Below are 68,894 nucleotides of genomic sequence, written 5' to 3'. Positions count from 1 at the left end.
CAGCCAATGTGCAGCAGATGCAGGCCACCCAGCGGCACCTGCGCGCCTCCATCCGTGACAAGGAGACGGGCTTCCACGTGGATGCCAGCGTACAGCGCCTGCGCCGCCGCCGCATGCACCCCCGTAGCAGCCTGGCGGAGGCCTGCCAGCTACTCTGCTCCTAGGGGGCCCCCATAGCCAGAGTATGAGAATAAAATCCCAGAGACCTTTGACCTGCCCAAGAGTGTTACTCCACCAGGGAGAGGGGAATGCGGGGCCTGGAGTGGGGCAGGTTGAGGAGGCCAGGGGAAGTGGGGATGGGGGGACCAGGGGCATCGGGGAAGACGAGTGGGGTGGGGGAGGTGTCACAGAGCCACAGGATTGGTGCTAACCCCCAGCTTTAAACAGTCCCTTGGAGGATCCACTTCTTCAGTGGGCCAGACCCCCCCCCCGCCCAAGGGGTCCCACTCTTCTGCAAGGGGAGGCCACTTGGCCTCACCACCTCCTGGAGTGAGCCCCTGGGCTCCAGCCTTGCTGCTTCATGCTCTGAGCTCTGCCCAGTGAGTCCAGCTGAGCCAGACCCCTGGGCAGAGACCTGCCCGCTCTGCAGGGCCCAGTGCGCTGGTGGGTGTCAGCTGTTCAGTGCTAGGGGCTCCCGTTGGCTTTCCGGATCCTCCATTGATTCTGGTCAGTTTCAGCCAGTCCTCTAACAAGACAGGCAGCAAGGTGACACTCCCCCCGCCACATCTCTCCTGTGCTGCCCCAGGAGCAGGATTAACCTTCCTGCACCCACTGGGTAGCACTTCAAAGTACTGGGGGAAACTGAGGCATGCATTAGCATCGGAGAAAATATTACAGAAAATTCCCACTTTGTCACATGGAGGCCAGGGGGTGAGGGTTGGGGAGCAGAGGGGAGGCTGGGTGGGAAAGGGATCTGGGAGGGAATAGGGGATGGGGGAGGCCAGGTGGGTTGGGACTTGGGAGGCACTGGAAAAGCTAGGTATAGTGGGGGTTGGGGAGGCCAGGGGGCACTATGGAGGCTGTGTGGGGTGAAGGTTGGGACAATGAGAAGTCTCGGTGAGGTGGGGGTTGGGTGGCATGGACTGCTGGGAAGACTGGGTGGGATGGAAGTTAGGGGGCAAAGGAGGAAGCCAGGCAGGGTGGGGACTGAAAGGGGCAGGAGGACTGGAGAGGGTGGAGGGGGCGAGGGTTGGCGGGGGACAGGGGAAGCTGGGTGGAATGAGAGTTGGGGGGCACTGGGAGAGCCAGGCTGGGGGCAGGCTTGGTGAGATTGGAATTAAGGGGGGCATGGGAGAGGCTGGGCAAGGTGGGGTGGGGAGGACACCAGCAAGCCCCCTGTCAGGCTCTGGGGAGTCAAGCCCACTCCTCCCTCCATAGCTCCGGACACATCGGCACAGCCACCTTGACGTCCCTCAGCCAAGGGGCTGGCCAAACACCCAGGGGCCCAGCAAGGACGCTCCTGGCCCGCGCTACCTGCCCCCGGCGACTGGTCTTGACCCTTTCACCATGTGGTTGACATGTGAGCCAGGCTGGATGGTGGCTCCCTCCCGCAGAGCTGGGCCGGCTCTGCAGGGCTCCTAGTGAGGCCATCACCAACGCACATGCATGGGCAGCTCCCTGCTAACTGGGGGGCCCTGCCACGCTAGGCAGAACCCCAAAGAGTTTCCAGACCAAGGCGTTCTGCCGGCTTAGGCTTGTTGCCTGGCATCTCAACGCCCCACTAGCCCTAGCCCTTGTCTACATTATGGGGTTGGGTTGAATTTAGCTGCATTAGGTTGATTTAAAAATGACCACGTCCACACAACCAGTCCCATTCCGTCGATCTAAAGAGCTCTTAAAATCAACTTCTGTTCTTCCTGACAAGGGGAGTAGCGCTAAAATCGACCTTGCTGGGTCGAATTTGGGGTATTGACAGTATTGGCCTCCAGGAGCTATCCCAGAGTCAGGGGCGGCTCTAGGAATTTGGCCGCCCCAAGCACGGCGGCACGCCGCGGGGGGCGCGCTGGCGGTCGCCGGTCCCGCGGCTCCGGTGGACCTCCCGCAGGCATGACTGTGGAAGGTCTGCCGGAGCCACCTGCCGCCTTCCCGGCAAAAATGCCGCCCCAAGCGTGCGCTTGGCGCACTGGGGTCTGGAGCCGGCCCTGCCCAAAGTGCTCCATTGTGAATGCTCTGGACAGCACTTTGAACTCCGATGCACTAGCCAGGTACACAGGAAAAGCCCCGGGAACTTTTAAGTTTCATTTCCTGTTTGGTCCGCGTGGTGAACTCAGCAGCACTCAGCAGCAGAGATGGCCATGCAGTCCCCCCAGAATCACAGAGCATAGAATGTTTTTATGCTCCCCCTATCATCTCCATCCCTCAGGTTATCGCAGATTAGAAGGCGAAAAAAACGCACTTGCGATGACATGTTTGCCGAGCTCATGCAGCCCTCCCGCACTGATAGGGCACAGCTTAATGCATGGAGGCAATCAGTGCCAGAGGCCAGGAAAGAATTAAGTGAGTGCGAAGAGTGGAGGCAGGACACGATACACGATGCTGAGGCTAATGGGGGAGCAAATGGACATGACGAAGCTTCTGTTGGAGCTGCAGGAAAGCCAACAAGAGCACAGACCCCCGCTGCATCCACTGTATAACCGCCTGCCCTCCTCCCCATGTTCCATAGCCTCCTCTCCCAGATGCCACATGGGGGGGGGGGCGGGGAAGGAAGCTCTGGGCACCCAGCCACTCCACTGCAGAGGATGGCCCAAGCAACAGAAGGCTGTCATTCAAACAGTTTGATTTTTAGTGTGGCTACAATAAGCAATGTGGCCTTGTCCTTCTCTCCTCCCCCACCCCACCGTTATCATTATCCGTTATCTCTTTTTTTTTTAAATTAATAAAGAAAGAATGCATTGGCTACTTGGATCACAGCAGCCTCCACAGTAGACTTGTCCACAACAGCAGCGGTGACGTGAGCTGAGTGGGCACCATGCTTGCCGTAGTATGGCGTCTGCACGGGTAACCCAAGAAAAAAGGCACAAAACGATTGTCTGCCATTGCTTTCACAGAGGGAGGGGCAACTGATGACATGTACCCAAAACCACCCGCGACAATATTTTTGCCCCATCAGGCATTGGAAGCTTAACCCATAATTCCAATGGGTGGCGGAGACTGCGGGAACTGTGGGATAGCTACCCACAGTGCACCACTCCGTAAATCAATGCTAGCCACGGTAGTGAGGATGCACTCCGCTGACTTAATGCGCTTAGTGGGGACATACGCAATCAACAGTATAAAATCGATTTCTAAAAATCGACTTCTATAAAATCAACCTAATTTCGTAGTGTAGACATACCCTTAGTTCAGCACCAGCTATGCCCGTCCTTCTCCTTGTAGAGATTATTTTGCCTGGGCAACTGGTATAAACTGTACCGGCAGGCGCCCTCTCTGCCAGTCTAAGCTGCATCTCCTCCAGGAGGGTTCACTGGTATAGCTACACTGGTGTCCAAATGACATCACGACCAGAGAGCGTTCCCTTCCCTGTGTTTGGAAGGCAGTGCAGCCCAGCGGATACAGCTCTGGCATGGGAGTAAGGACCACCGGCGGCTCATGACTTTTGTGTGAGGTGATGCACCAATCACCTTCCAGGGCAGTGGTTGTCAAACTGTGGGTTGCGACCCAGTACTGGGTTGCGGAATGTAAGGCACTGGGTCGCAGTGGCTCTGGTCAGCACTGCCGACCGGACCGTTAAAAGTCCCATCAGCGGTACTGCCTGGCTACGGCAGGCTAGTGCCTTCCTGTTCTGACACCATGCTGCGTCCCAGCAGTGGCCAGCAGCAGGTCTGGCTCCTAGGTGGGGGGGCCACAGGGCTCCGTGCACTGCCCCTGCCCTAAGCACTGGCTCCACACCTGGGGGGGGGGGGGGCGGTGCCTGCAGGTGACAGCTGCGTGGAGCTGCTTTCATACCTCCACCTAGGAGCTGGACCTGCTGCTGGCTGCTTCTGGGGCGCACTGCAGTCCATGGTGCCAGGACAGGTAGGAAGCCTGCCTTAGCACCTCTGCTGCACCATTGACCAGGAGCCGCCCGAGGTAAGCTCATGCCGCAACCCTGCACCCCAATCCCCTTCCCCAGCCCTGAGCCCCCCCAAACCTGAAGCCCCTTCCTGAACCCCAAACCCCTCATCCCTGGCCCCACCCCAGAGCCTGTACCCCCAGCCCAGAGCCCCCTCCCACACCCTGAACCCCTCATTCCTGGCCCCACCCCGCAGCCCTCACCCCAACCCTCTGGCCCAGCCCTGAGCCCCTCCCACAGCCCAAACCCCTCATCCCCAGCTCCGTTGGTTGGGTGTTGCATTTCACTACTGGCAAGAGGGAGTTGGGACAGATTTCAATTAAATCACAAGCACTTCTTGTGGCCTTGTGTTATCTTATTGTATATACTACTTCTGGGGGAATTCTGTGCCAAAAATTAAAAATGCTGCATATTTTGTATGTCAAAATAATGCAATATAATCAAACCAGTTTCAATTATCTTAATTTATTTAAACTACAATACAGAAAAAAGTCACAATAACTATTCAGCATTTCCTAAACATGTGAAAGTTAAATTACAAATACTAGGGAACCAATACCCTACATTCCAGTTTATAATTCTGGCTGGCTACTTTGGGAAGTGCTTGGTTCTGATTGTCCTGAAACATTATAGACTGCTTGATAAATGTTTTATTTGCCCTCAAAGTCTTTTTTTTTTAAATGAGTAAGTAAAATAGATCCTGACCTGTAATTAACCCCATTTTGCCATTCTGGCACAGGAAAAAAGTGGGACAGAACATAGATCTTCCTAGCTGAGGATTCTCTCATTGTTATTTACAATAAGGCTCCTTTCCACCACTCTGGCAATGTAAAAGAGCCTTAAAACTTTTACATGTGTTTTGTGCACCTAGGGGAATTGACTAAGCATGGGAACAATTAACTGCCTCAGAGAACAGAACCTGCCTCATGCCTACCTCCAAACAACCTGAAGCCCTACCCATCCAGGCCAGGTGAGCGAGAGGGACAGAGTCCCCCCATGCATGCTCACATACCCAGCCCCCACCCCACCACTGTGATTTACGCTTCTACTTGTTGCTCTGAGCGTGGGGAATGTGTCCCCGCATATTTTTTTGCTTCCCCATTTTTCTGTGGGGGAGCAAAGAAATCTGCGGACAAGATGAATTCTGCACCCATGCAGTGGTGCAGAATTCCCCCAGGAGTAATATAGACAAGAGTCACTGTCCTTAAATATGTATGTGTACAAAATGTATTTTGTGGCTTTGGGGAATTCTTGGTTAGGCTGCACCTCCTGGGCCTGGGCTGATGAGCCACCACACCTCAGGACACCTGGGTTCTATCCATCTCTGGCCTGCTAGGTGACCATGGGCAAGTCTCATCCTCTTTGTGCATCAGTTTCCCCCATATGTAAAAGCGGGATAACAATCTTGCCCCTCCCATGTAAAGTGCTGAGATCTGCAGCTGGAAAGGTGTGCTGCAGCTGAGGTAGTGATGGCCTGAGACTGACTCTGCCCTAGACCACCCAGGTGTCTTACACATGCGTAACAGCCCAGCTTGCTGCTCTTGGTCAGCCTGTGTTCACACCCCTGCTCCCTTGCAAAGCCTTTCTCTCCACCCCACTGCAGCACATGGAGCTTTATATGCTGTCTCTGGGAGAGACCCCAGCCCCTGTCCCCAGAGGGACCCACAGCACCTAGTCTCGGTGTGAGGAGGTCCCCAGTCTCCGGTGGGCTCCCAGCCTCAGTCTCCGGGGGAGGCATAAGCCTGAGCTCAGGAACGAGCCCTGGAGCTGCTTTCCCACTAATACCCAAGGAGAGGGTACATAGGGCAGCTGTGCCCTCACTAGACATGGCGTTGTTCGTTTCGCAGCTGCCAATGCACAAGCGCGGTAACAGCGCAGCCTGGCAAATCGGACTGCCGCGGGCTCTGGGCTTCGTGCTTCCTCAGTACGCACGCGCAAGAGAAGTGGTGGCGGGACATGATACATGCTGCGCATGAGCTCGTCCGAGCGGCCATTTTTGAAACGACGGGGTGAGCGGCGCGCGCAACAGTCAGGGAGGGGCCCATGCAGGACGACGCTTCCAGCAGTGCGCATGCGTGAACACCATCTCCAGACGTAGAAATGGGGGCATGCCTACGCACGCGCACGACAGATTAGCGGGCAAAGCCCTGGGCGGAAGCGAGGCTTCGGAACCCCTTGTCGCGTTTGCGTGCCACCCCTGGACGCAGTTTAGCGCACGCGCAGTTCGCCACCGGAAGCTCTTCTTGGCCCTCTAGATTATAAGAGCCTGGGAGACCCCGTGTAGAGTTCTCTTTCCTGGGCTGGACGCCGCCAGAGCTACCGCCATGTGAGTGCCGAGTGGGGGATGGGATAGAACGGAACGCTGAGGGGGGCCGGGGTCCCGCGCGTGGGGCGATGGGGAGTCTGGAACCCCGGGGGCGCGAGGGGCCCGCACGTGGGGCGATGGGGAGTCTGGAACCCCTGGGGATGTTTCCTGGTGCAGCCCCCTCCCCATGTGGCCTGATCCTGTTCCTGCCGTGCAGACACCCTCCCCCCCCCAATTTCCACCCAGGGGCGCAGTGAGCCGAGCGGCCCCCGCCGGCCCCGTCCCCCTGCCCGGTGCTGGGGGGGGGGGGAACTGACGTGCCCCATGGTGGAGGGGAGCCGGTAGGTCTTACTGGAAATATCCTGCGCAGGCCCCCTGGGTGGCTGGTGCCCCCCCTCCAGGCTGTGCGCTCCCCACAGCAGCTACCCTGGAGATTCCTCCAGAGGCATCATTTTGGGCAGCTCTCCTACCCCAGTGGGGCTGTGTGTTGGACTGGGGGGGCTGTCCCATGGGGGCCAGCAGGGATTGCACACCACTGTGGGGTGCTCTCCTTGGTGGGGACATTGAGGGGGGCTGCTGGTGAGGTGCAGGGGTTGCTCTGACTGTGTGGTTTGGAGGGTTCTGCCCTATAGGGATGGGCATGGAATTGGGGTACCCCATATGTGGGAGGGTTGAGTGTGGGACATGGGGGTTATGCATTGCCTGACCCTCCCTTCTCCCCTCCCCAGAATGACCGAGTGGGAGACGGCACCTGCTGTGGCCGAGACCCCTGACATCAAGCTGTTTGGGAAATGGAGCACGGATGATGTCCAGATCAATGACATCTCCCTGCAGGTCTGGGGAGCCTGAGTGGGTGGGCCAGGATGCTTGGGGCTCTTCCCCCCCCCCCCCAAAACGCAAACCCTTCATGCTCTCTGTATGCAGCGGGTGGGGCTGCAGGGACTGAGTCAGGATGCCTGGGTTCCCAGCTTACACTCGCACCCTGTCAGGGGGGAGGGATACCTTGGGGGGTGGGGAAACCTAAGTCCTTCACCTCTCCTCACAGCTCATTGGGTCTGCCACCCCCTTGCTCTCAGACTGGCTGCCCTTGTCAGCATGGGGTGTGGGGGGTGTCTCCCCCTCCTTGGCCCCCCGCTGAACTAGTCTCTCTCCTTGGCCCAGGACTACATTGCAGTGAAGGAGAAGTACGCCAAGTACCTGCCCCACAGTGCCGGGCGCTATGCGGCCAAGCGCTTCCGCAAGGCCCAGTGCCCCATCGTGGAGCGCCTCACCAACTCCATGATGATGCATGGCCGCAACAATGGCAAGAAGCTCATGACTGTGCGCATCGTGAAGCACGCCTTCGAGATCATCCACCTGCTCACCGGGGAGGTGGGCTGCCGGGGGCGGGGGTGCTGGCTGTCCTGCCCAGGCAGGTGTGTGGGAGGGAGGGTTTGGGCGCTGGGCTCTGTGCATGTGATCTGGGGTTGGGGGTTGGGTTACGTGGGATCTATGCCCTGGCTGACCTGTCCATGTGACTCTCTGTGCAGAACCCCCTGCAGGTCCTGGTGAACGCCATCATCAACAGCGGCCCCAGGGAGGACTCGACCCGCATTGGCCGTGCCGGCACAGTCCGGAGACAGGCCGTGGATGTGTCCCCGCTGCGCCGCGTCAACCAGGTACGCCCCTCCCTGGCCATACATGTGTGTACAGCGTGCTCCTCCATCCCTGAGCGTGACTTCCCCTCCCCATGCAGCTGTGCCTAGTGCCTACTCCACAGTGCATGTGGGCTGGGCACTGCTGCCTACTGGCTCTGGGCACCTGGTAACCCCTCTCTGCCCCCCCAGGCCATCTGGCTGCTGTGCACCGGAGCCCGCGAGGCCGCCTTCCGCAACATCAAAACCATCGCTGAGTGCCTGGCTGACGAACTCATCAATGCTGCCAAGGTGAGGGGTGGGGGCAGGGCTCCTCTTCCCCCCCCGCACACCTGCCTGCGCCTGGCCCATCGCGCTGGGAGATACCCTTGTCCTCTGCTCTGATTGGGCAGGCAAGTGCTGGGCTCCCAGACAGCACCCTGCCCAGCTTCATGCTGTCAGGAGTCCGATGCCTTGCACGTGGCTCCCCCAGCTCAGCCCCTCCTTCCTGCTCTAAGCGATGAAGGCCAGGGGCTGGCTGTGCACCGGAATGGTCCCACCAATGCAGCCACTCGTGTTGACAGACTGGTGTCAAAGGGCTTCTGTGCCACATAGTTGCTACCCCTCTGGTGCGTCGCCAGCCTGGGTCACTGCTGGGGCGTGACTGCCCCCTGGGGGCTATGCGGATAACTACACCTGATGGAGGGGAGATTCTCCAGCTGCTCCTTGGCTTTGAGTCCATGTGTGTCTCTAGCAGTGAAGGGCTGCAGGACTGCTCCTGCCCCAGGGCCTCCAATGGCCTGGCCTGCCCCTGGCAATTGGCATGAGCCTTTGACTGAGCCCTGCCCTACAGCTGTCCCCTCTGCGGTGAAGTGCTGTCACCACTGGAGGGTGCCCCTGTGCCCTAGGGGGTGCTGAGCTGGCTCTTAGGCTGTGGGGGGGGCTCCACCGTGGGGGGAAATCTCACCCTCTTTCCCCCTCCCAGGGCTCCTCCAACTCCTATGCCATCAAGAAGAAGGACGAGCTGGAGCGTGTGGCCAAGTCGAACCGTTAAAGCTGCAGGAACCACCCCAATAAACTCTGATTCCATTCACTCCCCAGTGTGTCCTCTCTGAGCTGCTGGGCCCAACCTGCAGGGGGAGGGAGTGAGCCCTGCTTGGTGCTGCCCTTATCATAGAATACCAGAGTTGGAAGGGACCTCAGGAGCTCATCTATCCCAACCCCCTGCTCAAAGCAGGACTGATCCCCTAGACAGATTTTTACCCCAGTTCCCTAAATGGCCCCCTCAAGGATTGAACTCTCAACCCTGGGTTTAGCAGGCCAATACTCAAACCACTGAGCTATCCCTCCCACTTCCATGAGCACCTCCTGCCCTCTCCTGTGCCTTGCTCTGTTGCCCTCTCTTGCATGGAGAGGGGTGGGTGGCAGTAGGTCTCCCTGGAGAGGGCTTGGTGGAGGGCTGCAACTGGCTCCAGCTGTGGGTGGGTGGGGGTGGGGCTGCTTACCACTGCAGAGATCACAGTGAGGTGGAGCAGGCTCTACTGCCCATCTTGGGGGAGCCGCTGCTTGCAGGCCTGGCTTTGCCCCATGTGTCCCCTAATAACTACTCCTGGGGGTCCATAAGGCATGGATGGGCTGGGAGCTGGCTGTAGGGCCCTGCCTTGCTCCTCACCCTGCTCAAGAAAAGCTGGGGGAGCATGAAGAGCGGGGCCTCCTCTTGAAATGGAGTCACTGCCCTCTGCAATGGGGGCAGCCCTAGCTCCCAGGGGTCCAGCAGGACTCCTCTGCCTGGCCTGTTGATCTCTGTTCCCAGGAGCTGGGGGGTGCCATGTAGGGCATGTCACAGAGCAGGGAGCAGGCCCAGGGTGATTGGGCTGGAGGAGAATGGCTAATTGGCCATAGGCCATGGGGGTGGGGGTGTTTTGTGTGACGGAGCCAGTCCCCCCAGGCAAGGCTGTCCAAGCCAGTCAGACCAGTCGGGCTGGCCCCGAGGCCCTGGTTCTGAGCTCACCCAAGCTGGCTGGGACAAGGAGGCTGTTGCTCCAGAGCAGGTTTGCTGGGCTGGGCCTTGGCCTCAGTGCAGGGTCTAGGCCTCTAGGCAGCCCTGGCTCTTCTCCGAGACTCATTACACAGTGTGGGCAGATCTGACCTCTGGGTGCCTCCTGCTCCTAGACCAGCTGGGGCTGAGGTGTCTCCCCTCACCCGCACCATCAGCTCCTGGCCAACCTCTCCAGCCCCATGGCATCCAGACCTTCCTGCTCAGCACTTGCTCTTTGTCCAGCCTTCACAGCTTGGGTCTGGGCCCTTGGCAGGCCCTGTGGCATGGCTGGGAGAGGGCCTGCCCCATGCACAACTCTCCCTTTCCCGTGTACACACCTCTGCCCAGACCCATAGGGCTATGCACAGACCCTACCGAAGGAGCTAGCCTGTGGGGGTAGTAGCTGCCTTCTCAGCTCATGTGTGGGGGCCCATGGCTTTCTCTGCTGTGCTGCCCCCAGAGTAGGGGATAAACACCTTGGAGAGACTGGAACACTCCATGGGTTAGATTCACTTCATAGGGCTGGTCCTAAGCCCCCAGTGTGGCACAAGGGGCTGCTGTTGTGTGGGGGCAGGACTTGTTAGGGGGCACTGTAGGGAGCAGCAAGGTGACCGGCAGCAGGGAGCAGGGCAGGGGCTCAGGAGGGGTTGCTGGGCTCCAGGGGGCAATGGGGGGGGGCGCTCAGCAGGGGGTGCTGGGTTGCAGGAAGCAGAGTGGAGGATCAGTAGGGAGCACTGAGCTGCCAGGATCAGGATGGGGGTTCAATGGGGTGCTGGTCTCTGTGGGGTGGGGGGCTCAGCAGGGGGTGCTGTGTTGCAGGGAGCAGGGTCTGGGGTTCAGCAGGGGGCACCATGCTGCAGAGAGTGGTTGGGGGGGCTCAACAGGGGGCACCGTGCTGGAGGGAGCGGTCGGGGGCTCAGCAGGGGGCGCTGTGCTGCAGGGAGTAGTCAGGAGCTCAGCAGGGGGCGCTGTGTTGCAGAGAGCAGGGTTGGGGGATCAGCAGGGGGAGCTGTGCTGCAGGGAGCAGTTGGGGCTCAGCAGGGGCGCTGTGCTGCAGGGAGCAGTTGGGGGGCTCAGCAGGGGGCGCCATGCTGCAGAGAGCAGGGTTGGGGGCTCAGCAGGGGGCACTGTGCTGCAAGGAGCAATCGGGGCTCAGCAGGTGCTGCCATGCTGCAGAGAGCAGGTTCAGGGGCTCAGCAGGGGGTGCTGTGCTGCAAGGAGCAATCGGGGGCTCAGCAGGGGGCGCTGTGCTGCAGAGAGCAGTCGGGGGCTCAGCAGGGGGCGCCATGCTGCAGAGAGCAGGGTTGGGGGCTCAGCAGGGGGTGCTGTGCTGCAGAGAGCAGTCGGGGGCTCAGCAGGGGGCGCCATGCTGCAGAGAGCAGGGTTGGGGGCTCAGCAGGGGGTGCTGTGCTGCAGGGAGCGGTTGTGGGGCTCAGCAGGGGGTGCCTTGCTGCAGAGAGCAGGGTCGGGGGCTCAGCAGGGGGCGCGGTGCTGCAGGGAGCGGTTGTGGGGCTCAGCAGGGGGTGCCTTGCTGCAGAGAGCAGGGTCAGGGGCTCAGCAGGGGGCGCTGTGCTGCAGGGAGCGGTTGTGGGGCTCAGCAGGGGGCGCTGTGCTGAAGGGAGCAGTTGTGGGGCTCAGCAGGGGGCGCCTTGCTGCAGGGAGCAGTTGTGGGGCTCAGCAGGGGGCGCCTTGCTGCAGGGAGCAGTTGTGGGGCTCAGCAGGGGGCGCCATGCTGCAGAGAGCAGGGTTGGGGACTCATAAGGGGGCGCTGTGCTTCAGGGAGCGGTTGTGGGGCTCAGCAGGGGGCGCCTTGCTGCAGAGAGCAGGGTTGGGGGCTCAGCAGGGGGCGCTGTGCTGCAGGGAGCGGTTGTGGGGCTCAGCAGGGGGCGCCTTGCTGCAGAGAGCAGGGTCAGGGGCTCAGCAGGGGGCGCTGTGCTGCAGGGAGCGGTTGTGGGGCTCAGCAGTGGGTGCCTTGCTGCAGAGAGCAGGGTTGGGGGCTCAGCAGGGGGCTCAGCAGGGGGTGCTGTGCTGCAGGCAGTGGTTGGGGGGGCTCAGCAGGGGGCGCTCTGTTGCAGAGAGTAGGGTTAGGGGCTCAGCAGGGGGCGCCTTGCGGCAGAGAGCAGGGTCAGGGGCTCAGCAGGGGGCGCTGTGCTGCAGGGAGCGGTTGGGGGCTCAGCGGCGGGTGCCATGCTGCAGCGAGCAGGATTGGGGGCTCAGCAGGGGGCACTGTGCTGCAGGGAGCGGTTGGGGGGGCTCAGCAGGGGGCACTCTGTTGCAGAGAGTAGGGTTAGGGGCTCAGCAGGGGGCGCTGTGCTGCAGGGAGCAATCGGGGGCTCAGCAGGGGGCGCCGTGCTGCAGGGAGCGGTTTGGGGGCTCAGCAGAGAGCGCTGTGCTGTAGGGAGTAGAGTCGGGGGCTCAGCAAGGGGGCGCTGTGCTGCAGAGAGCAAGGTTCGGGGCTCAGCAGGGGCGCCATGCTGCAGAGAGCAGGGCTGGGGCTCAGCAGGGGCGCTGTGCTGCAGGGAGCGGTTGGGGGCTCTGCAGGGGGCGCTGTGCTGCAGGGAGCGGTTGGGGGCTCAGCAGGGGGCACTGTGCTGCAGAGAGCAGGGTTGGGGGCTCAGCAGGGAGCGCTGTGCTGCAGGGAGCGGTTGGGGGCTCAGCAGGGGGTGCTGTGCTGCAGGGAGCAGTTGTGGGGCTCAGCAGGGGGCGCCTTGCTGCAGAGAGCAGGGTTGGGGGCTCAACAGGGGGCACTGTGCTGCAGGGAGCAGTTGTGGGGCTCAGCAGGGGGCGCCTTGCTGCAGAGAGCAGGGTTGGGGGCTCAGCAGGGGGTGCTGTGCTGCAGGGAGCAGTTGTGGGGCTCAGCAGGGGGGCGCCTTGCTGCAGGGAGTGGTTGGGGGGTGCTCAGCAGGGGGCACTCTGTGGCTGGATGCGGGGGGCGGTGAAGGGTTAACCCTGGCAGAGCCAGCTACCGGGCACATTCCTGGCCAATAGCCACAGGAAGGGAATGTGGTGGCACCGGCTTGTCGCCCTGGCCACACCCGGCCCCACAAGAACTGGGCGGGCTGGGGCGGCAGGGCAGGCACTGCTAGGGGAAATGCTCCCTGCGGGGGGCAGATTCCAGAGCCCGGGAGCTGCCGGGGCCAGCAGCACCAGGAGCCAGGAGGAGCAACCTGGCAACCCCAGCGCACCTGCTGCAGTTACATCCCAGCTGTGCCCAGGCCTGGACCAGGTGAGCCTGACTCTATGGGGCCTGAGCCCAGGGCTGGGCTGGGGCTCAGGACTAGGGGGCACCAAAAGCTCTATGGAGGCACCCAGGGCTGGAATAGCAGCAGGGGCAGGATTGAGCAGCACCAACATACCTGGGGGGAGTCCAGGGGTAGGATGGTGGGGGGAGAAGCCAAGGGGTAGTATAGCGGGGGTGGGGGGGAAGAGGGGCACCAGCAGATCTGAGGGGAGCCCACGCCTGGGCTAGCAGGGGCTGTGGGTTGGGAGTGAGGGGCACTGGCAGGGCTGGGGGGATCCCAGGGGTAGGAAGAAAAGGTGGACTTGAGGGCCACTGGCAGAGCTGTTTCGGGGAGCCCAGGGCTGGAATAGCAGCAGGGGCAGGATTGAGGGGCACCAGCAGAGCTGGCTGGGAGCTCAGGCCTGGGCTCGCATGGGGCTGTGGGTTGGGAGGGGCAACGGCAGGTCTTGGGGGAGCCTAGGGGTAGAATAGCTGGGGGTGGGGGGTGGGTCAAGGGGCACCAGCAAAGCTGTTTGGGGGGGTCCAGGCCTGGGTGAGCAGGGGCTGTGTCAGGAGTGAGGGCACTGGCAAGGCCGGGGGGCTGACAGTGATGTGCTTTGCGGTGTGCGTCCCCTCAATGCCGCCCTTTTCCATCCCCTCCCCCCTCCCCTGGCTGGGCGCGTCTGGCAGCTCTGTGCCGATGCCCTAGCCCCAGGTGGCGCCGTATCGGGATGACTCCAGATTAGCTGGGGAGTGGCTGATAGCCTCCCCCTGAGGAATTGGGTGTGTAGGGGGTGGCGCCCAGCTTGGCCAGGCCATGGGGCACGTTATCTCCACCGGGTAAATATTGTCCTTTCTCCCTTCCCTCCCCAGAGACGTCAACAGGGGCCAGGCCGGGACGTGCCTGCCGGCTGGCACCACCTTAGCCTGAGGGACCCTGCTTGCTGCACTTCCGCCCTCACCTTGGCATGGCAGCACCAGGGAAAGTGGAGCTGGGGGAGCCCCAGGGCACTGAGTTGGTGGAGCGGGGGCCCTGGGGTGCTGAGCTGGCAGAGGGGGAGGCCCAGGGTGCTGAGCTGGCAGAGTGGGCGTCCTGGGGTACTACAGAGGAGGATGAAGACAAGGCCTCCATGGACTGTGTGATCTGCTTCTCGCCCTATGACCGGTTGTTCAAGGTGCCCAAGGTGCTGGGCTGCGGGCACACCTTCTGCCTCGAGTGCCTGGCACGCATCAACGTCTCCTCAGAGCAGGTCAACGCCGTCAGCTGCCCTGTGTGCCGGGAGTTGACCTCCTTGCCCCCCCGCAAGGGCCTGCCTGGCCTGCCAACCTGCCTGGACCTGCTGGACCAGCTGCCCCTGGCGCCTGCTGCCCCCAGCAGCTCTGTGCGCTTCAGCCGGCGCCGGGGGCTGCTGTATGTGCCGGGCTGGGGGACCCGCAAGGGCCGAGGGCTGGCGCTACCCAAGCCGGGCCCTGCCCTCAGCACCGTCAGCCTGAGCGTGGACGTGGGGCGTCCGGCACCGCGGGGTGTGGGCGGGGGCCTGCAGGGGCTGGGCTGCTCCAGCTGGCCCTTTGCTGTGGCTGTGGCCGTGGCCGTAACCGTCACCGTGGGGCTGGTGATCTCCGGCGTCTACATTTTCTTCATGCTGCCAGCGACCTACGGGCCGGGGCCAGGCGTGGGGCTGGGCAACGCCACCTGGCAGGTGCCCTGGCCCAATGGCACCGCTGTGCCAACACCGCCCAGAGATAGATGGCTGCCGGCACAGCACTCCAGGGATAGGGCTGTGGGGGTGGCTGGAGAGACAGCACCTCCACTGCCTGATATCAGGAGGAAGAGACGGAGAGGCCTGGGCCCCCCAACGCTGAACCCAGCCAGGAACTGAGATGGGGCCCAGTCCCCCTGTGAGCCCTGAACCCCCAGCCACGAGGTGGAGGCTGGGCCACAAGCGGATAGGAGGGACCCCCCACTGCTTCTTCCAGATGCCTCCCCCCAGGTTTTGGGGCTGTGGCTCGGGGGGACAGAGGCTGTGAGCCCTGAGGAGACTGTACCCTAGATGGGGTCCACTGAGGGGGTTAAAGGCCCCGCTTTGCTGCTAAAGGGAATCAATGAGGGACACCCCCCAACACCAGCTCCCCCCGTTTCTCCCCTCCCCCCTTCATTAAATGATTTTATTTTTCATATGTGAAGGCTCTGGAGGGTCTGTGGCAGCAACAGAGGAAAGCCACAAAGGGCTCACTTGACCCTACATGAGGGGAGGTGGGGGTTGGGAGGCAGGACTCCTGGGTTCTAGCCTGGCTCTGGGAGGGGACTGGGGCCTAGTGGTTAGAGCAGGGGGGGCTAGGGTGTGCGTGCTGGGAACAGTTTGTGCTCAATCCCCCACCCACCACCTCTGCTCCCAGTGTAGGGAGGGTTAACAGCACTTTCTATCCTTAGCCCCAGGGGCCCAGCACTGGGAGGTTTCCTGCTTGGGGCTGTTTCCTGGGTGCTGGGGCCCACCCACGACTCCACCCTTATCTGTCCAGTTCCCAACTGGCCTCCTGACCTCAGCCGGAAGAGGAGGGGCAAGCCTAGCCACTGGAGTGCCAGCCTGCACCCAGCCAGGAGTCCTGGCTTCTAGCCCCCTACTCTAACCACCAGACCCCACAGCCCTCCCAGAGCCAGGGATAGAACCTAGGAGGCCTGGGTCCCAGGCCCCTGCTCTAACCACTAGACCCCATGGCCCTCCCAGAGCCACAGATGGGACCCAGGAGTCCTGCATTCACTCTGAGTACACCCTGGAGCTCTACTTCCTCACGGGCAGAGCTCTGCAGGCACGGCTGGGAAGTCCCAGGCTAGGCAGATTCCTGGCAGCTGCGAGCCCTAGAGGGCTGTGTTGGGGTGTGTGGGGAGTGGAAATGCCCCCTTGTGCAAACAGGGGTCCCAGTGGGTTAGAGCAGCGGGGCCTGGGAGCCAGGACTCCTGGGTTCTTTGCCTGGTGTTCTCAGTTGCTAAGCCAGCCCCCCTACCCCAGGCCCAGGGCTGAGTGGGGGTTATCTTTATGGGGCTCACTGTCCCTCAGGCTGGGGGGGCTGTCTCATGGGCTGGGGGGTTCTGGGAGAGTCACTGTTGTTGGGAGTGGTCTGTCTCCAGGGAGCTTGGGTTGGGGGAGGGGATGTCTCTGGGACTGGGGGTTCCTGTCTCTGGGGCTGGGTGGGGGCTGGCTCTAAGGGGCTCTCTCTCTCTCTCTCTCATAGATTTTAAGGCCAGAATGAACCACTATGCTCACTGAGTCTGATCTGTTGAGCTCTGTCCTGCTGCATGTCCTAAATCTGTGACCCATGAGTGTTACAGCGTGTGTTGTGCTGTGTATGCTTTGTGTTCTCATGTTGTGCTGCCCCTGCAGAGCAGCCGCCCAGTGCCGCGTCTAACAACCACCAGTGCTCCCTGGCACATTCGCTCCCCGTGTGGGACTGCTCTCTTGCCCTTCTCATGATGCCTGTTCCTGGGACCAGATGGGGACAGTCTGAACACTGATCGGATCTAGTTAGGGAACATCCCCCGGCCCCCACTCCAGCGGCTCTGGGCCCAGCTCAGGTGGGAGCTGTCGGGAGAGCCATGGGGACCACCCTGGGGCCGGACTCTCAGCTCTGGGCCTCCAGGGTCCAGCGGGGCCAGCTGGAGTGCTCCCTGTCCCCCACGCCCCTAGCAGAAGCACAGGGCTGAGGCCGTGTCTATCTGGGCAGGAAGAGGCCCTTAGGAGCAGCTGTGGCTGGGGAAATGGCTGTACGCTATAGTCAGATTGCGGGCTGGCCCCCAGCGGAGCTCTCCACCCAGAGCCACCTACTCAGAGCAGGGCACAGATAACAATGTCAATCCCATCCCCCTGCGAAAGCCCCATCTATCTCTAGGAGTGTGTGACCCTACCTCAGGCAGCTCCCCCCTTCCAGTCAGTTAGGGTAGACAGAGTAACCTAATCTGACCTGACTCTGTGCACAAGGTATCCAGGTCTGCATGGCCATTCTTACGGGTAACCAGGGCCGGTCATCCCTTACAGCTGGGACACCAGCGGATGACAACATCCACTGCTGATTGTGCTATACAGGCTGACTGTACATGAAAGTCACTAGCTCATTCTATGCATGATGCTCCTACTGTATCTGGGAGTTACACCGTGATCTGACTGCAGAGCCTCCAGGTGCGTCTGTGACCTCCAGGGCCAATGTACGCAAAAGGAAGCAGATGAATTTTGCACATAAACAACACAACTGCACACAATAGTAACCAGATCCAGTTGTTCACTAAAGTGCAACTGAGAAACCAGATCTGGTTGTACACTACAGTCTGATAGTACATTACAGTAACCAGACCCGACTGTGCATTACATTTTGATAGTACAGACAAGTAACCAGACCCAGTTGTGTGCTACAGTCTGATTGTACATACAAGTAACCAGATCTGGTTGTGTGCTACAGTCAGACTGCACTCACATGGAACCAGAGCCAGCTGTTCACTAGTTTAAACATACAGGTCTGGTTTGGCACTCCAGTCCAACTGTACCAGACCCAGATGTGCACTACAGTTTGACTGTACTTACAAGTAAACCAGACCTGGTTTTACACTACAGTCTGAGAGTACATTAATCAGACTCACCTGTGCACAACAGTCTGATTGTACATACAAGTCACCAGATCTGGCTGTGAGTTACAGTCTGATTGTACTTACATGTAACCAAACCTGGTTCTAGGCTACAATAATACTGTACATATGAATAACTAAATCCGGTTGTGCACTACACCTTGACTGTATGTCCCAGTAACTAGATCCGGCTGTGCATGACTGTACGTTGGGGGCCACCGGGTCTGACTCTGTGCTACAGTGAGACTGCACGCCTTGCTGGCGTGCTCAAGGGGTAACTTTCCCTTCTCAATTCACCCTGCCCTCCCCACATCGCCTTGGTTATAAGCAGCTGCCCCCTCCCGCCTGACACTGCCCCAGCTAGAGCCACTCGGGATACATCAGGCGAGGTGCACATTTTACTCTGCACCTGGACATCACTTGGCACCCGGATCTTGGATGGGGGAAGGGAAGATGGACGGATACAGAGATTTTACAAGCTAAGAGATGTGGAGGGAGGGGAGAGGGAGGGGGGAAGAGACCTTATTTAGCTCCACCCCTTCCTGGGTCCCGCCCCCTTCTCAGGCCCCGCCACCTCAGAAGTCACTTGTAGAGCAGGTGGACGCGGCTGCCGTCGCAGTTGCTGCGGCCCAGCTTGTCGGCCTGCTCAGAGACGAGGCAGCGCACCAGGGGCAGGCTGGGCTGGTAGAGGGTGGGCACGGGCCCGGCCGCGTTGGTGAAGTGGTTGTCGGCGGCACAGCCATCCCGCGAGGAGGGGTTGGAGGGGCGGCGCCGGGAGCGCAGCTGCTGCCGGTCCTGGAGCTGCTGGCGGAGCTCGGAGACGCGCTCCTCCTTCTGCCGGAAAGAGGAGGAGGGGTGAATGAGTGTAATGCCTCCCCCACCTCCGAGTGGGTGATGAGCCCCCTTCCCTCCCACCCCCCTAAGTCCCCAGCTTCTGAGGGAGGTGGAGGAGAGGACGTCACCAGTGTAGGGTTCTGGTGTCTCACCCCCACTTTATACCCTGCACCACATAATCACAGTATGGGAGCACCCCATCAGGTTCCTGCTGCCCCCCCCCCCGCCCCTCCCGACGCGGGACGGAGGATCAACCCTCACCTCTGCAATGATCTTCTCCAGCTCCCTGTTCTCCTTCTCCAGCAGCCGGGATTTCTCCTCCTCATTGTTGTTGGTGGATGAGCCCGTTTTCATGGTATCCTGCTGCTCTGACTGCCACTCGCCCCTGGTGATCAGACGCCGCATCTGCAACAAGCGCCCCCAGTGACTGTCGGAGACAAGACTACACCCGGAGCACTGACTCCAAACTGCCTCCAGCGACTGTTGGAGACAAGACTACACCCGGAGCACTGACTCTAATCCCTCCTCCCCCTGCCGACTGTCAGAGACAAGACTACACCTGGAGCAGTGACTCCCAACTCCCCCTGCTGACTGTCAGAGATACGACAGTCTCAGAGCACTGACTGCCAACTTACTCCCTTCCCCCCGTCGACTGTTGGAGACAAGACTATACCCGGACCACTCACTCCCAAATACCCCCTGCCAAATGTTGGAAGTCAAGACTACACCTGGAGCACTGACTCCCAACTACCCCCTAACTGACAGTAATATTACTACACCCACAGTGCTGACTCCTAACTATATTCCCTGACTGACACTCAGACACAATACCCCAACACTACACCTGCCCCGATTGTCAGAAACAACAGTTCATCCACAGAACCAACCCCCAGCTGCCCCACTGACTGTCAGAGACAATCACCTCAATGCTATACCCAGAAAAAATCCCCCTGAAAACCCAACTACCCTATCCCACTCTGCTATCAGACAAGAAACAACAAGCCAGTAGTGCACCTGACACAGAGACCCCAGACCTCCAGCTACCCCCTCAACTGAGTGAGTCAAAGAAAACACCCCAATGCTACACCCACAGCTCAGACCTCCAACTCCCTCCTCTGACTGTCAGAGACAACATCACAATGCTAACTCCAGACCAAAGATTCTGAGCCTCCCGTGCTAACCCTGCACCAACAGTCAGACAGGGAGAGAACAGCCCAGCACTTTCCCAGTGCGGAGATCCTGACCCCTGTCCCTGCAGGTGGGCGGGGGTGGGATGGGTAGGGTCCTACCTTGGGCACGAAGAGCACCACCAGGGTGATGTAGGAGGAGAAGACGACGGCCAGTGAGGTGAAGGCAAAGGCGGCGTCCTGCTGGCTGTTCAGGATCATGGTGACGGGGGCGGTGATCAGACACAGCACCTGCGGCACAGCAGGAGCCAGAGAGCGGGCAGGGTCACTGTGTGGGGAGGGGGAAACAGAGAGATCTGCCCCGACACCGCAAACCTGCTCCACGTGGCTACTCCCCTTACACACACCTCCCACGGCTGTGGCACAACGTGGAGGTACTGAATGCACATGTACTGTCATAGCCCAGAGGGATGCTTGGGGGTCACAGTGGAGTACAGTTAAGCATTGGGGTGCAGTGGAGCACACTCACTGCCATGTTGTAAAAGGCCATTTGCCACAGCACAGTGGGGAGGTTTGGGAGGCAGTGGGTCACAGCGGGGTGCACTCACTCACCACCATGGTGGGGCGGTTGGGGGGGCAGTGAGGAGGTCTGGGAGGGCAGTGGCCCACAGCAGGGCATACTCACTTACTGCTGTGGTGGGGAGGTTTGCGGGGGCAGTGGGTCACAGCAGGGCGCACACACCGTTGTGATGGGGAGATTTGGAGGGGCAGGGGGAGGTTGGGGGAGCAGTGGGTGTGACGAAGTGGGGACTTTCCCTTGTTATGTTGTATGTGAGTCTTACTGTTGAGCCTGTCAGTTTTACTGTGTTGCATAAATACTGTGTGTGCCTCAGTTTCCCTGTGTGCTGCACGAATACCTCGGTGGTGGGAATAGGGGTGTGTGACTTTGGTTGAGACCTCTGGGGCAGGTGAAGCTGCTCCAGCTGCTTGCACATATGCTATGACTGGTGCCCTTCGTAACCTGAGACCCAGGAGGGGCATGCAACCAGGTGACTGCCCAGAAGCGGGACAAAGAGAAGGTGCAGGAGCAGAGGTGGGGGGTCGGAGGTCAGGTGCTGGAAGCTGAGAGTCTGCTTGGGGGGACTGGAAGAGGGGGAATCCTGGGCTTCTGGCCCACGACTCCCAAAGATGGACTTGGCTGAAAGTCACTGATTTCTGTAATAGCAAACTCTGTTCTATGCTGTGTTCCTGTCGACTAATAAACCTTCTGATTTACCGGCTGGCTGAGAGTCACATCTGACTGCGGAGTTGGGGTGCAGGGCCCTCTGGCTTCCCCAGGAGCCCCGCCCGGGCAGACTCGCTGCGGGAAATGCATGGTGAGGAAGGGGATGCTGATTACTCCGAGGTCAGACCCAGAAAGGTTGAAGCTGTGTAAGCTTCTTGCCCTGGAGACAGTCTGCTCAGAGAGAGGATGCTCCCTGAGAATCCTGGCTGGCTTCATACGGAGTAGTTCCAGATCATCGCCCGGTGACTCCGTGACAGTGGGGAGGTTTGGGGGGCAGTGGGTCACAGCAGGGCACACTCACTGCCGTGATGCTGAGGATTGAGGGGCAGTGGGTCACAGCAGGGCACACTCACTGCTGAGGATCGAGGGGCAGTGGGTCACAGCAGAGCACACTCACTGCCGTGATGCTGAGGTTTGGGGGGCAGTGGGTCACAGCAGGACACACTCACTCACCGCCACGTTGTAGATGGCCATGCCCACAGCTCGGTGGTCATTTATCTTCTCGGTGGAGACGCTCTTGGTCTCGTAGGCCAGGAAGATGCCCAGCAGCAGCAGCAGCCCCTTGAACCCATAAAATATCCCTGTGTGGGGCAGGGGGGATAGGTCAGACCTGTCAGGGGGCTGGAGATGAGATGGAGACACGAGAGACTGGGGCGGGGGGTGGGTGAGGGAGGCCTGCGGAGGGAGGGAGATGGGTGGGAGGACACAGGACAAGAGTGGCCCCCGCCCCAGGGGGCAGGCAGCTGTGGGTCGACTATCCCCGGATCTGCGGGGAGGGGCGAGGTGGGGAGGGGACAGGACAAGAGCGGCTCCACCCCAGGGGGCAGGCAGCTGTGGGTCGACTATCCCAGGATGGGGAGGCCTGCAGAGGGAGGGAGGTGGGTGGGAGGAGATAGGACAAGAGTGGCCCCCGCCCCAGGGGGCAGGCAGCTGTGGGTCGACTATCCCAGGATGGGGGGGGGGGGGGGAGGCCTGCAGAGGTAGGGAGGTGGGTGGGAGGGGATCGGACAAGAGAGGCCCCCGCCCCAGGGGGCAGGCGGCGGTGGGTCGACTATCCCAGGATCTGGGGCGGGGAGGGAGGTGGGTGGGAAGGGCAGGACAAGAGCGGCCCCAGCCCCAGGGGCAGGCAGCTGAGGGTCGACTATCCCAGGATCTGCGGGGGCGAGGTGGGGAGGGGACAGGACAAGAGCGGCCCCAGCCCCAGGGGGCAGGCAGCTGTGGGTCGACTATCCCAGGATCTGGGGGCGGGGGGAGGGAGGTGGGTGGGAAGGGCAGGACAAGAGCGGCCCCAGCCCCAGGGGGCAGGCAGCTGAGGGTCGACTATCCCAGGATCACTCCCCGCAGACACTGCCCTCGCAGCTGAGCCAAGGCCCCTTTCCTCCAAACACTGCCCATCCCCCACCTGAAACTGGGCCCCCCTCCCACACTGAGTCAGCACCCCTCCCCGCAGATACTGCCCATCCCCGTGCCCAGTGCCCCAGCTCACCCAGCCAGGTGTTCATCTTGGTGGAGCTGCAGTGCTCCAGCTGGGGCAGGATCGAGACGTCGATGTCGGTTTTCGGTTCCTCTTTGGTGAATTCCTACAGTGATGGAGGGCAGAGGGGTGAATGCTGGGGGGCAGGGCAGAGCCCCCAGCCAGGGCCCCTGGGGCTGCGAGCTTCCCCACTGTGCGCCCCCAACATGGGGACCCCGGGGCCGTGAGCTTCCCCAACATGTGCCCCAAACACGGGGACCCTGGGGCCACAAACTTCCCCACCACACGCCCTCAACATGAGGACCCTGGGGCCAGGAACTTCCCCACCGCGAGCCCCCAGCACGGAGCCCCTGGGGCCAGGAGCTTCCCCGACGCACCCCCCCGACACGGAGCCCCTGGGGCCGGGCGCTTCCCCGACGCACCCCCCCGACACGGAGCCCCTGGGGCCGGGCGCTTCCCCGACGCACCCCCCCGACACGGAGCCCCTGGGGCCGGGAGCTTCCCCGACGCACCCCCCCGACACGGAGCCCCTGGGGCCGGAGCTTCCCACCGCGAGCCCCAGCACGGAGCCCCGGGGCCGGGAGCTTCGACGCACCCCGACACGGAGCCCCGGGCCGAGCTTCCCGACGCACTTCGACACGGAGCCCCGGGCCGGGAGCTTCGACGCACCCCGACACGGAGCCCCGGGCCGGGAGCTTCCCGACGCACCCCGACACGGAGCCCCGGGCCGGGAGCTTCGACGCACCCCGACACGGAGCCCCGGGCCGGGAGCTTCGACGCACCCGACACGGAGCCCCGGGCCGGAGCTTCGACGCACCCCGACACGGAGCCCGGGGCCGGGAGCTTTCCCGACGCACCCCCCCGACACGGAGCCCCCGGGGCCGGGAGCTTCCCCGACGCACCCCCCCGACACGGAGCCCCTGGGGCCGGGAGCTTTCCTGCAGCAGTGCCATGTCGGGGCTGTACCTCGATGGTGCGATGCAGCGGGTCAACGATTTGCCAGACGGCCAGCATGACCACGTCCAGCCCCACCAGCAGCCCCACGGTGGCGTACAGCTTCCATGGCTCCAGGGTCTGCCAACCATGCAGAGTTAGTGCCGCAATCCAGCACCCCTGGCACCCTCCCACAGTGCCTCCCAGCGACCCCTAGCCCCTCCCACCCACCCCCACACAGTGCCCCCCAGCGTCCCCAAGCACCCAACACACTGCCTGCCAGTGACCTCCCAGCACCCGACACACTGCCCCCACATCTCCCCAGCACCTCCTAGCACCCCCATAGTGCCTCCCAGCAACCCCTAGCACCCCACAGCGCCTCCCAGTGCCCCCTGCTCTACAGGACCCCCAGCAACCCCTACACAGTGCCCCCCAGTGACCCCACTCCACAATGCCCCCAGCACCCCCAAACAGTGCCCCCAGCACCCCTTTACTCCACAGTGGCCCCTGGTGCCCCCCACTCCCTGCAGCCCAGCGCCCCCTCACCTTGCGTCTCTCCTTCTTCTCCTCTTTCTTGGTGAAGACGGTGTGCACCCACCAGATCTTAGTGAACATGCTGCCGTAGGCCAGGCTGAATCCCAGCCCCAGCAGCCAGAGCCGGGCCTGCCAGGGAACGGAGACCAGAGTGAGAGAGCCCCCTGCTGGGCCCCCCATCTTCAGCCCGGCCCCGCCCCACTGGGCACCCCATCTTCAGCCCTGCCCCAGCCCGCTGCTGGGGCCCCATCTTCAGCCCTGCCCCTGCCCCCCCACAGGGCCCCTCCCGGCGTCAGCCCTGCCCCAGCCCGCTGCTGGGGCCCCCTCTTCAGCCCTGCCCCAGCCCGCTGCTGGGCACCCCATCTTCAGCCCTGCCCCCGCCCCCCCACTGGGCCCCTCCCGTCTTCAGCTGTGCCCCAGCCCGCTGCTGGGGCCCCATCTTCAGCCCTTCCCCTGCCCCCACTGGGCCCCTCCGTCTTCAGCTCTGCCCCAGCCCGCTGCTGGGGCCCCATCTTCAGCCTTGCCCCGCCCCACTGGGCCCCTCCGTCTTCAGCTCTGCCCCAGCCCGCTGCTGGGGCCCCATCTTCAGCCCTGCCCCGCCCCCACTGGGCCTCCGTCTTCAGCCCTGCCCCTGCCCCTGCTGGGGCCACACCTTCAGCCCTGCCCCCTGCTGGGCACCCCATCTTCAGCCCTGCCCCCGCCCCCCCACTGGGCCCCTCCCGTCTTCAGCTCTGCCCCAGCCCGCTGCTGGGGCCCCATCTTCAGCCCTGCCCCTGCCCCCCCCCTGGGCCCCTCCCGTCTTCAGCTCTGCCCCAGCCCGCTGCTGGGGCCCCATCTTCAGCCCTGCCCCTGCCCCCTGCTGGGCACCCCATCTTCAGCCCTGCCCCTGCCCCCACTGGGCCTCCCATCTTCAGCTCTGCCCCAGCCGCTGCTGGGCCCCCCATCTTCAGCCCTGCCCCGCCCCACTGGGCCCCTCCGTCTTCAGCCCTGCCCCAGCCCGCTGCTGGGCACCCCATCTTCAGCCCTGCCCTGCCCCACTGGGCCTCCCTCCCGTCTTCAGCCCTGCCCCGGCCGCTGCTGGGCCCCCCATCTTCAGCCCTGCCCCTGCCCCCCCACTGGGCCCCTCCCGTCTTCAGCTCTGCCCCAGCCCGCTGCTGGGGCCCCATCTTCAGCCCTGCCCCTGCCCCGCTGGGCACCCCATCTTCAGCCCTGCCCCTGCCCCTGCTGCGGCACCCCATCTTCAGCCCTGCCCCGCCCCACTGGGCCGTCTTCAGCCCTGCCCCGCTGGGCCCCCCCTCTTCAGCCCTGCCCCCGCCCCCCTGCTGGGCCCCCCATTTTGTGCCCTGCCCCTGCTCCCTGCTGGGCCCCCATTTTGTGCCCTGCCCCTTGCTGGGTCCCCTATCTTGCGCCCTGCGCCCCACCTTCAGCCCTGCCACCTGCCGGCACCCCCTGCTGGGCCCATCTTCAGCCCGGCACCCAGAACCTGCTGGGCCCCCTCTTCAGCCCTGCCCCAGCCCTGCCCCTGCCTGGCCCCCATCTTCAGCTCTGCCCCATGCCAGCACCCCCTGCCCCCTGCTGGGCCCCTCATCTTCAGCCCTGTCCCCTCACCCCCTGCACCCCAATTCTAGCCCTCCCCATCGCTCTTTGCCCTCATCCCCCCATTCATAGAATATCAGGGTTGGAAGGGACCTCAGGAGGTCATCTAGTCCAACCCCCTGCTCAAAGAAGGACCAATCCCAACTAAATCATTCTTGGTCCTGGGCCCTCCCCGCCCTGCTGCGCCCCAGCCCTAATGCCCTGCCCCACCTGGCAGACGAAGGGGAAGAGCCCAGACCCGATGTGGTAGCCATCCAGCCCCAGGGGGAAGACAGCGGCCAGCGCCAGCGTGCAGCCCACGGCCGTCATGTTGTTGAGATAGGGCTGGGAGTTCTGGATGTACCTGCAGAGCAGATACGGCCATCACCTGGGGGATGCACCACAGCCCAGCTCCCGCCCCCCCGAGACCAGCCCCTCCAGACGCAGCCATCACCTGGAGGGTGGGGGCTACAGCCCAGCTCCCACCCCAAGATGGGAGGGGTGGGGGATAGCTGTGGGGCGGGGGGCACTGACCAGAGGTGCCCATTGTAGAGGTGAAAGGCAGGCAGACGACGGCCAGCAGGATGCCCAGGCTGGAGGGTGGGGGATAGTCATGGGGCAGGGGGGTGGAGGGGGCACTGACCGGACGTGCCTGTTGTAGATGTTAAAGGCCAGGCAGACGATGGCCAGCAGGATACCCAGGCTGGAGGGTGGGGGCAGCCGTGGGGCAGGGGGTGGAGGGGCACTGACCGGACGTGCCCGTTGTAGATGTTGAAGGCCAGGCAGATGGTGGCCAGCAGGATGCCCAGGCTGGGGGGTGGGGGGCAGCCGTGGGGCAGGGGGGCGGAGGGGGCACTGACCGGACGTGCCCGTTGTAGATGTTATAGGCCAGGCAGACGATGGCCAGCAGGATGCCCAGGCTGGAGGGTGGGGGTAGCCGTGGGGCAGGGGGGCGGAGGGGGCACTGACCGGACGTGCCCGTTGTAGGTGTTCAAGGCCAGGCAGACGATGGCCAGCAGGATGCCCAAGCTGGGGGGTGGGGGGCAGCCGTGGGGCAGGGGCGGAGGGGGCACTGACCGGACGTGCCCGTAGTAGGTGTTCAAGGCCAGGTAGACGATGGCCAGCAGGATGCCCAAGCTGGGGGTGGGGGCAGCCGTGGGGCAGGGGGGGGGAGGGGGCACTGACCGGACGTGCCCGTTGGAGGTGTTCAAGGCCCGGCAGACGATGGCCCGCAGGATGCCCAGGCTGGGGGGTGGGGGGCAGCCGTGGGGCAGGGGCGGAGGGCACTGACCGGACGTGCCCATTGTAGATGTTGAAGGTCAGGCAGACGATGGCCAGCAGGATGCCCAGGCTGGAGGGTGGGGGGTAGCCGTGGGGCAGGGGGGCGGAGGGGGCACTGACCGGACGTGCCCGTTGTAGGTGTTCAAGGCCAGGCAGACGATGGCCAGCAGGATGCCCAGGCTGGGGGGTGGGGGGCAGCCGTGGGGCAGGGGGGCGGAGGGGGCACTGACCGGACGTGCCCGTTGGAGGTGTTCAAGGCCAGGGAGACGATGGCCAGCAGGATGCCCAGGCTGGGGTGGGGGCAGCCGTGGGGCAGGGGGGCGGAGGGGGCACTGACCGGACGTGCCCCTTGGAGGGGTTGAAGGCCAGGCAGACGATGGCCAGCAGGATGCCCAGTCTGGGGGGTGGGGGGCAGCCGTGGTGCAGTGGGGGCAGAGGGGGCACTGACCGGACGTGCCCGTTGTAGGTGTTCAAGGCCAGGTAGACGATGGCCAGCAGGATGCCCAGGCTGGGGGGTGGGGGGCAGCCGTGGGGCCGGGGGGCGGAGGGGGCACTGACCGGACGTGCCCGTTGTAGATGTTGAAGGCCAGGCAGACGATGGCCAGCAGGATGCCCAGGCTCGCGAGCACTGACACTGAGATGAAGAGCTTCTGCGACAGGAAACGGAAGGTGGTGATCACCTTGGTATAGTCAGCCGGGGGGGCATCCCCTGCAGCAGAGAGCACAGTGAGGACGGGCTCACCTAAGCACAGCCCTGCCCCCATGTCCCCCAAGCCCCGGAGGAGGGGAAGGCTCCTCAAGCGTCTGACCAGGCCCTGGCTCAAGGCAGGGGGAGGTTCACGTCCTCAGTGACCCCCTGAGCTCCCAGCACCCAGACAAGCCCCCAAATCCACAGGGACCCCTGTCTGCCCCCATACCCACAGAGAGCAATTCCCATAACCCCTGGCGGCAGAGGGGCCAGAACCCTTGGGGACAGGAAGCCCTGGGGGGCAGTTCCCACAATCCTTGGCCGTGGGCAGTGCCAGAGATCCTGGCAACAAGAACCTCAAGGGGGTGGCTCCCACAATGCCCGGCAGCAGGAGGTGCCAGATGCCCAGGAACAGGAACCCCAGGGCGGCGGTTCCTATTATCCCTGGTGGAAGGTGGTGCCAGATGACCAGGAACGGGAACCCCAGGGGGGCAGTTCCCACAACCCCTGGGGGTGGGAGGTGCCAGATGCCCAGGAACAGGAACCCCAGGAAGGCGGTTCCCACTATCCCTGCAGAAGGTGGTGCTAGATGCACAGCAACGGGAACCCAGGGGGGTGATTCCCGCAATTCCCGGTGGTGGGAGGTGCCGGACGCCCAAGAACAGGAACCCCTGGGGGGGTGGTTCCCATAACCCCCAGGGGCATGGGCAGCCCCGGCTCACCGATCCACTTGTCATTGTTGTACCAGGAGAGGTTGTCCTTAGTGCTGTCATAGTAGCCGATCTTCTTGTAGACCCCACCTGCCGGGAGAGGGGGACAGGTCAGGCCAGGGCAGGGGTGAAAGTAATTTACAGGACTTACTGGTACTGCCAGAGTCCTGAGGAGGCATGGCCTCATCCGGAAGAGGCGTGGCCTTTCAAGATTTAAAGGCCATGGGGCACCAGCTGTGGCTGGGAGAACCAGGGCCTTTAAATCAACCAGGGGCTCCCAGCTGAAGAGGTGGCTGGGAGCCTCCCGGGGCTCAGGGGCAAATTAAAGGGCCCGGGGCTCTGGCCGCCTGGAACCCTGAGCTTTGTGGGGCTGGGGCAGGGATTTAAAGGGCCCAGAGCTCCTGCCGCTGAGGGGAGCCCCGAGCCCTTTAAATCCTGGCCCCAGACCGGCCACCAGAGCCGTGGCCGGGATTCAAAGGGCTCTGGGCTGCCTGCAGCCCTTTCAATCCCCGTGGAAGCCGGTGCGGTCCAGCCCGGTGTACTGGCTCTTGCCGGTATGCTGTACTGGACCAGACCGGACCGGCTTACTTTCACCTCTGGGCCAGGAGGATGAGCTCCAAGTGCAAAGAGCTTCCCCCCACTCCCCTATTGCAACACTGCAGCCTCCTGCCTCCGGGCCTGGGTGGGGAGCCCTGGGGGCTGGATGGGAGGAGCGACCTGTGCAATATGAGGATGGGGGGCAGGAGGGTCGAGCACACCAGGCTGTCTGTCACCCCTGGAGCTAGGGGGTGTTGTATGGTATGTTCTGGGGTTGGTGTGCCAGGACGTGTGGGGGAAAGGCATTGTTGTCTTGGGTGTTCTAGTGTAGTGGCAGTGTGTGGTGTCTTCAGAGGTTGTTGTGTGGTGTGGTATGTTTGGAGGAATGTTGTGTTGTGCTGCGTGGTGTGTGTGGGGTTCGTGTGTTGCTTTGTGGTGCATCGCTGTGTGGTGTGAGCAGAGGGTTGTTTGGGGTGGGTTTGTTGTGTGTGTGGTGCTGTTTCATGGTGTGGTGTTGCATTGTGCAATGTGGAGGGTTGTTGTGCTGTGTGATGTGTTGGGTGGGGTAGCTGTGCTATGTTGTGCAGGGGACTGTAGTGTTGTGGTGTTGCACAGTGAGGGGGTTGTCAAGCTGTTTTGCGGGGCAGGAGTTGTCAAGCTGTTGAGCAGGGTGGAGGTTGTCGAGCTATTGTGCGGGGCGGGGGCATCACTCACCCTGAAGCTGTTCGATGAGGGTCCAGGCCATGCGGGAGCCACTGGCGTCGAATACCACATGACCCTGGGCGGGGAGAGACACACAGACCGGCATCACCAGGCACTCCTCGCTGGCAGCAGCAGTAGGGCTGTCACCTGGTGGGCAGTGCTCACTGACAGGGGACTGCCCTGCTGAGCTGGCAGCAATGTGCAGGGCGTGCAGTGCTGGGGGGCTGGGGAACTTGCGGGACACTGGCCTCCTGGCATGGAGCTCAATGCCCACAGGGCCAGGCTGAGCCCTGGGCCTACAGGCAGGGGGAGGGGGCTAGGGGGCGCTAAAGAGAGTGCAGGAGTTAGGGATGGGGGTTAGGGGTTCAGGGAGTGGGGTAAGAGTTATGGGTGCAGGGAGCGGCATTAAGGTTGGGGGCACAGGGTGTGAATTAGGGAGCACAGGGGTCACTATCCAACACCCCCTCGAAGGCGGAGGAGTTGAGGGCACGGTAGATCTTGTCGGTGACAGGGCGGGCCCTAGGGTTAGGGGAGGCAGGGTCAGGGACAGGGGCGCAGAGTCCGGGTCAGAGGGTGTGGGGTTGGGGTCAGGGGGCACAGGGTCAGAGGGTGGGGGGGGGTCACTTGCCGACACCCCCTCGAAGGTGGAACAGTTGAGGGCATGGTAGATTTTGTCAGTGATGGGGCAGGCAATAGGGGGCACAGGGTCGGGTCAGGGAGCGCAGGATGTGAATTATGGGGCACATGGTTCACTCACCGACACCCCCTTGAAGGCGGAGTTGAGGGTGCAGTAGATGTCAGTGTTGAAGTGGGCGTTAGGGGTGCGGGGTTGGGGGGCCGTAGGGTCATGGTAGGGGGGCACGGGATTGGGGGTGCGGGGTTGTCATAGAGTGTGGGGGAGTCAGGGCCCTGAACCCCTCACTGCCTGAAATTCACTGTGGCTCTCAGCCAGCCAGTAAATCAGAAGGTTTATTAGATGACAGGAACACAGTCTAAAACAGAGCTTGTAGGTACAGAAAACAGGACGTTCCTCTTGGGGGGTGGGGAGCTCACATCCAGGTTCTGGGCCTCCCCCAATCTCCCCAGCCAACTCCAAACTGAAACCCCTTCCCACTGCCTCCCCAGCCACATCCCCAGCTCCTCCTACAGCCTTTGTCCAATTTCCTGGGCAGAAGGTGTCACCTGGCCCCAACCCCCTCCTGGGCTCAGGTTATGAAGGGCAGCCGCCATCCTTTATGTGCTGGCTGTCAAGTATCATCCCTCAGTGAAGTCACATCCTTATTTCCCATCACCATCTAGTATTGGTGCAGTACCCCAGGGAAACGGAGGCACGCCCCACGTTAGCAGAAGACAGTAAGCTAGTAAAACTCCCATGCAATATTACCAGGTTAATACTGCCTACTCCATCACATCTCTCCCCGCTTTGAGACTGAAATAAGTGGGGTCACTCTCACCAGTGACCTGGGGAAGTTCAGGCCCCGCTCTCCGAGACAATGCATCAGCTATCACACTGGCACTCCCCTTCACATGGACCATCTCCATATCATAATCCTGGAGGAGCAGGCTCCACCTCAGGAGCTTGGCATTGGCTCCTTTCATCTGGTGTAGCCAGGTCAAGGGAGAGAGGTCAGAGTACACAGTGAAGTGTCACCCAAACAGATATGACTGGAGTTTCTTAAGGGCTCATACCATAGCCAGGCATTCCTTCTCGATGGCCGTGTAGTTTTGCTCCCGAGGTAACAACTTCTTGCTCAAGTACACGATGGGGGTCTCTCCCCCTTTTCATCAACCTGCATTAACACCTCACTCAGCCCTGTGTCTGAGGCGTCAGTGAACACCATAAATGGCTTGTTAAAGTCTGGGTTTACCAGAACTGCGCCACTGATCAGAGCCTCCTTCAGCGCACAGAGAGCCCTCTGGCACCACCTTGTCTGGCTTTTCCTTCTTGCATAGCTCAGTGATGGGGGTAGCTATGGAGCTAAAGTGTGGCACAGATCTTTGATAATACCCTACATCCCAATAAATGCCTGGACCTGCTTTTTGGTTCGGAGAGCAGGCCAGTCTCTGATCACCTCCACCTTGGCTGGTTCTGGCTTTAGGCAGCCGCTCCCCACCTGGTGGCCCAGGTAAGATTCTTCGGCCATCCCCACCTTGCACTTCGCAGCTTTTATGGTCAGCCCAGCCTCCTGGAGTCGGTCCAGCACTTGTTTAACCAGGGACACATGGTCCTCCCAGGTCTGGCTAAAGACACAGATATCATCAATGTACATTGCAAAACTCTCCGTCCCCCTCAGTAGCTAATTCACCAGGCACTGGAAGGTAGCTGGCGCCCCCTTGAGTCTGAAAGGCAGGGTCAGGTACTCATAGAGCCCCAGAGGGGTCATAAGAGCAGATTTCAGCCTGGCATCTGCATCCAGTGGCACTTGTCAGTAGCCCTTTGTAAGATCCGTAGCGAGCTCCTCCAGGTTGTCTAGGAGCTCATCAGGCCTGGGCATGGGGTAGGCATCAGACCCAGTGATGGCATTAAGCTTCCGATAGTCCACACAGAACCGGACTGATCTGTCCTTTTTGGGGACCAATGCCACAGGAGAGGCCCAAGAGCTGGAAGATGGCTGGATCACCCCCAAAGCCAGCATGTCACTGACCTCTCTCTGAGCAGTTTTCCCTGTGACTCGGAAGGGGGAGCATCTTATAGAGGATGCGATCCTGTCTCCACCCGGTGGGCAGTCAGATTAGTGAGCCCAGGCTGGTTGGAAAACAGCTGTTGGTACAAATGCAGCACACCCCTCTGATCTCAGCTTGCTGGGCAGGTGTTAGCTGATCAGAGAGGGGAATTGTTTCCAAGGAGGAGCCAGCTCCTGTCTCAGGGAATAGATCTACTAAAGGGTCATCTCCCTGCTCCTCCCAATGCCCACACACGGCCAATGCCACATATTCCCATCATAACATGGCTTCATCATATTAACATGATACACCCGTGGTGGTGTGCCCGGTTAGACAGCTCCACCATATAGTTTACCTCATTTAGTTTCTTGACAACTGTGAAAGGGCCTTCCCAGGCAGCTTGTAGTTTGTTTTTTCTCATGGGGATGAGAACCATCACCTGGTCCCCAGTGGCGTAGGGGTGGGCCCACGCCGTACAGTCATACCAGACCTTCTGATTCCTCTGGGCTCTGGCCAGATTCTCCCTGGCCAAGCCCATGAGCTCAGCAAGTCTTTCTAGGAAGTTCAAGACATACACCACCACTGATTCTCTATCGGGAGTGGCCTTCCCCTCCCATTCGTCTCTCATCAGGTCCAGGGGCCCCCTTATCCTTCTTCCATATAACCGTTCAAAAGGTGAAAACCTGGTAGACTCCTGGGGCACTTCCCTGTACGCGAACAGCAAGTGAGATAAATACTTGTCCCAATCATGCAGGTGCTGGTTCATAAAGGTTTTCAGCATCGTCTTTAGAGTTCCATTGAACCTCTCCACCAGCCCACTGGGGGTGAGATTCTGAGGCCCAGATGTGCCAACCCCACATTTCTCCCACAAGCATCGGAGCAGGGCTGACATCAAGTTGGATACCTGGTCTGTCAAGACTTCCCTGAGGAACCCCTCTTGGCTGAAAATGGTCAGCAGCGCATCTGCCACTGTGTCTGCTTAATAGAAGACAAGGCCACTGCCTCGGGGTAACAGGTAGCAAAATCTACCACCACCAGAATGTATTTCTTCCCCGACCAGGTCGTGTTGCTGAGAGATCTCACTATGTCCACAACCACCTTCTGAAAAGGCTCCTCTAGGATGAGCAAAGATCTCAAAGCCACTTTCCCCTTGTCTCAGGCCTTCCCCACCCTCTGACAGAGGTCACAGGATCTGCAATACTGTTGAACAGTATTAAAGATTCCAGGCCAGTAAAAGTTTTGTAGCAGCCTCTTCCTGGTATGCCAGATTCCCTGGTATCCTGAGAGAGGGATGCCATGGGCCAGGTACAGTAGCTTGCGGCAATACTTCTGGGGGACCACCAGCAGCCTCCTGATCCCCCACTATTCCACTTTCCCTGTAGGAGCCCATTCTCGGTACAGGAATCCCTTCTCCCACAGGAACCTCTCCTGGCAGCCTTTCCCCATGGTCTGTGCTGCACTGAGGCCAGCCAGGTCCCTTAGCTTCTGCAAGGAGGGATCTTTTTGCAACTCAGCCTGAAATTCAGCAAGGAGGGGGGAGAGGGATAGCTCAGTGGCTTGAGCATTGGCCTGCTAAACCCAGGGTTGTGAGTTCAATCCTTGAGGGGGCCACTTAGGGATCTGGGGCAAAAATCAGTACTTGGTCCTGCAAGTGAAGGCAGGGGCTGGACTCAATGACCGTTGAAGGTCCCTTCCAGTTCTAGGAGATAGGTATATCTCCTATTATTATTATATTATTGCTCCCTCTCACTGGCTGGGTCTGAAGCCACAGCCCCTCTGAGCCTTGTCTCTGGGCACTCCCTCCCCACCAGGGTAGGGTCCTGCACCTATGGTGAGGTACCTTCCCCGATGTCAGGGCATAGTACCCCTCGCCAGCTCTGGCTACGGGTCATGACTAGGGCATTTTGGGGGTTGCTTGGCCAATCCTCTAGGTCACTCCCCATCAACACCTCAGTGGGCAAGTGATGGTGCACCCCCACATTGTTGGCCCCCATTTCAGATGTACCTTCACCACAGGCACCTTGAATGGGGACCCGGTCACGCCCATCAGGGTCAGGTAGGTATTAGGCGCCACCTGATCTGGGGCCCCCACCTCAGGCCAGGCCAGCATCACCTCAGCACCCATGTCTCAGTATCCATTGATCTTCCCATCCACCTCCAAAGGAACAAGGCACTCGCTCTGCAGGGACAGCCCCGTGCCCACCCTGTAAACTGAGAACCTTGATTCTGGGACATCAAGCCCCACAGAGAAGCTGGTCTGGGAAACTCCTTCCTCCTGAGCAGTTGGTAAGATGCCAGCCCCTCCTGCCTGGGAAGCCTGCCCCTCCTCCGGTTGCATCCCTATCCAGTTAACCCTGTGAGGGTTCAATTTGCTCAGTCTGTACCTTGAGCCTGGGGCACTGGGTCCGTGTGTGGCCTCTCTGCCCACAGTAATAACAATTCATGTTCCGTTGGTCCCCTCGAGCCAGGTGGTTGGTCCTGATGCCAGTTGTTCCCCTTGGGAGGGGGTTCTTCACATTCCCCCTTTGCAGGGTCCCAGGGTGACTCTCTCTCTGCACCGTGGTGGGCTTATTCTTTTGGGACTCCTCCATTCCACCCCCTGACCGGTTGTCCACAAACTCATCAGCCAGCTGCCCTGCGCTCTGCAGGTCCTCTGGCTTTTTGTCCACCAACCATAACCTCAGGTCAGATAGGCAATGTTCATACAGGTGCTCCAGTACAACCAGTTTAACCATGTCCTCCTTAGTTTGGACCCCATCTGCCCACTTGTGGACATATCCCTCCATTCAGAGGATCAGTTCCAGATATGTGTCCTCAGGGGTTTTACGTTGACTCCGGAACTTTTTCCAGTACGCCTCAGGAGTCATCCCAAACTTGCGTTAACAGGGCCTTTTTGAACAGTTCATAGTCCCCTGCCTCCACCCCATCCATTTGGCTGTACATCCCTACGACTTTGGGGTCCAGTAAGGGGGTGAGAAACCAGAGCATGTCTGTAGAATCAACTCTGTACAGTCTGCAAGCTTTCTCAAAGGCCATCAGGAATTCATTTATGTTCTCCCCTTCCTTAAACTGGGACAGGATGCACTTATCAAAGTTCCATGCAGTCCTGGGTCCCCCCTCACTCACCGCAGCAGGGGGCTCTCTGCTCCTCAGCTTTGCCAACTCCAGTTCATGCAGCTGCTGTTTCTCCTGATTCTCCAGCTTTTTCTGTTTTATCTCCCTCTCCCATTCCAGCCGCCTCAGCTCCAGTGAAGGGAAGCTTGGTCCTGAGCATCCCCTGCTGGCGGCAGGGGGTCACAGTGCCCCCGGGGTTCATCTGTATGCTTCTAGCCCGTCCCCTAGCCATAGGTAGGAGGGGCCTCGGAATGCCCTCAGCAGCAGTCTGACCACTCCCAGCCGGTACAGATACCGGTGCCGACACAGCATCTGCCAGGCTGCTTTCCTCAGGGACAGGGATCAGCTCCTGCGAGCGATTCTCCTCCTCCAGCTGGGCAACCAGCTGTGCTTTGGTGCCCTTCCCTCTGCGAAGGCCCCGCTCCTTGCACAGCTCTATAAGGTCCCTCTTAAGGAGATAGTTACACATCTCCCCGCTGATCCCAAGTTGTTGTCGACTTGCAGGCCTGTGTGCTCTCAGCTCCCCACTGTTTCCAGGAAGAACCCCTACTGTGCCAGCCCTTTTCCAGGTCACCACCTCTCTCCCAGGGCAAGCCGCAGATGACTCCGCCCCTGAAACTGCTTGGCGCAGTCCCCAGGGAGACCCCGTTACTGCAACAATCCTTCTCACTGGTCACACACTCCCAGGGGTTAAGTGTAGCTCCTCCGCCTCTTGAAACCACTCCTCTCTGAGCCTTCGGCATGCCTGGTTCTCATTAATCCCCCTTCGTTTTACTGCTCCCCAGTCACTTACTGCAGGAAGCACCACCACGGGGTGCTGTACATCCCACCGCTAACACCAGTTGTCACGGAGTGTGTGGGAGTCAGAGCCCTGCATTCCCCACTTCCTGAAATTCACTGTGACTCTCAGCCAGCCAGTAAATCAGAAGGTTTATTAGATGACAGGAACAAAGTCTAAAACAGAGCTTGTAGGTACAGAAAACAGGACCCCTCAGTCAGGTCCCTCTTGGGGGATAGGGAGCCCACACCCAGGTTCTGGGCCTCCCCCAATCTCACCAGCCAGCTCCAAACTGAAACCCCTTCCCACTGCCTCCCCAGCCACATCCCCAGCTCCTCCTACAGCCTTTGTCCAGTTTCCTGGGCAGAAGGTGTCACCTGGCCCCAACCCCCTCCTGGGCTCAGGTTATGAAGGGCAGCCGCCATCCTTTATGTGCTGGCTGTCAAGTATCATCCCTCAGTGAAGTCACATCCTTATTTCCCATCACCATCTAGTATTGGTGCAGTACCCCAGGGAAACGGAGGTCACTCACTGACACTCCCTCAAAGGTGGAGGAGTTGAGGGTGTGGTAGATCTCGTTGGTGATGTGGTGGACGTTAGGGGGTGCAGGGTCAGGGGGTGCGGGGGGGGCAGGTCAGGGTCAGGGGGTGCAGGGGTCACTCACCGACATCTCCTCGAAGGGCACCCAGAGTTGAGGGTGCGGTAGATCTCGTCGGTGATGGGGTGGGCGTTAGGGGGTGTGGAGTTGGGGTCACGGGGTACAGGGGTCACTCACCGACACCCCCTCAAAGGCGGAGGAGTTGAGGGCGCGGTAGATCTCGTCTGTGATGTTCTTGTTGTTGTAGTTGAAGTCCTCCAGCCGCAGCCCCTTCTTCACCAGCTCGGCCGAGGTCTTGTTGAGCGCCAGGGCCAGGGCCCAGATGGCATCGTAGGCCAGCGGCGCCTCCTGGAAACCCCCCGTCTCCTCCGGGTTCTTGCCCAGCCGCTTCTGCAGCTTCTCAATGAACTCCTGGGAGGTCTGCAGGGCCGGGGGGTGGGGACAGTGAGCTGGAGGAGGGGAAGTGATATGGGGGCCCATGGCCCCCTCCCTGCCTCTTTTCATCAGTCACCCCAGGTCTTCCTGTCCCACACTGAACCCCCGTCCCATTGCCCTCCTCGAAGGTCTTCTCTGATCCCCCTCTTCTTCCCGGTCTCTGCCGCCCACCCACCCAAGCTCCCGTGCCCTCACATCCCCATTGGTCCCCCCCACCCCTCTAGTCCCTCATGCCCCCCAACTGCCCCCTCCCAGGCTTTGTTCTCCCTGACGTCCCCGCCCCAGGGCCTCCCAGGCACTTGGCTCTCCCTGCCCTCACCATGTTGGAGATGCTGCGGGTGTTCTCGGGGTTCAGCATGACGATCTCGGTAGTGACATGCCCCTCCACTGCCTCCGCCATCTCTGCCTCCGTGCAGTTGATGGCGGGGTCCTTGATGCGAAACCAGTTGTCGGCGTACCAGCCGATCAAGAACCAGACGTACCGCTTCCCATACAGCTTCTCCTTGTACACCTGCACGGAGGCACGTCCGAGAGACGGGCACCCGGCTCAGACAAGCATGCAGCTCCATCCAGCCACCCAACCAGCCCTCCATCCCCTCCATCCATCCATCCACCCAGCACTCCATCCCCTACTCCCCCTCCATCAATCCATCTGTCCCCATCTGCCCCCTCTCCATCCATTCATCCATCCCGATGTGCCTCCCCTCCATCCATCCATCTGTCCCATGCGCCCCCTCTCCATCCATCCATCCATCCGTCCCGATGCGCCCCTCCCTCCATCCATCCATCCTCATATGCTCCCTCTCCATCCAGCCATTCGTCCGTCCCCATACGCCCCCTCTCCATCCAGCCATCCATCCCCATGTGCCTCCCCTCCATCCATCCATCTGTCCCATGCGCCCCCTCTTCATCCATCCATCCGTCCCGATGCGCCCCGCTCCCTCCATCCCCATACGCCCCCTCTCCATCCAGCCATCTGTCCGTCCCCATATGCCCCCTCTCCATCCAGCCATCCGTCCCCACGTGCCTCCCCTCCATCCATCCATCTGTCCCATGCGCCCCCTCTTCATCCATCCATCCATCCCGATGCGCCCCCCTCCCTCCATCCCCATACGCCCCCTCTCCATCCAGCCATCCGTCCAGATCCCAGACGCCCCCTCTCCATCCAGCCATCCGTCCATCCCCATACACCCTCTCTCCATTTAGCCATATGTTCCCATGTACCTCCTCTCCATCCATCCATCCATCCCCATGGACCCCCTCTCCATCCATCCATCCCTCCCTCCCTCCCCGTGGGCCCCCTCTCCATCCATCCATCCATCCCCACGGGCCCCCTCTCCATCCATCCATCCCCACGCGCCCCCTCTCCATCCATCCATCTGTCCGCATGCGTCCCTTCTCCATCCATCCACCTATGCCTCTTCTCCATCCATCTATCCCCATGTGCCCCCTGTCCATCCATCCATCCGTCCCCATGCACCCCTCTATATCCATCCATTCATCCCCATATGCCCCTCTCCATCCATCCATCCCCACCCTCCTCTGATCTAGCTAAGCTCTGTACCTTTATTTTTGGATCCACCTGTCACTTTCCACACAGCCCCTCCCCACACCCCCAGGCCTTGTTCACACAGACACATGTGCCGTCCAGCTGTCTCTCTACGGTGGTAATTATCTGTACAGCCCGCTAGGTGGACACAGTTACACCGTGATCAAGGTTCTGAGGCTAGTCTGGCTATTCCCAGACTCCCAGATGGGGAAGGGAATCACCTCCACTGGGACAGGGCACTTGGAGACCAGTACAACTGGGCCAGGTGAGGGGCTGCGCAGCTGTGATTGACCCAGTATCAAACTACTCGCAAAGGACACCATTACACATGGGCACCGACACCCGGCACAGCAGGCCTGGGTCCCTACAGCAGAGACTTGCAGGCCACAGGCTGCAACAGCAGAAGTGGCACAGACAAAATCTCGGACTGCGGGGTGGCACTGGGAGTGTCATGGGGAGGCCGCGGGGCTCAGCCTCACATCACCAGAGAGCCATGGGGACACTAGGGAGAGCCCCAGAGATGTTCGGGGGGCTGGGTTGGGAGCAAGAGAGAGAGAGCAAAGACAGACCTGGCTGGCTCTGCTCAGCAATCTCCTGTCTGTGTGTGTTGTGCGGTGTGTGTGTGCTGTGGGGCGTGTGCATTGCGTGGGGCAGGGCATCTGCAGGGCGTGGGATGTCTGCGTGTTGCAGGGCGTGCGCGCGTTGCGGGGCGTGCCCGTGTTGTGGATTTGTGCGGGGATGGAGGGTGTCTCCCTGCAGTTCTCTGGGACACAATGGGGCAGGAGAGGCGAGGCTGAGTCAGGGGCCCAGCCCAGCAGGACTCTGTGGGGGTGTGTGCAATGTCTCCCCAGGGAAGGGGGACACCCAGCTTGGACCACACACAGCCCAGCCATTCTGGCACTGGCCTCCGGGGGACTGAAGGGGACAGGGCCCTGGTGTCTGGGACTATGGGAGGTAGCCATCCTTGCTTCTCTGCCCCCCAGCTCCTCCCCAGATCTGGAGGCATCCCCCCAGCACTGAGCCTGACTCCCCTATACCAGGTGCCCCCCTAGTGCTGAGCCCAGCCCCTCCACCCTGGCTGCCCCCCAGTACTGAGTCCAACCCCCTCAGCACGGTGCCCAGCCCTCCCACCTGGCTGCCCCCCAGCACTGAGCCCCCCCAGGCCTCACCTCACAGAAGACCTTGCGCGCTTCGGTCTCATAGAAGAGCCCCACGATGATGCGGGCATCCTGGCGCTGTGGGGACATGGCCACCGAGGGGGCGAGAGGGGGAACTGTCACGACCCACGTGAATCGTGGGGAGACACGGTTATCCCCCTGCTCTACCTCCAGACACCCCAGCACAGCCCCGAACACCATGTACCCCCACAACAACCCACTGCCGCTCACTCCACTCCTCAGCCCCTCACTCATCACCTCACAGGCAGTTGCCAATTTGCACATGTTTTCGTATCTTTGCATGGCTCCAGGGATTCCCCACCCCCATGTGAGGCTGTGACATCCCCCCCCCATGGGAGGAGGTTGTGGGAAGATGGAGGGGTCCCATGGGTCGTGCCAAACCTGGGGGCACACTGGGTCCCTGACCACCTTCCCCCCTCCCTGATCCCAGGGGAGCCCCATTGTGTGTCTAGGGGGCGGTGTTGTCCCAAGGCAATCCAGCAGCAGATGGACAGATCGCCTGGCTGGGAGGGGACATGGGGGCACAGCAGGGATGGGGAGCATATGCGGTGGGGCAGGGTTTCCCACCACGGGAGACAGGGAGTGCCCCCCATGTGCCCGGCCCAGCCTCGGGCACTCACCAGCCATCGGCGCATCCTCCCCATGCCGAGCTCCCCATACCCAGCTCCAGGCGCCCATGCCCCTGCCATCTTAGCCTTGGGTACCCCCTCCAACCCTAGGCCCCTCCTCCATCAGATCCCCCCAAGCCCCAGCTTGGGGGTCTCTCACCTTGAGGCTGCGGACAGGCGCAGCGGGGTCAGAGAAGAAGCTCTGGCGGAAGGTGATCTCGATGCCAGCCTCCTTCACCCGCTGGTCCAGGTCATCCAGGGTCTGGGGGTGGGGGTGGAGAAAGAGCAGATGGGGTCAGGGAGAGCTGAGGAGCTAGCAGGGGGGCCATATGAGGGAAAGCAGGAAGCTCTGGGGCATGGTGGGGACAGGGAGTGGGGGTCGGAAGGGAGTCGGGGCACCAGGAGGGAACTGGGGAGGATGAGGGGCACTGGGCAGGGGGCACTGTGGGATCCAGGGTGGCTGTAGGAGTCAGAAGCACAGGGCAGGGGAGTCTGGGGTGGCTGCAAGGTCAGGGGTGCTGTGTGGGTCACGGTGTTGTGGGGGTCTGGGTTGCTTTGGGAGTTGGGAGGTGCTGAACTGGAGGCCCAGGGTGGCTACAGGGGTCAGGGGTCCTCGGCCCCGTGGGAGTCAGAGAGGATGTGGGGCGTGAGGACCAGGATTCCGGGGGGGGGGGGGGGTCAACGTGGGGATAAGGGTCCCGGGGCTCCATGGGAATCAGGGAGGATGCTGGGGGCAGATTCTTGCAGTGGTCAGGAGTCCAGGGCGCCATGGGGGTCAGAGAGGATGTGGAGGTCAGATCCCTGTGGGGGTCAGGGGCCCGGGGCTCTGTGGGGGTCAGGGGCCCAGGGCACCGCAGCCATACCGAGGTGAAGACCTCTGTGGTCTGCTGGATGGTGGCGATCTTGGTCCAGCCCCACTTCTTGAAGAGCTGGACGCGCGTGGGGTTGTGCAGAGTGGCCGAGGGGTGGGTGCGGAAGAAGGTGGGGAAGCGCTGGCGATTGGAGAGTGCTGGGGAGCTGGAGCCGTATGACAGCTGGGGGAGGAGAGCTGGCTCAGTGTGGGCAGCCAGCACATGCCCCCACAACACCCCAATGCCCAGCCCTTCCCCAACACCCCCAACCCATGCACCAACAATACCCTGACACCCAGCCTCCTACCCCAACACACACACACAATACCCCGACACCCAGCCCCTCACTCCAACAGCCCCCCAACACACCACCCTGACACCCAGTCCCCCACGCTAATACACACACACAATACCCCGACACCCAGCCCCCCACACAAACACCGCCCCAACACACACACACACAATACCCTGACACCGAGCCCCACACCCCAACACACCCACACCATACCCCGACACCTATCCCCCACAAAATACAATACATGCAACACCTCCCACCCCAACACACACAACATCCCAAGACATGACTTCCTCTGACCAAGTGGGAATATTTCATAATGTTTTGCATGAATAGCATGTGCCTCAGTTTCCCCCATATGCTGCACAGTTGACTGGGTGGGGGGGGGAATTGTTTACTCTTTGCAGAGATCCAGGGATGACTGACACCTGGCTGCCCCATGCCATGAAGAGTCCCAGAAGACAATTGCTCGGACATTCGGTACCTAGCGACTACTGACCATGGATGACCCTCACAGGAAGCCAGCCAGGTGTGACCAGCTGGAGAACAAAGGGCCCAGAGACAATGTTTGCCCAGGAACAAGGACAAAGGATGGAGGACAGGCCCAGTGGGGTTGCGGGAAGCGGGAGAAGTTTCTGGACAGGGCCGAAGAAGGGGTCGGTGGAGAGCTCTAGGCTCTGAACTGACCCAGATGGACGGTGCTGTTCTCTGTGCTACCCAAGGACTTGGCACGCTGTGTTCCAGACGTCTAACAAACCCTCCTGCATTCACAACGCCAGCGGGTAGGCACTGCAGCTTAAGAACACGGGTGGGTGCATGGCTCCCTTTGAGGGGAACGAGTCTCCCTCTGTTGGGGAGCCAATCCAGGTGGACTCGCTGCAGGGAGCTCATGGTGGGCGTGCTCCAGGCTCCGAGGTTCAGTCCCAGGAGGTACTGAAGCCAAGGGGCTCACCCCGGGGAGGGAGCATGACCCTAAGGGGGCTGCCACACTGAAGGGGTCCTCCCAGGGCCTGTTCCGGAGCCACGTGAGATCCGTGACACTTCCCCACACATGCACCAACCCTCACACAACCACCACACACACATACGAATCCTTACAAACCTCCCCCACCACATAACCTTCCCTCCCCCCTCCAACTCTCCGGACCCTCTCACCACAATGAGGTTCCACATGCGGGCGGCCTCGGCCACCAAGGTGGAGACACTGCTGCAGCCGGGCATAAGGATGATCTTGATGGGGTCATTGTAGAGCAGTTCGTACAGGTATTTGGTGGCTTGGCCTGGGTCGCACTGCAAGGCACAGACCCACCATCACACACATGGTATGCTCTAACCCCACACCCCACCACGCCGCTCCCACAGCCAGGCGTCCTGATTCCCAACCCATCCAGCTGTATACCAAGAGTCCTGACTCCCAGACTCCCCGCTAGACCTCATTTCCCTCCCACAGCCAGAGATACAACCCAGGAATCCTGGCTCCCAGCCCCTCTGCTCTAATCCACTAGAGCCCACTCCCTACCCCCCCCCCGGGATAAAACTCAGGAGTCCTGGCTCCAAGCCCCCCCTGCTCTAACCACTAGACCCCATGGCCCTCCCACAGCCTGGGATTGATCCCAGGAGTCCTGGCTCTCTGCTCTCCCCCTCCCCCAACTCCTCTCTGGAAGGTCACAGCCCATCCTCCCTATCCTGGCTGGACACCAGGAGGGGCCCATGAATTATTCAGGGCATGGCAGCTGGGGGAGAGAAGATCAGTTTCCATGACAACCCCATCAGCAGGAGAAGCAGCTTGTGCTGCCATGGCAACCTGTCAGGGGAGATTAGGGGGGGACAGTTGGGGAGCTAAGAGGGGGGTGAGACACAGAGAGGTGGGGATATGAAGGCAGGGAAGATCCAGAGACATGGGGACAGGCTGAGAGATCAGAGAGAGAAGGTCGGGGTAGGTAGGTAGGTAGAATAAAGCTGTTGGAGGAAGTCAGGTCTCACTCAATACTGTGCATTTCGAGAAGGGAAGTTTTAGTTTCTTGGAATTTTTTCCCCAAATTTCATTGAAAAATTTGCCCTCCAGGGAGCAAAAAGAGGGGAGAGGAAAGCGGCTCACCCACACCCTACCAAGATCTCACCTTTCCAAGCAGCAACAACCATTCTCCTCCCACAGGAATATTCTGCAGACTTTCCCACTCCAGCCAATTCCTTGGGTACACTTTAGATAGCTCTTGTGGTGACAGACACACAGAGGGAGCATGGCGGGGTGGGGAGGGAAGTGGGGGGGGAGTGGGACTCCTGGCTCCCATCCTCACCCACCAGGCCCCACTCCCCTCCCAGAATCAAGGATAGAACCCAGGAATCCTGGCTCCCAGCCCCGATCCAACCCACCATACCCCCCTCCCCTCACAGAACCAGGGATAGAACCCAGGTATCCTGACTCCCAGCTCCCACTGCTCTAACCCACCAGACCCCACTCCTCTCCTAAAGGCAGTGAGGGCTCCGTGAAGAAGGCACTGGAAGAGAGGAGGCGGGTGTGAGGGATGGAGTGAGCAGGGATGAGTGTGCCAGAGGCAAAGTAACTCCGAGTGCCCCAGGAAACCAGAGAGTGGGCGTGCAAGAGACGACGGGCTGAGCACCGGGTGCACAAAAAGCCAGTGAGTGTGCAACAAGTCAGGAGTACATGGAGTGGAGTGAGTGTGAACACACAAGAGCCAGCAAAGGCAGATCTGAGTGTGTGAAACACACAGCACAGGGGAGTGTGAGGGGCAGGGGGAGTGTGCTAGAGGCAGCACAGGGGAGTGAGAGAGGAGCAGGGTGAACGTGCCAGGGGCAGCACAGGGCAGTGTGTGAGGGGCAGGATGAGCTTGTGAGAGACACAGCACATGGAAGCATGCATCTTTCAGTGTCTCCCCTCCAGCCATTTGCCTCCTCAGTGCAGGCCCCCCCCCACCACACACACACTTCTGGAATGCTGCCTCCTCCTCTCATTGCCCATTCCCTGGTGCCCCCCCAGGCCCACCTCCCCCCAGATGGTACCTGCTCACCTTGCTGTTGGTACCCCCTGTCCGGTTCTGTACCCCCGATATCCCACGTGCCCAGCCCAGTGCCCCTGAGCTCACCTTGATGTTGGTGCCCCCCGTGCCCAGCTCTGTTGGTGTCCCCCTTGTATCCCAGCCCCCCGTGCTGGTGGTGCCCCCCATGCTCAGCCCTGGGCCCCCTATCGGTGCCCCCAGTGCCCAGCCCCATGGCCAACCCCATTGGTGTCCCCCTTATCCCCCAGGTCCCTGTGCTGTCAGTACCCCTCCCTGTCGGTGCCCCCCATTTGGTGCTCTGTGTCCAGCCCTGTTGGTGCCCCCTATGCCCAGCCCCCCGTGTCAGTCCTGCACCCCCCATACCCCGCCCTGTGCCCCTGACATTGGCCCAGCCCCGAACCCCCCATACCCAGCCCTGTGCCCCCCCACCGGTGCCCCCACGCCCAGCCCCCCATGCCCAGCCCCGTGCCTCCCGCGGGTGCGCTCTTTGCCCAGACCCGCACCCCTGCCGGTGCTCCGCGCCCCCAGCCGGTGCCCCCCACTGGTGCCGAGCCTCGCGCCCCCCACAGAGCCCCCCGCACCTTGCTGTCGTGGTGGATGAGGCGCAGCTCGTGGTCCGGCAGGATGTCCCGGCGTCGGTTCACGTCCTCCAGCGCCATGCGCACGGCGGGCAGACAGGCCTGGCCCCCCGGCCAGCCGCCGCTCATGGGGAAGAGCGCCCCGATGTGCACCGCCCGCCTGCCTGCGGCCAGCGGCCAGCTCGTCAGCAGCAGCAGCGGCAGCAGCGCGGCGGGGCGCATGGCCGGGCCGGGCCGGGCCGCGCAGGGCTGGGGCGCGCGGGGGGCGGCGGCGGCGGCCCGGGGCCCGGCCATGGCGCGCGGCTCTGCGACGGCTGGGGGACCGGCCGGGAGGGAGCGAGGGGCGGGGATGCGGTGATGCAGGGAGGGGAGGAGCGAGGAGGGGAGTGGGTGGAGCGAGGAGGAGGAGGGGAGAGATGGAGGAAGGGGATGCTGGGAGTGGAGGAAGGATGGAGGAAGGGAAGGGAGCGGAGGGGAGAGATGGAGGGGAAGGGGAGGGATGCTGGGAGTGGAGGGGGAGAGATGGAGGGGGAGTAGCGATGGAAGTGGAAGGGGAAGGATGGAGGGGAGGAGGGAGAGGATTCAGGGATGCAGGTATGGGAGGGGGAAGGATGGAGGGGTGGGGGAGGAGCAAAGGGCCGGAAGAATGGAGGGATGCAGGAATGGGAGGGGATGAGGAGGGAAGGGAGAAGATTGAGGGAGGGAAGGGGAAGGATGGAGGGGGAAGGATGAGAGTGAGAAGGGGAGGAGCGAGGGGAGGAAAGGATACAGCGATGGGAGGAAGAGGGATGGAGGGGAGGGGATGGGAGAGGAGGGAGAGGGAAGGATGAGAGTGGGCAAGGGGAGGGATGTGGCAGAGGAATGGGGAAGGGAGGAGAGGAAAGGATGGAGGAAGGGGGTGGAGAGAGGGAGGAGGATGAGAGTGGATAGGGATGCGGAGAGGAGTGGGGAAGGAGGGGAGGGAAGGATGGAGGGATACAGTGAGGGAAAGGGAGGAGCAAGGGGAGGGGAGGGGAAGGATGAAGGGGATGCAGGGATGGGAGGGGAGAGAAGGGAGAAGATTGAGGGAGGGAAGGGGAAGGATGGAGGGGAAGGATGATAATAGGCAGGGGAGGAGCGAGGGGAGGGAAGGATACAGGGATAGGAGGGGAGGGGAAGAGGGAGGAGGAAGAGGGAGAGAGGGGAGGGAGAAGGATGAGAGTGGGCAAGGGGATGTGGGGGAGTGGGGAAAGGAGGGAAGGATGGAGGATGCAGGGATGGGAGGGGAGGGGAGAAGGAAGGATGAGAGGGGAGGAGAGGGATGGAGGGAGGTGCTGGGAGGGGGAAAGATGCAAGGGTGGGAAGGGAGGGTAGAGGGAAGAGGAGAAAGATGGAGGGGAGGAGTAAGGGAGGGCAGAGAGTGGAGGATGGTAGGATGGGGGTGTGGTGAAAAGCAACGGGAGTAGGAGTGGAGCAGAGGGGTTGGTGCGGGAGGTTGTGTTGTGGGGGGAGGAGTGGAGGACGCGGTTGGGGGGGAGAGGCAGGGAGGGGGTTAGTGGGGGAGGAGTGGGGAAGGGGGCTGTGTGGAGGGGCAGGGCAGAGGTTCCCTCCCACCATGCACTGGCATTTGGCTGCATTCACACCCAGTGGGGCCATAGACCCTGTGGGATCCCCTCATGGGAGGGGGGGGAGGGACAGTGAGGGGACACCTCCCCAAATCAACATGCTCTAAGAGCAGCATCCTTCCCCCTCCCACTCTTAGCCCAGGTAACAACCCACAGCTGCGCTCGGATGGACGCCAGCGGGGGGATGCTTGGCGGGAGGCAGAACTTGGGTTGTGGTGTTCCCCAAAGACACATGGCAGGAGCTCCCCGGGTATAGGTGAGGGAAGCTCCCCTGGGGAGCAGGTGAGGGGCAGGGGGCATGCACATGGCAGAGTGCTGGGCTCTACTCGTCTCCCAGGGGCATAGGGGCCATGGCCTCTTGGAGCAGCAGGGGGTGCTCTCCACCCAGGCTTCACCCACCCCCCTTCCTGCAGCCTCAGCTGGACCAGAGGACAGGTGGGTGGCTAGACAGAGGGAGGAATAGCTAGCTAGAGAAATGGATGGGGGGAGAGAGCGAGATGGATGGGAGGGTGGATAGATGCTAGAAAAATGGATGGAGAGAGACAGCTAAATGGATGCGAGGGATGGATAAAGAAATATGGATGGATGGAGACAGGAGAATGAATGGGTGAACAGGTAGAGGGACGGACAGCTAGGGAAATGGATGGGTCAAGAGATGACTGGAAGGCCGGATGGATGCAGGGATGAGCAGGTGGCTAGAGATATGGGGATGGACCGACCAGTGGACAGATAAATTGACAGACAGATAGACAGCAATAAACAGAGTGAGGGATGGGTGGATGGATGGATGAAAGGATAACGGGATGGGATGGAGGGATGTAGGTGGGCACCTGGATGCAGATAACAGGGATACATGGATAACTGGGAAAATGACTAAGGAAATAGAGAGAGAGATGGGGTATACAGGAATAGATAGATAGATAGATAGATAGATAGATAGGAATTCAGCCTTTGCCCAGCTCCACCTGCCCTCACCCAGGCAGCAATGTGGGGGGGGGAGGTGCCAGGCCCCGCGCCAGCCTCGCCATATGTGGACATCTGCCATACACAGATGGGGCTGAAGCTAGCCGTAGCCAGGCCCCTTGGCAAAGATTGGCACCATAGTTTCTATCTCCCAGTTCCTGGACTTCACTGCCCATCCCCAGAGGGCTGGTACAAGTCAGGACATGCAGGGTCTGCAGGAGAACCTCCCCTACCCCAAGGGGCATTCAGAGTGACCAGGATAAAAGGCAAATGAACATCCTGAGGTTGGGGCCCTGTCGTGCCAGGCACTTCCCAGACACGTAGTGCTCCGTGATGCACTTGGAGTCATTCCCTGCCCTGTAGAGCCCATTTACAGATGGGGAAACTGAAGTACGGGCAGGGGAAGTCACTTTCTCTCATGTGGGGCCTGTAGCACCGCTGAAAATGGAACCAAGGTGTCCTGAGCCCCAGCCCGGTGGCTGATGCCCTCGAGCTGGCTGCCAGACTCTGGGACAGAGGCGTTTGGCTGCAGGTTTCAGGCGAAACTCAGCATCACCCTGGTGGATCAGCTGGCTGGGCCGTTAGGACAAGGTGGGAGAAGGGAATTGGGGCTCATCCTCTCCCAACTCAGCAGCATGGTACTGGCTACAGGATGGCCTCAGGAGTTCACCCCCGTGCCCGCACAATGAGCGCAGGGGGAGGAGCCAGTTGGCTCTGGAACCTGAGGGGGTCACCGATCTCTCTGGGGCGCTGGGAGGTGGAGGGCCCAGCCCCTGGTCCTGTGGCTGGCTGGGGGAACCAAGGAGGGTAAATGCCCCGGAGTGACCCATGCCAGGCTCAAATCCCCAGGGTGCCTGGCATGGGCAGCAGGGGAGCTGCTCATGGGGCCAAAGGGCATGGCTGAGAATGGGCAGAGCTCAGCACCCGCCCCGGGGGGGAAGGGGAGACAGAGGGAGGGGACCTCCCGAGAGCCACTCACCTGTGGAGATCGGGCGTCGCACTGTGGGGGAAGGAGAGAGGGGCTGAGACTGATGGGAGGGGGGAGATGCCCCAGGCACCCACCCCAACCCCAGAGATAGCCCAGAGGATCCAGCCCCTCCCATAGCCCTGCCCCAGAGACACCGCCCATGGACTCTGGCCCACCCCATGGACCCTGCCCCACACACCCTTCCACACACAGACCCCACTCACATGGATCCTGGCCCACCCCATGGACCCTGCCCTACATACCCCTCACCCCTGAGACTCTCACACGTGGACCCTGCCACACCCCCTGGACCTTGCCCCACACACCCCTCACCCCAGAGACTACAAGACACTGACCCTGGCCCACCCCACCGACCCTGCCCCACACACCCCTCATCCCAGAGACCCCACACACAGATTCTGCCACACTCCACGGACTCAGCCCCACACATCCCTCATACCAGAGACCCCCACACATGGACCCTGGCCACCCCATGTATCCTGCCTCACACAGAGCTATCCCCAGAGACCCCCACACCAGGACCCTGGCCCACCCCATGGACCCTGCCCCACACACCCTTCCATACACAGACCCCACTCACATGGACCCTGGCCCATTCCATGGACCCTGCCCTACATACCCCTCACCCCAGAGAACCCCACACACAGAGCCTGTCCTACAAACCCCTCTCCCCAGAGACTCTCACACGTGGACCCTGCCACACCCCCTGGACCTTGCCTCACACACCCCTCACCCCAGAGACTACAACACACTGACCCTGGCCCACCCCACCGAACCTGCCCCTCACACCTCACTCCGCAGAGACCCACACACACAGACCCTGCCTCACATACTCCTCTCCTCACAGACCTCCACACATGGACCCTGCCCCATACACCCCTCATCCCAGAGACTACAACACACTGACCCTGGCCCGCCCCACAGATCCTGCCCCACACACCCCTCATCCCAGAGACCCCACACACGGATTCTGCCACACTCCATGGACTCAGCCCCACACATCCCTCATACCAGGGACCCCCCCACACACACAGATCCTGGCCACCCCATGTACCCTGTCTCACACAGAGCTATCCCCAGAGACCCCCACACCAAGACCCTGGCCCACTCCACGGGGCCCTGCCCCGCACACCCCACACCCCAGAATTCCACACACACAGACCTTGGCCCACCCCAAGGACCAGGCCTTCCCCACACACCCTCATTCCAAAGACACCCCCCCACAGATGCTGGCCCACCCCATGGACCTGCCCCACACATCCCTGTTCCCAGAGACCCACACACACGGACCCTGGTCCACCCCACAGATCCTGCCCCTTACACCCCACTTCCCAGAGACCCACACACATGGACCCTGCCTCATATAACCCTCCAGGGCCGCCCGGGGGGGGGGCAAGTGGGGCAATTTGCCCCAGGCCCTGGGCCCCGCAGGGGCCCCCATGAGAATATAGCATTCTATAGTATTGCAACTTTTTGTTATGGAAAGGGCCCCCAAAATTGCTTTTCCCCAGGCCCCCTGAATGCTCTGAGTAGCCCTGTACCCCTCTCCCCACAGACCCCCACACATGGACCCTGCCCCACACACAGCTGTCCCCAGAGACCCACACACATGGATTCTGGCCCACCCCACGGACCCTGCCCCACACACCCTTCATCCGAGACCCCCACACACGGACCCTGGCCCACCCCAGGGACCTTGCCCCTCACACAGCTCTCCCCAGAGACCCCCCCACAGACCCTGACCCACCCCAAAGACCCTGCCCCACAGACCCCTCATCCCAGAGACCCACACACACAGACCCTGGCCCACTCCATTGACCCTGCCCCATGCACCTCTGTCCCCACAGACCCACACACATGGCCTCTGACTCACCCCAAAGACCCTGCCCCCAGAGCCAATCGGAGGGGGGGCCAGGAGGGCCATTTGGCCTGGGCCTCAAGTGTAGACACTTGTTAATTTTTTGGCATTTGATGAGTTTCATAACTTATTTTTATGCACATCCCTATCGGACCAAAATGTGACACACTCTCAGCTTAGAGCTGCAAATTTAAGCAAATAAGAGATGTGATTTGGTAAAAGACATAATTTTTTTGTTAACTGATATAGATTTTGTCATATTAAAGAGTTAAAATGTTCAATAAATATTGATAAAAATATATCAGTCCTAATGGCACAAGATTAGACCGTGATGAACGTGTCCTCTCAGATCAGCTGATTATATAAACAAACCACTACTAGTGGCTGGTGCTGGATCAAGTGTGTGTTAAAAAGGTAGAGAATTGTTACATTTTAGTGTCTTTATAGTTTTACATATAGTTGACTAAGGAATTATTTATGTGTGAGAATTCCTCATTATTATTTTCATATTGTAGCTAAAAGAGGTGACTGGTTGGTTGACTGAGCCCTAGCTCGGTAGCTTGGCCATCATCATAGGCTGTTGTTGTGTATAGGCCCAGATTCAAGGTGAACATTTTTGAGGACAAACTTGTATAGTGCGTTTCATGAGGACACACATTTGAAATTTTTGGACATTATCCCTCTGTCTGTACCTGTGTCTGTGTTTACTATTTCTATGTCATCCCTTTGTCTTCACCTCAGCCTGTTATATTATACCTTGCATGCTTGAGTTTGATTCAGCGATAAGGATAATAACCTGTCTGACTGTTTCATTTTGTGTTCTTCATTAGTATTCCTTCATTTTAAGTCTTTTCAGCATTTGTGTATGTAGGAAGGTAGGGAGTTGCGGAAGATATTGTTACGGCCTAGTTCAGGCAGCTCCGCTTTCTCAGCGCCCAGTTACTATAGGGCACGGCGCGCTAGCCCCAACCGGCCATGACCAGTTGGATTCGCTGTGTGGAAAGCCCCTGGCCCTGGGCCATGGGGGACGGCCCTAGGCGGTCCTGGAGGGTGGAAAGCCCCTTTTGCATTATGCATGAGCTGCTTTGCCATTGTTGATATAAATATAGCTGTGCTTGGTATGCGTGTTTGGACTCCGTACCAGACCGAGCTCCAGGGCGCTGGGTTCCCCACCTCTGTGACAGCAACGCTTGGAGTTCCCGTTGCGGGTGTGTCACTTTACCTTCATTAAAGCCAATTACTCACAGTGTGAGTGTCGGCCTCGTTCTTGCAGAGCACCTTGGGTAGGCCTGAGGCCTCCTTAGAACCTAACAATTGGCGCAGTGAGCAGGGTGCTCTGGGAGACGATGCCGCTTTGGCCAAAGGTAGGGGAAGTAGGGAAGCCGTCGCTGTCCCTACAGCACATATCGGGGTGGCCCCAGACGGAGCGTTGGGGGTCAGTAGCGCGGACTTTGGCAGGCTGGGCTGCTCCGGCCGAATGGCCAGAATTCCAGCAAGTAGCTGGAGTTACGCCCGAGCGGCTGCTCGAAGGGTTGCAGCGGCTGCGGGCGAACCGGCGATCCGGGACGGAGCGGCAGGCAATGGGAGAGCTGGGATGGCTCCTCCTCACTGCCCTCCGGGACCAGAATGAGGAGGTGCTCCGCCTGCAGCGGGCCCTGGAGAGGAAGACAGCTGAGTGCACGGCAATGGCCGAGGCCCACGCTGTGGCCCAGGAGGTCGTTACCTCCCAGGCGGAACGCGCCCAAGAGTTGACAAGACGCTGTGAGGTGTTAGCAAATAAGCGACGCCTCAAGCTTGGGCACCGGCCAGTGACCACAGCGCAGGTCCGGGCGGTAACTGCAGCCCCCTTCTGGGACCCCGCAGCCTGGGACGGTAACATATGGGACTCGTCCTCCTCCTCAGAGGAGGATGAGGAGCCAAAGCTCGCGGTAGCGCAGGCCCGCCCGGTGCAAGAACTACAGGTGGCGGGCGACAAATTGTTGCCACCCATAACCCGAACCTATAAGACCACTGAGTTACAGGAGATTATAAAGACGTTCCGACAAGAACCTGGCGAGAACGTCTTAGGCTGGCTCGTCAGAGTGTGGGACAGCGCTGGGAACACCGTCCTGCTTCTCCAAATGGAGCTGCAGCAGCTGGGGGTCTTGTCCCTGGACTCGCAGGTACATGCGCAACTGTCCAACCCCCCCCCCCCACCCAAAAGGCGAACGGGCAGGACATTGCGTCCCCGTCTTTGTACCACTGGTTAGCGGTGGCAGTAGATGCGGCATATCCATCTGTGGGAGAGCTGGAGGCCCAAGTTTCACCCTGGAAAACCATTGCCGAGGGAGTACGAGCGCTGCGGCAATTGGGGATGGCCTGGGCCGTCGCAACGGGGGGTACGGACGGACACGACGATATGCCGGTAACAAAGTCAACCAAGGCCACTCTATTACGCCTGGCCCCAGATGAACTGAAGCCCTCCCTCCTCGCCGTCGTCATGGCAGCAGACAGGCGAGTCGGAGAGTTGGCTATCACCTTCACACAACTAGAAACTGCCCTGGCAGGGGTACGGCCCCGAGGCGTCCGGGTCACCAAGGGACAGCCGGGGAAGGGCCAGACCGGTGGGGGGCAGGAGAAGGGAGAATTGCGTGTGCCCCGAAAGACGTTGTGGCTAGACCTTTTGCAGGCTGGTGTCCCTCGTGATGATATCAATGCGAAGCCGACAGCAGAATTGTATAAGCGCTGGATGCAGTTGCCTCCCTCTAAGCAAACACCGGGGGTGAAGGGGAGAAGGAGGTGGAGCGCAGCAAGGCTGTCGAGCCCTCCGCCCCGCCAGCTGAGTGGCAGTTGCCACACCCCTACTGAGGGGGTGGCGGGTCCTCCGTTCCGTGCGTGGCAGCAGCGGCGTACAGGAGGGAGGCGGGGGACCAACGCCCCTACGTACCCCTAACGATCCGCTGGCCGAGGGGAGGCGTGCAGCACGTGTTGGCGCTGCTCGATACTGGAGCTGAAGTCACCATCCTGCACTCGGCGCAAACCCATGGCCGCGCAGCCCTGGTGAAGGGCCTCGGAGGAGCTGAAACCCAGGCGTATGAGGTTACCGTCACACTGACCCTGGGGAAGGCGCCCCCATTCCAGGCCACGATCCTAGCCACAGCTATTGGGGAATACATCCTGGGCATAGATGTTCTTCGAGGCCGCTCCATGGATACGCAGTACGGCCTGTTTGCTTTTGGCCATCCCTGGTACGTAAGCGCGGCGCAGGTGCGGGAGGTGCGACTACTGACTATCTTACGAGGCACCCCTCACTGGGAGCCGGTGGTGTTGCCTGCCCCGACCGCTGTGGTCTTCAAGAAGCAGTACCGCCTCCCCAGAGGGGAGGAGGAGATCACTCAAACGATCACTGCCCTGTTGGAAGCCAAGGTTATTAGACCCACCTTGAGCCCCTACAACAGCTCCATCTGGCCAGTGCGGAAACCGGACGGGACGTGGCGAATGACGGTGGACTATAGGGAGCTTAACAAGGTGACTCCCCCATTGACGGCCGTTGTGCCAGACATAGTGACCTTAATAGAGCGCATCGCAGCGGCTGCCCAGCCATGGCACGCCGGCCTGGATCTTGCCAATGCCTTTTTCTCCATTGCCATTGCCCCGAGTAGTCAGGAGCAGTTCGCCTTTTCATGGCAGGCCCGACAATACACCTTTTGTATGTTGCCACAGGGGTGGAAGCACTCCCCAACCATATGCCATCAATTGGTTAGCACTGACCTGGCCCGCGTGCAGTTGCCCCCATCGTCCCGCAGCTATCATTACATCAATGATGTTATGGTCTCAGGCCCCTCCTGAGAGGTGGTGGCCGATGCCCTGCACGCCGTCACAACGGGCCTGGAGACGCGGGGCTGGACCCTGAACCCACAAAAAATACAGGGGCCTGCCCAAACAGTTGTTTTCCTAGGGATCATGTGGGCAGGACCAGAGCGCCAGATCCCCCAGAAAGTCCGGCAAACCGTGCAGGGCTACCCCATGCCCCAGACCAAGAAGGAGTTGCAGGCTTTCCTTGGTCTCCTTGGTTTCTGGCGGGCTTTTATCCCCCACCTCGCCTTTTTGATGCGACCCCCGCAGACCCTCGTACGGAAGGCGGCCCCACGGCACTGGGAGCGCAGCCACCAGACTGCTTTTGATCTGTGTAAAGATGCTTTGCTTACGCATGCCCAGCTCCACGCCTCCCTGCCGGGGGTCCCCTTTGAGCTGGACGTCACCACAGTGGCGGACGTGGCCTCCTGGGGGCTCTGGCAGCTGGTGGGGGGCCAACAGAAAGAGCCTATTGGCTTCTGGTCCCGCCCCCTGAAGGGGGCGGAGCCTGGCTACACCCCTTTGGAGAAACAAATCCTTGCCGTAGTATGGGCATTACAGGATACGGAGCGCGTAACCGGTCCCACGCCGGTGATAGTGCGAACGCCTATACCCCTGGGGCGCTGGGTGCAGGAGGACCGCACCCAGGTACAGACTGGGGTCGCCCAGAGCGCTACCCTCTTTAAATGGAAGCATTACTTGCAGCAGCGCATGCTGCTCGGACAGCCTACGATTTCCACCCCCCACGCTGTGTTATTGGGAGCCGTTACTTTTGAGTACGTGCCCTCTCTCACGGACGAACTGCCCCCTGTGGAGGATCCGGTGCCCCCCTTCCCGGTGGAGGAGGCCCCCCCGGTGGACCAGCTGCCCACCGAGGAGCAGAACTATGCATGGTTCACGGACAGGTCGATGGCTTATACCGCACAAGGGACCCGCCAGTGGAGGGCAATAGCATATGCCCCTTACGCAGACGTTGTGGCTATGGTGTGGGGGACAGCCGGTTCTAGCCAATGGGCTGAACTACGGGCGGCTACCCTGGCCATTGAGGGGTCCCCGCCACGCATGTATCTGTACACCGATAGCTGGGCGCTCTACAAGGGCCTCCACACCTGGGTAACCGCCTGGGAAGCAAAAGGGTGGGAACTGGCCGACCGGCCTTTGTGGGGGGCGGTGCTATGGCAGCAGCTCCTGAGCTACGCCAAATGAGCCCCCCTAGCAGTACGGCACGTAGATGCTCATACAAAGGCCAAAACCACCGAGGCCCATTGGAATGCAGCAGCCGACGAGATGGCCCGCAGTGAGGTCATACAGGTAGCGGAGCGCTACCATGTAGAGGGGAGTCACCGTGGGGCTCGCGCGACTCAATACGCAGCATGGCGTCAGGGCGTCTCATTACCGCTGGCAGCATCCTGCACCGTCCGCGCAAGTTGCCCGGTCTGTTCTCGCGTGGCGCCCCTGGCCCTCCCGGGTCCAACCGGCAGGATCCACCGAGCCACTGGTCCCTGCCAGGACTGGCAGGTGGACTACATAAGGCCATTGCCGCAGGAGCGATGCTGGCAATATGCCCTGACAGCAGTGGACACTTACACTGGACTGCTTTTCGTGCACCCCAGTGCATCCGCGGCAGCGGCCACAACGCTGATCGCCTTGCAGCAGTTATGTTCCCGCTACGGGACCCCGCGCTCGCTACAAAGCAACCAAGGGACCCACTTCATGGCCCAGGCTGTTCGAGCCTGGGCTGCTGACGTTGGAGTCGATTGGCATTACCACCTTCCCTATATGCCGACAGCGAGTGGGCTCATCGAGCGCCTTAACGGACTCCTGAAAGATCAGATTCGCCGCCTTACACCCACCCACACGCTGCGTGGTTGGTCGGGGGTATTAGAGCAAGCCGTCTGGCTGCTGAACAACCGCCTACTGGGCGGGTGCCAGACACCCTTCCAACGATTCACTGTGGCCCCTCAGGTGCCGGCGACTCTGCAGGTGGACCTTAAGCACACACCGGGGGTCGTAGACCCCGTGCAGGGTGTCGTAATGTTGCATGCCCCTCACCCCTGCACTGTGAGGCGGGGCAGATGGCGGCCCCCTAGACCGCCCAGGCGCAGCTCTGGTGTGACCCTCCCTGCCTCTTCTGCATTTTGCCAGTACTCGGGGGCTTACAGAGCTACCCCCCGTACTGGCTGAGCTCAGACCGCTCACTGAACCTCCTCTCGTGTACTAATGTGAGCACGGAGCCGGTGCAATGGGAACAAGGGGAGGCATTGTGTAAACTTGTCCCTTTACCTCCCGCAGGTCTAGAGACGCACACCCCAAGCGATACTGCGTGGCATGTCCTAGCGAGCGTATGGTGGATGGTACCACAACGCGATCCACAAGCCACCGTGGTCCTGGCGGCAGGGGAAGGCTGGGCTCACATCCTGACGGAGGGAGAGGACTACCCCCATATGGTTTCGCTCTCTCACTTATCGCAGCGCTCCTTGTAAGGGGGGGCGCCGTGCTGGGCATCACATCTCCAGTGAATGCTTGGCTGACATTGGTGCAGAGTGCCATGAATGCAACGGCCTTTTGCCTTCCTCACGTATATGCTGTAGGAGCCCTTATGGAAACCTGTTTTGTTGGTGTTTGTGCCGAGCTGGAGGTGCTACAACAGCACTCATGGCTGCATGATATCCCGAGGGATCTGCCGTATAAAGAATTGTATGCTTTAGGTCCTGCCCAGTATTCTTTGGATGCCAGCATGTACTCATTTCGCCTGGCCAATGTGACGGCCGTGAGTACTTGCATGTATTTTGTTAATGCCAAGCATGTGGCCGCTAACCATGCCAACACCGAGTTATCCTGCCGCCATCAGAGCGAAGTTTCCTTTGCATATGGACACATGAAATTACCTGTGGGGTGGTTTTTATTGTGCGGCCGCACTGCCTACACCTATGTTCCCGCCAATAGTTCTGGGGGTCCCTGTGCCATTGGCCGAGTGGCCCCCCTCCTTTTTCCACACCCACCGGGGGCGTGAGCCGCCACAGGTGGGAAAGCATCCCCCTGGACTCTACCTGTAAGGCAGACGTTACCTTGTTTTCGGAACGGGAGGCGGCAGCTCTTACCTTTACCTTGGTTGGCATCCTCGGCCTTGTGGCGCATAATTATCATGCCATAGCTCATCTTGCTTGCACTGTGGCAAAGGCACTTAATTTAACCTCTACCGTCCTTGCGTTGCTAACCCAAGAATTGGGGGAAGTCCGCAGGGGAGTTTTGCTGAACCTCATGGCTGTTGATTATTTGTTGTTGCGACATGGCCACTCCTGTTCCGATTTTACTGGTATGTGTTGTTTTAATATTACAGATGCAGGGGCCACCATCGAAGCCGACTTGGAACGCCTTCGCCACCTGGCGGAGGGCATCCGCCAGCAACAAGACGATTCCTGGCTGTGGTCATGGCTGTCTTCGTTGCACGGTTGGGCCGCACATTTTGTACAAGGCCTTGTTGTGACCCTTTTGTGCCTTTTTGGCTTTGTTTGCTTATATTTGTGTTGCTTATGTGTCCGTAAGTGTTGTTGTGTAGCACGCGGCTTTGTGGGGTCCTCGGGGTCTTTGGAGGCGCTGTAGAAAGCGAGGGGAGGAAATGTAGGAAGGTAGGGAGTTGCGGAAGATATTGTTACGGCCTAGTTCAGGCAGCTCCGCTTTCTCAGCGCCCAGTTACTATAGGGCACGGCGCGCTAGCCCCAACCGGCCATGACCGGTTGGATCCGCTGTGTGGAAAGCCCCTGGCCCTGGGCCATGGGGGACGGCCCTAGGCGGTCCCGGAGGGTGGAAAGCCCCTTTTGCATTATGCATGAGCTGCTTTGCCACTGTTGATATAAATATAGCTGTGCTTTGTATGCGTGTTTGGACTCCGTACCAGGCCAAGCTCCAGGGCGCTGGGTTCCCCGCCTCTGTGACGGCAACGCTTGGAGTCCCTGTTGCGGGTGTGTCACTTTACCTTCATTAAAGCCAATTACTCACAGTGTGAGTGTCGGCCTCGTTCTTGCAGAGCACCTTGGGTAGGCCTGAGGCCTCCTTAGAACCTAACAGTGTACATGTTTACAGTGGAAGATTTCAAGCGTAGATAAGCTACTTACTTAGAGCAGAATATTTCAAGTGTGGATATGCTACATATTGACCAGATAGATCACTATGAAGCAGAAATTTGAAAGTGGTGCAAGCAAGAGACAGCGAAAACAACTGAGTGAAGCAGCAGCTAAGAGCTCAAAGCCAATAACTTCATTTCTCAAACCACTGGAAAACACACCTTACCCAATAAACAATGCTACAGATAATGAAAACTCCACAACTGCAACAAGTGATATTTCAATGCCAATACCTGAACATCAGGACAGTAGTTAAGGAGATGTGCCAACAGTAACAGATGCAGCAGAAGATCCTGTGTACGATCAAGAAACTCAACAGCAACAGGAAGATGTAGATCTTATGCAGCAAGAGCAATTCATGAGTACTACAGGTTTGACTGACTGACATTGGAATTATTGACAAGAGCAATGCTGGCCAAATGCAGTCTTTTCTTCAAATTAGTTGTTTTGAAATTCCAAGTAACATTCCACAAGATGCTGATAATCCCACTTTCCCTACTCATCTGCTGACATTCAAAAACTCTTCCAAATGGTGAGACCTGCACAAGAGACTGGAGTATGGAAAAACAATCTCTGTACTGTGCACCCTGGTTCATTTTGAACAAAAAAAGCTACAAATACATCAGTTCTCTCTGATCAATCAGGATGGAGCATCAAGAGAGGTTGGAGGAAGTTGAAAGACCGAATACCATCACATGAGTGTTCAACGTCACACAAAGAAAATGATGTTGCATAGAAATCAGCCAGTAGGACAGCATCAGCTGAAAGTTCAGTTGAGAATTTACTCCTGACTGAACTCTCTACAGAAACTAATAACTGGAAAAAACTTCCTGAGCACATCCTGAATATCATCCTTTTTCTTTCTGAGCGGGGATTGGCTTTCTTTGGTTCCAGTCAATGTATTCGTGATCGTGCAAATGGAAACTTTCTAGGCATAGTTGAGCTCTTCAGCAAATATGACCCACTTTTATCAGAGCATGTTAAACGTGTGTGAGAATTGCAAGAATCAAAAGCACATGCAAGTCCATTATCTCTCCACACGCATAAAAAACAAGTTTATTGAGCTATGTGGGTCATTTGTACAAACAACAATTCTTGATGAGATTCAAAATGCCAAGTATTTTCAATCTTTGTCGATGCCACTCCAGATTGTTCTCACAGGGAACAGACTACTATAGTTATTCGGTATATTAAGATTGTAGACAGCTCAAAATTTTCAGTTGAAGAAAGGTTTATTTTGTTTGATAATTTCATGAGAAAAACTGGAAAAGAAATTGCTGCTCGAGTACTAGCAATTCTAGAGACTTTAAGTTAGATTTTCAAGTCTGCATTGGTCAAGCCTATGACAATGGATCTAATATGGCTGGGAAGTACAAAGGTGTACAAGCAGTTCTGCTTGAGCATAATTCAAACTGAATTTTCTCCAGCTGTGGAAACCACACACTAAACCTTGTAGGTGTTGACTGTGCTGAATCGTCCAAGGAGACAATTACTTACTTTGGAACTGTTCAGCAAATGTACAGTCTCTTCAGTAGCAGTCCACAAAGGTGGGAAATTCTGAAGCAATATCTTCCTGTTTCACTGCATGGGATGTCCAAAACTAGATGGTCTGCATGGATTGATGGTGTTCAACCAGTTGTGCAGCATTTGAATTTACGAGAAAGGCTTTAAATTATCTTGAATCTTTCAATCTCACTGTACAGGCTCGAACTGAACTTCAATCTATTCAGAAGCACATGTCCAAATTTGAATGCATTCTGATGTCATCTTTGTGGATGAAACCACTTACAATGATCCACCAAACTCATCTGGTAATTGAAGCACACAATGCTACACTTGATGTTGAGAGGGATAACATTGGAAGTCTTATCAATGACATGCAACAGATTTGTGAACAATGGGATGCGATCCTGACTGAATCCAGATTAGTAGCACAGAATATTGGCGTTTCATCTGAGTTCAGCAATTGCGATTTACCTACTGAATGCGATACCGAGCAGCATTATAGGGTCAATGTCTTCCTTGTCATCATTGACTCTTCAATCAGGTCTTACATGTCAATTTGAGTCATTTGTGACTAATTTGTACCCTTTTTGGGTTTCTTTGGCAGTTCAACAGACTGAGTAATGAAGATCTACTTTCTGCAGCTGAACAATTTCAGCAACAGTGCAACGAAGAAATCTCAAAAGATCTTAGTGATGAGGTCATCTTCCTCAAACAAATATATTCCATGAACTTTAAATTGGTTTGCACGCCAAAGGAATTGCTTCAAGAAATTATAGAATATCAGGGTTGGAAGGGACCTCAGGAGGTCTCTAGTTCAACCCCCTGCTCAAAGTAGGACTAATCCTCAGACAGATTTTTGCCCTGGATCCCTCAATGGCTCCCTTAAGGATTGAAGTCACAACCCTGGGTTTAACAGGCCAATGCGCAAACCATGGAGCTATCCCTCCCCTCCTTAGATGGTCTAGGGTGTTTCCTAATATCACAATTGCATTGTGTATTTTTGTCAGTTTACCTGCATCAGTGGCTTCAGGTGAATGCACCTTCAACATGTTGAAGCAGATAAAGAACTATCACCATTCAACTATGGGACAAGAGCATTTGAATGGGCTCACCATGCTTAATATCAACTGTGACATTGCACGAAAGCTAGATTTTTCCTCAACAATTAGTGCATTTGCACAGAAAAAGGCTAGAAAAGCATTTGTTAAATAAAAAAATATTCAAATGATGTCTCACTCTTTTCTTGGTGCCTTATTTTGTTTTCATGTGTCGTCATTTTTTATTTTTATTATGGCTAGGGGCCTCAAAAGCTGGAAGTGGCCTGGGCCTCTCTGGACCTCTGAGAGGGCCTGCCTGCCCCACACACCTCTCTCCCCACAGACCCACAGACACAGACTCTGCCCCACCCCACGGACCCTTCCCCACACATCCCTCTCCCCAGAGACTCCCACATATGGACCCTGCCCCACACACTCCTCTCCCCACAAACCCCCACACATGGACTCTGGGTTACCAAATGGACCCTGCCCTACATACCCCTCACCCCAGAGACCCCCACACACAGACCCTGGCCCACCCCTTGGACCCTGCTCCACACATCCCTCATCCCAGAGACCCACACAGACGGACCTTGCCCCCTCCCCAGCCACGGACCCTGCCCCACTCACCCCAGACATGCCCCTAAGGGGCCCCCTCTGCTCACCTCCCCCCGTGCCCTGACTCACGTTCGCAGACAGGTTTGGGGAAGCTCCAGCGCCCCACCTTGGTGCAGTTGTTGCGGGCGCTACCCACCAGGCGGAAGCCAGGGTTGCAGTGATATTCCACCCAGGTGCCCTCCACAGGAACCCGCTCCATGCCGCGCGGCACCACCTGCCCGTTCTCCAAGCTCAGGTGTATCTTGGGACAGGTCCGCACTGCCGGGGAGGAGGACAGTCAGAGCCAGAGCCCCACCCCCTGAGACACCCCACCCTCAGCCTGGGTTGGAGCCAGCGCCCCCTAGAGAGGAAAGACCCCAGGCCCCATTCCCTACCCCCTGTGCCAGGCAGTCCCCGCCCTGAGGCCGGATGGGAGCCAGCGACCCCTAGAGGGGAAAGGCCCCATGCCCCATTCCCCGCCCCCCTGAGCTAGGCAGTCCCTGCCCTGGGGCCAGATGGGAGACAGCACCCCCTAGAGGGGAAAGGCCCCATGCTCCATTCCCTGCCCCCCTGCAAGCCAGCCAGTCAGTCCCCACCATGGGCCTGGGTTGGACACAGTGCCCCCTGGAGGGGAAAGACCCCATGCCCCATTCCTCACCCCCTCTGAGCCAGCCAATCCCCCTGCCCTGGGGTCAGGCTTCCGGAGCTGGTGCCCCCGAGGGCGGAAAGGCCCTGTGTCCCATCCCCACGGTGGGCGTGGGGGCCGGGGGTGACTCACGGCAGCGGCTGGCATGGCCCATCTCAGTCCAGGTCCCGTTGGGCAGACACTTGCGCACCTTGGGCCCAACGATCTCGCGGTCGGGCCGGCACACATACTCGATCTCATAGTCGAAGGGCAGGAAGCGCACTGTCTGCACCTGGTCCGGGGTGAGGCCCCGGTACCGGATCCCCCCGTCCCGCGGCGGGTGGATGATCTCACAGCCTGGGGGGCGCAGAGCAGGGCACCGTCAGGTGGGGGGGCCTCCGGCTGAGCTGGGGGGACAGGAGTGGGGTGGGTGGGGGAAGAGCAAGTGTGTGTGCAGGGGGAGGCGTCCTCGCGCGTGTGTACTTTTGTTGGGTTCCCCATGCTTGTGTCCATGTGCATCCCCAAGTGAGTGCGAGTGCATGCACATTTATGCACAGAGGAGAGGAGTGCAGAGCTGAGTGTGTCTGCATGCACACGGGGGTACATGCAGGGATATATGTGGGAGTCGGGGGGGGCTCCTTAGGAGCACCGCTGGCATGGGGGGATCCTGGCGTGGATTATGGGGCTTTTGGGGGTGGGATGAGCGGAGAAGCCTGGTGGGTCTGGCCCAGCATGCGAGACTGGAGGGGGAGTGGGTCCCATGTACCTGTCGTGCTGTTGAGTCCCAGCGCCCCAGAGCCAGGATCTGAAATTAGCACCACGCTCAGCAGCAGGAGCAGCATCTGCAGGTGGAGGGGAGAGGCAATGAGAATGGGGATAGGGGATGGGGATACAACCTGTCCCCCACATGATTACACAGAGGGCCAACTGCCACAGGTTACGACAAGGCAAGAACCCAGGAGTCCTGGCTCCCAAAGACCTTACTCTTGCTCTAACCCACTAGACCTCACTGCCCTCCCAGAGCCAGCAGAGAACCCAGGAGTCCTGGCTCCCAGCCCCCCTGCTCTAACCCACTAGATCACACTCCTTCCAGAGCCTGAGGTAAGAACATGAGAACGGCCAGACTGGATCAGACTAATGGTCCATCCAGGAGCAGCTCTAGGCATTTTAGCGCCCCAAGCACAGCAGGCAGGCTGCCTTCGGACCTCCGAAGCCGCAGGACCAGCAGACCCTCCGCAGGCATGCCGCTGAAGGCAGCCTGCCTGCCGCCCTCGCAGCGCCGGCAGAGCGCTCCCCGCGGCTTGCCGCCCCAAGCATGCACTTGGCGTGCTGGGGCCTGGAGCCGCCCTTGGGTCCATCTAGCCCATTATCCTGTCTTCCAACAGTGGCCAATGCCAGGTGCCCCAGAGGGAATGAACAGAACAGGTGATCCATCCCCTGTCACCCATTTCCAGATTCTGGCAAACAGAGGCTAGGGACACCATCCCTGCCCATCCTGGCTAATAGCCATGGATGGACCTATCCTCAATGAACTTATCTAGTTCTTTTTTTAACCTTGTTATAGTCTTGGCCTTCACAACATCCTCTGGCAAAGAGTTCCACAGGTTGACTGTGCATTGTGTGCAGAAATACTCCCTTTTGTTTGTTTTAAATTTGCTGCCTATTTATTCCATGAGGTGACACTAGCTTTTGTGTTATGTGATGGGGTAAATAACACTTCCTTATTTACTTTCTTCACACCCATCATGATTTTACAGATCCCTGTCATATACACCGTATCCACTGGGTCACCCTTGTCCACATGCTTCTTGACCCCCTCAAAGAATTCTAGTAGATTGGTGAGGCATGATTTCCCTTTACAAAAACCATGTTGACTCTTCCCCAACAAGTCATGTTCATCTATGTGTCTGGCAATTCTGTTCTTTACTATCGTTTCAGTCAATTTGCCTGGTACTGAGGTTAGGCTTACTGGCCTGTTATTGCCAGGATCACCTCTGGAGCCTTTCTAAAAGACCACAGCTAGATAGAACTAGGAGTCCTGGCTCCCAGCCCCCCTGCCCCAACCCCTAGACCTCACTCCCAGGGCTTTAAGAAGGTCTGAATGACGCAGTAAGCACCACAGAGGGAAAGACTAAAGATTCTGGGCATAATGGCAGAGTTAGAGAATAAGCCCCCGAACAGCCTGTGAATATCTACACATTCCTAGTCCTCAGTGCCCCCGTGTGGCCATTTGTGATGATCGGAGGGGGGGGGGGTGTTCCTGGTTTTTTCCAATGGTTTGCATGCAGAAGGGGTGGGGCTCAGTTTCCCGGGGTGTTACTGGTTTAATGAGGTGATGGGAGAGGGAGTTTGTTGTTACAGAGGACTTGCAACAGAACTTGGGAACCCAGCCAATGGCCTGGAGAATGGATACCCCAGCGACTGGTGACCTGGTGACCGGGAGGCCCAGCTCAGGAGTCACAGATGGCTCTGGCCAGTGGGAGAACAATGGGCTGTGAAGAGAGGACCCCAGTGACCTGACCAGTGGGTTCCAGCCTGAGGATGGGGAGAGGAGAGGAAGCCCAGGCAACCCTGTTTACCTGGATAGAAGACAATGGACAGAGGTGGGGCTTGGGGGAGGTGATATCAGATGCCTAGCTGGAAAGCTAAGGGGGATTGGGACTGGAGAGAAAGAGCAGGCAGAGCCCACCTGGATGGAGGGAAGACTTGGATGTGCTGTGCTGAGGGAGGCCAGGCCTGAGGGCCTTGAGAGTTTCCTATGCTGTGTTCAGATGCTCAATAAACCCTCCTGTTTTACGCTGGCTGAGAGCCACTTGGTCTAGAGAACAGGGTTGCATTATTTCCTCTGGGAGTGGAGGCCCCAGGAGTCCAGAGCGAGTGGACTCCCTGAGGGGGCCCACGGCGAGAAACAGGCATGCTAAGGCTCAGAGAGGTGCGGTTCCAGGATGCGGAGGGGCTTAACCCCTGAGAGTGGACCCCCCGAGAAGGGCTGTCACACTGAAGGGGGTTCCCCCCAGGGACCGCACGGGACCAAGAGTGGGCACAACCTGTGAATCTGTGACACCATTGCATAGGAATAGCTGCCCCCACTGCTGACCCCCACCCCCTGTGTGCCCATTACAGGGGAAGAGCTGCCTCTGCTCCTAACCTACCATATCCAATCGGTGCCCCTCCTGTCGGTTTGTGAACTGGATCTAGTGGGTGAGACTCGGGATGTCTTAGAGCCAGGACTCCTGGGTTCTAGCTCTGGCTCTTTGGAGGGGAGTGCGGTCTAGTGGTTGGGGGGGTACTTGCTAGAGTACCCCAAATGCCTGTGGCAGTGATAATGTGTGATATGCCCTGTCCCAGCATGAACAGAGACAGCAGTGCCCATAGGGGCTGCTGAGGGTGACTTACACAAAGCGCAGGTCTCGTTCCCTCTCACTGAGGCAGCCGGGAGGGGGACGGACAGACACACACACACACACACACACACACACACACACACAGCAGGACTCATTCTACGGGAGGGACAAACACATGCTGAGTAAATCTCATTGCCTACACACACACACACACACACACACACAGAGTATACGACTCATCTCGTCCAGCAGGGGGCAGCAGGAATTTACACAGACAACCAATGCTAGTAGAGAGCAGGCAGCAGCGTCACTTTCCACACACACACACACACACACACACACACACACGCACGCACGCACGCAGCAGCAGCAGCAGCAGCACTCATCTCGTCCAGCAGGGGGCAGCAGGGACAGACAGACAGACATGCACACCCCAGGACTCATCCCGCCCAGTAGGGAGCAGCAGGGGCAGCCCCGAGCCAGCCCTCCCTGGGGTGGACCTGTGCAGTCCCCATATACCTTGTGGCAGGCGTGTGGTGGGTGGTGCCGGCCTGTTCTCCCTCCTTGCGCAGGGCAGGTCGCTCAACACCGTGGCACCCGCCAACCAGCCCTGAAAGCTGGAAACACAAACACCCCTCTTAGAAATGACCTAGCCTCCTCCCCATCTGCTCCGCCAGCCCCCCAGAAATGGCTTCCCCGACCCCTGCATATCTCACCACATGGCCTTCTTTGGGGTTGGGTGCAAAGTGAGCAATGCAGGTACAATATCCCTGGGGGGAGGATTGTCCTGGGAGCCAGCGGGGAGCCCGGCAGGGGAACCGAGGGGGAACCGGGGAAGCTGGGGGGGTGGGGGGATCCCAGGCTTTTCCCGCCTGAGCCTGTGGAACCCACTGCCACAGGACATAGCCAAGGCCAAGAGCTGGGCAGGAGTCCGCGGGTGACGGGCAGGTTCCTCAGAGGGGAACATGCAGCACGACGTCCAGGGAAGGGTGGTGAGATTACTGCTTTGGGGCTGGAGCTGATCTCTGGTTACGGGAGCCCAGCGTGGGGGCAGGTTACACCCAGTGGCTGCTGTGGATTCTCATACCAAAGAGGGAAATGTTAAGCCAGCTCTAATCAGAGCCCCTCTGGAGACCATGGAGACCGCCTGCAAGGGGCGCTCAACCCCATTTCACAGCAGGGGAAAGTGAGGCACAGTGACTCCGAAAATCCATAGCAGAACCCAGGCCTCCTGCAGCCCCACTCCTCCCTCTAACCACGAAATCTTGCCTGCTCTTCTAGAACCCAGGAGTCCTGCCCCACACCCTGTATTGCAGCGCACACCCAGAGAGGTTGCTGGTTCATTGTTACCAATTACCATGGCAATGGGGCCTTCACCTGTGCAGCTCAGCCCAGCCCAGCATGCGCCCCAGGCCTGCGGAGTCATGGGCAGATCTAGGGCTGTTTAGCCCAGGCAGCAGAGGCGTGTGCCCTTTGCTGCTGAGGGCGCGGGCCCCAGCTGAGCAGGTGACCCGCTGGTCTGCGGACATGGGGGCCCCAGCACTTCAGAGCAGCCAGCTCTGGGAAGCCAGGGAGAGCCAGGCAGGGGAGCCAGGAGGAGCCAGGCAGGGGAGCCAGAGGGGAGCCAGGCAGGGAAACTGGTGGCAGTGAGGCAGGAGAGCTGGGGGCGGGAGCTAGGCAGGGGAGCTGGGGGGAGCCAGGCAGGGGAGCCAGGGGGAGCCCGGTGGGGGAACCGAGGGGGAACCAGGGGAAGCAGGGGGGGAGGGGGAGCCAGGGAGGAGCCAGGCAGGGGAGCTGGGGATTGGGGTGGGAAGCAGCAGGCGACCGAAACCCCACTGGGTTCAGCAGGGTGGCACACGACTTGGCCGGCCGGCCATCCTGGGCCAGCATGACAGTCGCAGTGCTACTGTCTCACTAGTAGAGGGAGCTACCAGGGCATATGGCGCAGGCAGGGGGGCCCTCGGGTGAATGCAGGGCTGGGAATTGAAGGCTGGGCTCCTGCCAGCATTGCAGCTGGGGAGGGGGGGCAAGGCAGGTGCAGGCTGAATCCCGGTCCCAGGGGAAATATAACCCCCCAGGATCTCAGCAGGGGCCCCGCCTAGTGCAGGGATGAACCGGGCTGGTGCAGCAAGGGGAGACGTGCCAAACTGTGGCGACTGCTGGGATGGTGCTGGCTGCCCGCCGAGCTGGACACAGCTGGCCAGGGAGCAGCCCACGCTGTGCTCTTGCTCTGGCTGGGCTCTGTGCCGTGGTGGCTCCGGGGCAGGGTGCTGAGGGGCTGGGCAGTGAAGCAGTTAATGCCATGGGGCGGAGTCCAGAGCCAGAGAAGAAAGGCCGCCACTGCACTGCACAGGAAATCCCAGAACCCAGATGGGTGTGGCCTGCAGCGGGTCGGCCCCCAGCATTTATTATTGATACCACAGCACAGCTGGGTGGGGCCCAGCCTGGAACACAGGGCACCTCAGCCAGGCTTTGAGCTCAGCTGGCCCCTCTAGGAGTCAATCCAGAGTCACCCCTGACTGCAATGGGGGTAGGGCTGGGCTCTGAGCTCAGCTCCAGGGGTCAATCCAGAGTCACCCCTGACTGCAATGGGGGTAGGGCTGGGCTCTGAGCTCAGCTCCAGGGGTCAATCCAGAGTCACTCCTGACTGCAATGGGGGCAGGGCCGGGCTCTGAGCTCAGCTCCCAGGGGTTAATCTGGAGTTACACAAACATACACTGTACACACCACACACACTCCCACAGCTGAGGGGAGGGGAGTGGGGGGAGCTGAGGGCGCTGGGTGGGGAGTGATGAGGTGGGGTGGGGAACTGAGGGCACTGGGCAGGGGGCTGAGGGAGCAGGGGCTGAGGGAAGTGGGGGGAGCTGAGGGAACTGGGCGAGAGGAGCGGGGGCTGGGTGGAGTCCCTGATAAACTGGGACAGAAGCAATTGTGGCTCATGAATCTTTTATTGCACTGAATAAATCCTGAGAATGAGGGTTTCGGTTTTGGACTGGTAGCAAATGATAGGGCTGCAGGTCAGGAGTGAGGGGCACTGGCAGAGCTGGGGGGCAGGGCTGGGCTAGCAGGGGGCTGTGGGTTGGGAGTGAGGGGCACTGGCAGAGCTGGGGGGGCTGGGCTAGCAGAGGGCTGTGGGTTGGGAGTTAGGGGGCACTGGCAGAGCTGGGGGTGCCCATGGCTGGGATAGCAGGGGGCTGTGGGTTGGGAGTTAGGGGGCACTGGCAGAGCTG

General features: G+C 59.9%; 3 protein-coding genes across 3 annotated transcripts in view; 2 read left to right on the top strand and 1 right to left on the bottom strand.

Moving 5' to 3' along the window:
- The window catches only part of CCDC105 (coiled-coil domain containing 105), a 12,118-nt gene extending 11,906 nt beyond the window's left edge, over positions 1-212 (top strand). Inside the window, exon 8 of the mRNA XM_039500609.1 lies at positions 1-212. This exon is cut by the window's left edge and continues 37 nt beyond it. Within this exon, the coding sequence (XP_039356543.1) occupies positions 1-164 (164 nt within the window). The 3' untranslated portion in view covers positions 165-212.
- A 6,009-nt stretch (positions 213-6,221) lies between these two features.
- On the top strand, positions 6,222-9,063 carry RPS5 (ribosomal protein S5). The gene is made up of 6 exons (XM_039500675.1): positions 6,222-6,377; positions 7,085-7,190; positions 7,518-7,727; positions 7,886-8,014; positions 8,183-8,281; positions 8,955-9,063. Exons 2-6 carry the CDS (start codon positions 7,086-7,088, stop codon positions 9,021-9,023), a joined length of 612 nt encoding a protein of 203 aa, XP_039356609.1. The 5' UTR covers positions 6,222-6,377; position 7,085; the 3' UTR covers positions 9,024-9,063.
- An 8,413-nt stretch (positions 9,064-17,476) lies between these two features.
- Positions 17,477-66,259, bottom strand: GABBR1 (gamma-aminobutyric acid type B receptor subunit 1). The gene is made up of 23 exons (XM_039500528.1): positions 66,184-66,259; positions 63,087-63,162; positions 62,474-62,677; positions 61,786-61,974; positions 48,731-48,751; positions 45,188-45,348; positions 42,745-42,879; positions 41,307-41,477; positions 40,604-40,705; positions 39,827-39,892; positions 37,428-37,619; positions 36,851-37,093; positions 29,532-29,595; positions 28,293-28,370; positions 27,441-27,591; positions 25,833-25,965; positions 24,039-24,155; positions 23,526-23,633; positions 22,572-22,665; positions 21,539-21,666; positions 19,963-20,091; positions 18,935-19,078; positions 17,477-18,673 (listed from the first exon to the last, which is right to left on the bottom strand). The coding sequence occupies exons 2-23, from the start codon at positions 63,160-63,162 to the stop codon at positions 18,422-18,424; spliced, it is 2,958 nt and encodes a 985-aa protein (XP_039356462.1). The 5' UTR covers positions 66,184-66,259; the 3' UTR covers positions 17,477-18,421.
- Positions 66,260-68,894: the final 2,635 nt, after the last annotated feature.

The sequence above is a fragment of the Mauremys reevesii genome, linkage group 15 (assembly GCF_016161935.1).
Source record: "Mauremys reevesii isolate NIE-2019 linkage group 15, ASM1616193v1, whole genome shotgun sequence".
In the NCBI taxonomy this organism is placed as follows: domain Eukaryota; kingdom Metazoa; phylum Chordata; order Testudines; family Geoemydidae; genus Mauremys; species Mauremys reevesii.
Note: the sequence above shows the minus strand (reverse complement) of the source record. Positions and strands in the feature narration are given on the sequence as shown.

Bases quoted from the DNA above. Each gene is read 5' to 3' on its own strand.
- RPS5 (XM_039500675.1), top strand. From the start codon at position 7,086: ATGACCGAGTGGGAGACGGCACCTGCTGTGGCCGAGACCCCTGACATC. The intron at 7,191-7,517 runs GTCTGGGGAGCC...TCCTTGGCCCAG, and splicing joins TCAATGACATCTCCCTGCAG to GACTACATTGCAGTGAAGGA. The intron at 8,282-8,954 runs GTGAGGGGTGGG...TCCCCCTCCCAG, and splicing joins AACTCATCAATGCTGCCAAG to GGCTCCTCCAACTCCTATGC.
- GABBR1 (XM_039500528.1), bottom strand. From the start codon at position 63,162: ATGCTGCTCCTGCTGCTGAGCGTGGTGCTAATTTCAGATCCTGGCTCT. The intron at 20,092-21,538 runs GTGAGTGAGTGT...GCTGTGCCGCAG, and splicing joins TGGCCATCTACAACGTGGCG to GTGCTGTGTCTGATCACCGC. The intron at 18,674-18,934 runs GTGAGGGTTGAT...TCTTTCCGGCAG, and splicing joins TGGAGAAGATCATTGCAGAG to AAGGAGGAGCGCGTCTCCGA.